This window comes from Beta vulgaris, chromosome 3, assembly GCF_026745355.1.
Source record: "Beta vulgaris subsp. vulgaris cultivar EL10 chromosome 3, EL10.2, whole genome shotgun sequence".
Taxonomy (NCBI): domain Eukaryota; kingdom Viridiplantae; phylum Streptophyta; class Magnoliopsida; order Caryophyllales; family Amaranthaceae; genus Beta; species Beta vulgaris.
In genome coordinates, this window is record NC_079204.1 from 55601536 (window position 1) to 55665082 (window position 63547).

A 63547-nucleotide genomic window follows, 5' to 3' on the forward strand; every position below is an offset into this window, starting at 1 on the left:
ATTTATTTGAACAAAATTATCCGAATTGATAAAACCTTGTTTTATGAGTACGTCGAACTGTATTTTTTACTTATTTTTGCTGAACTGACTTTTTCTGAACTTACCCAGATTTATTAATTTTTGTTAGATTTTATGTGAACTTATATGAACTTGACTGAATGTATTAAATTTTTTGTTTTTAATACGGGAAAAAAAATAAACAGAATGGTACTGTATCGTACTGTATACCACTTTGGTTATTCTTTTATTTAAGTTTGTCGAACCATTATATAGTTTCTCTAACACTCTAGTTCAACCTATCTAATGAAAAAAATTCGCTTAACCCTTACTTCATTAAGAGGTTCAGATAACATGACAATTTGCATTATTATGGCACTCGTTAATGCAACCATTACCGCTTCCGAATTCCTTAGTCGTGCTTAACACCTCTCTTTTGCGAAATAGTATCAATTAATCCATTTGATGTTGGTGTACACATCATTAACTGAACATCGCGCATGTATCCAAAATAAAAGATATGTGTGACAATTAATTGTTGTTGTACTAACACTTATAGCTTTTGAATTCCTTGAGACATTTATTTGTTACAAATTTCAATAATGTTACTCTCTTTTTACTTAATACATTTCTTATTAAGTAATCATCGACCAAAAATTACAAATACTACCTCTTTTTTCATATATCTTCTTACCTATAACTCTCAAAAGAGGATAAAGTTTGATGCAACATGTTATCAAGAATTAAAAATGCAAAAATGTTATATCAAAAAGAACGATATCAAAAAGTAAATTGTGTAGAATAAAAAAAAGAAGGGAGTATTAGAGCTATTGGTATTATAATCTAAACATTATATTTAAGGAAATTCAACACATCAAGTTTGGATTTATGATTGTTTAAACTTATATAGTATGATTAATAGGATTGCGTGAATGTCTAAATAATATAATCAATCGTATAATGTATCACTTTGGTTGTTCTTTTAAACAAATTAGTATTATATCGTATAGTGTATCACTTTGGTTGTTCTTTTATTTAAGTTTGTAGAAACATTTATTAGATTCTCTAACACTATAGTTCAACCTATTTATCTAATCAAAACATATTCGCTTAACTCATTGCTTCATTCAAAGGTTCAGATAAAATGACAATTTATACTAATACTGGCACTCCTTCATGTAACCATTTTTGCTCCTGAATTCCACAGGCTCGCTTAACCCTTCTCTTTTGTGATACAGTATCAATTAACCTATCCGATGTTGGTGTACACTTCATTGACTGAACGCGTGTTATCTAAAGTAAAAGATATGCGTGACAATTAATTGTTGTTGAACTAACTCTTTTACTTTTTGCAATCCTTGTTATATTATAACTTTGTAAATCTAAATATTATATTTAAGGAAATTCAACACATCTAATTTGGATTTATGACTGTTTAAACTTATATAATATAATATGATTAATAATATTGCATAAATGTCTCAATAACATAATCAATCGATTTTCTTAAATTTGGAAATAAACATAACTTTTTTAATTTATTAGTTATTATTAAACCTTAACCGAATTTATTTGAACAAATCTGAATTTATTATACCTTATTTTATGAGTACATCGAACTTCATTTTCTTCTTCTCTTTGCTGAACTGACTTTGTCTAGACTTATCGGGGGGTTATTAATTTTTATTAGATTTTATGTGAACTTATATGAATTTTACTGATTTTTTTGAACTTTTTTTTTTTTGTTTTCAATAAAGAATAAAAAATAAACAAAATGGTACCGTGTCGATCGTATAATATACAACTTTGAATTTTCTTTTATTTAAGTATTTAGAACCATTTATTGGATTCTCTAACACTATAGTTTAACCTATCTAATGAAAAAGTATTCACTTAGCCCATTTCTTCATTCAAAGATTCAGATAAATGACAATTTGTACTATTACGGGCACTCCTTCATGCAACTATAACCACTTTCGAATTCTGTAGTCTCGCTCAATCCCTCTATTTTGTGATATAGTATCAAATAATCTGTCTGATATTGTGTACACTTCATTGACTGGACACTACGCGTGTTATCTAAAGTAAAAGATATTCTTGACAATTAACTGTTGTTAACACTTATGATTTTTACAATCCTTTTTGTATTATAATTTTATAAATCTAAATATTATATATAAGGAAATTCAACACGTCAAGTTTGAATTTATGAATATTTTAACTTATATAATATGATTAATAGGATTGCTTAAATGTCTCAATAATACTCCATCCGTTTCCTAAAGATCTTCCCTCTTTCCGTTTAAGGGTGTTTCCAAAAGATCTTCCCTCTTTTGCTTTATTCCTTATTTGGCAAAACAAATTTCCCTATTTACCCTCTCATGTCACTATCATATGGTCCACCATTACATTATTAATTCAATTTTACTCCCTTTCTCTCCTACTTTAACCCCTTTTTATTTGTTATTTATCTTAACCCCTTTCTTCTCCTACTTACTCACACCATGCCCCACAACTTGATTTTCCTTGGTATCTGTAGGAACAGTAAGTGGGAAGATCTTTAGGAAATGGAGGGAGTATAATCAAACAATTTTCCTATATTTGGAAATAATCCTACCCTTTTGAACTTATTAGTCATTATTAGACCTTAACCGAATTTATGTGAATAAAATTATCTAATTCATTATACCTTATTTTATGAGTACGTCGAACTTTTTTCTTCTTATTTTTGTTGAACTGATTTTTTCTAAACTTACCCGAGCTTATTAATTTTTATTAGATTTTATGTGAGCTTATATGAATTTGACTGGATTTATTGAACTTTTTTTGTTTTTAATAAGGAATAGAATAGTAGACAGAATAAGGAATAGAATTGGTTAGTTGTTCTTTTATTTAAATTTGTAGAACCATTTATTAGATTCTCTAATAGTATAGTTCAACCTATCTAATGAAAAATATTCGCTTAACCATTTCTTCATTCAGAGATTCATATAAAATGACAATTTGCATATTACTATTCTGGCACTCGTTCATGAAACCATTAATTACGCTTTCAAATTTCGTATATTGCTCAACCCTTTCGTTTGTGATACAATATCAATTAACCCATCTTATGTGGTCTACACTCATTGACTGAACATCGCGCATGTTATCTAAAATAAAAATATTATGACGATTAATTGTTATTGAACTAACATATATAGCTTTTATAAAATAGTTTTATATTGAGGTTGATTATTGGGAGATCATATATATTAAAATTAGTTTTACATATCGATAGATATCATAGAGTTGGAAAAGTAGTTATATAATATTTGATTAGCTAAGATTTATAAGTGCACTTGAAGCTATTATATTATAAATGCCAAGTGTTTTAACTATTTTATGCATCAAACGTCCATTCTTTTAAATTCTATAACATTAAAGTTTATTTTTTTTGTCATTTTTTTCGAACTCTTATCTATTTATGCACATTGTTATGTATTCAAAATTTCAAATACATTATTACTGAATTAGATATAATTGCACGTATCATATAATAATTATAATAATAATGTAAATTACAGATATAATTAAATCTACTAAATTATGAGATATATATTATTTAGAATTGAATTATGAGAAATGTTATATTGTGTTTTAGGAGCATGAACCCGTGCATTACTAATTTTCCGCTGCAAAATTCTCAATAAGTCTATAGTTATCAACGGCGATATACTTTGATAATTCTCTAGTTTTATATTTAAAAGGTTTTTGAAAATAGAAAATTATCGGGGTGTTAGTAACAATAAAAAAGGAGAGAGTTTTGATAATTATGAAAGGTAAGTAAATATCAAATAAAATTACACATCATTGCCAATGGAATCTTATATCATTCATACGTTGATAATTGATTCCATCCGATAATCACGTTTGATAGTGCTCCCATTGCCATATATATAGTTCCTATCTAATAGATTACCAAGGATTAGGGTGGTAAATAAATTGTATTACCATAATTGTATTACAATCCACCATTATGGATTACAACATTTTAACTCCTTTCCCCCTGTAACGTTAAATATTTGTATACAATTATGGTATTATTATAGTATAGCAACTGAATTAATTGTCATGGTATATAACGACAAAATAACATAGTATAAGGAACTTATTGTCATGATTTTTTAACTTCAGTAGTCATCTAACAAATTGTAATATATTAAAATCACGACAAAAATAAAGATGAAATAATGTTAAACATTGTTACAAAAACTCTAATGCAACCTCGTGCAAAATAAGTATGTAATGAATATTTGAAACACAATTAGTACTCGAAATATGTGATCTGCTTAGTTTGTAAACTAAACTAATTTTCACGTTGTTAAACTAATTATGTGATACTACATACCTTCGTAATTTTAATGTCAAGTACATTTTTGTTTGTTTATTGCTGATGGTATAATATATATAATGTTAATATGCATATATGAACAATGCTTACGTGATATGAATGAATCATGCTAATTTATTTTTAAAAAGAGAATATTAATGTATAATTTTTTGTTTTCACAAATTTTTTTTTTCTTTTTGTGTTACATTGTTAACTTGCTCACTTGATCAAGTTCTTTTACTAATTTCTTACTAGTACCTTCTTTCTTTGAAGCAAACTACTATGTTTTCGTATAATGTGTCTTTGATTAAATAGATTAGATTAATAAGATGCTCCTATTAAATTATTGACATTAATTATTTAACTACAATGAATTTGTTTCTAATAGTAACTAAATGACAAATTGAAATGAGTATTGGGCTGGTAAAAAGTCAATCTATCTGGATCTTATAACCTATGTAATCTGAAGTTAGAAAGATTTGCTTTACTTTCCACATAATATCATAACTAATTAAACTCTTTAATTAAACTTGCAATATAATGGAATATTTCGAAAACATTTGCAAACATACTGGTCATGGTTAGTGTTACATATTTGTCTAAAAGTATAATGAGGGTTAGTAATGGTTCAAGACATGCATGTTTAATTAATAACATGCATATAATAATTAAGAAATGGTGCTCAATCCCCACCCAAAGAAAAAAGAGAAGCTTTGTTAAATTGAGCACATACTCCAATTAGTATGGTTCTGCATTGTGCATGCATGATATCAACCCATAAAGAAGTTCATCTACCAAAGCAAGGTAATTAGTCTCATCAATCGAACATGCTACAATAGCGGATTGAATCAATCCCTAAAATTATGTCATTCAAATTAGAAATGATTTTGATTTAGGTGATCAACTTGTACATGATTGAAGATTGTAATTGCTTGTTTCCATATGGAGTGAATCTCCAAAATTTTCGGCCAATTTAAACATAATTGGAGATTTTAAAATGCGACCTTGCTTTTTTATTCACAATTTACGCCAATCATCATAATTACCTCAAATCACCCCTAATTAAGATTTTAAAATTACTAAAAATTTAAAAATTTCGGATGCCACATAGGCAATCCTATGTGGATAGCTTAGATGAGCGTTTTACTCCCCAAATACTCTAGAATTGCTCGGTGATTGTGAGTTTGACACATAGGATTTAGGATTTTGCTTTAGATAATGATTTTGATAGCCCGCACACAGGCTAAATTATAAACTAAGCTACAACGGCATTTCATTAACATTTAACTTATTAGTAACTCTATGAGAAGATTCAATTCTCCTTTGTTGTAAAGCTAAGTAATCTCAACCAATCATCGTAACACTCATCTCTTTAAGGTAATGAGATGCAAAGGTATACCAAAAGCAGCGATACTCCCATCTCTATAAATTATGCTGTCACTTTCCTTAGCTTGCACAGAGAGTTGGCCATTTCAATTTCTACTAACATTTGGCACAATTTAGATGGGAGGTTAAAGGCTTTGACTCCTAAAATAAAATTTGAGTCATCCTTAAATATTATTCATTTGATCATTTTCATTTTAAAATATATAGTATATTTAGCATAGATTGAAAGAAAATTTAGTTTTTTTCTTGTATTTTTATGTTGTATATGTCTACCCACCACCTACTCATTCATAATTTAGGCTTCTAAGGAGAAATATGTTGTATTCTTATACAAGATGTTTTATTCACGTAACAAATAGTAACTGATTTGAATAAATACTAAACTGCAACATAATATGGAGGAACTCCACAATTCTTTACACATTTCATACAAATTAACTATGACATATATATATATATATATATATATATATATATATATATATATATATATATATTATATATAAATATATATATAAAGAATATAGAGGAAACTAATGAAACTAATGACAAATTGTGTTACAATCACGACAAAAATAAGTTGACAAATAATGGTAAACATTGTTACAAAAAACTCTAATGCAATCCCATGCAAAAATGTTAAGCAACCACGAGATATGATACACTATTTCATTCACGCAAGCCATGAATTACGAATTGATATTCCCATTTGATGTTGCGACGAATTCACCTTCTACAGAAAATTGGATGTTGTTGGCAAACCGTGAATGATGCTTGACATATTTTTTTTTCTCAAATGATGTATGAAAACGTGTTTAGGGTTTATGAATTTTGATTTTGTAGTGCAATTAATAGTTTTAGGACCCGTGCAATTAATAGTGAAATTGAAAGTCCGAAATTGAGTTGGGATGTTTGAAGAGAAAATGACACTATTTATACTAAAAAATCTACCGTTTTTTTTATTTTTTTGAAAATACGTTATCTAGCTAATTATGGTTGATTGACAATCAGAATAACTATTGATTGATTGATTAGTAATATAATTTCGAAAAGTATCAATTTAAATTAACTCATTGATTGACAATTACCATTAAGCGAGGCAATAATTAAGATTGATTGATAATTTAGATTACTTCCCGTATTTAGTTGATTAGTAAAATATTCAAAAAAAACCAATATGGCAAAAAAATAATTCGGCCAACAATAATAGTAATTTCAATTTTGAATTACGAAATTGTACCCATATATAACTCTCAATCACAATACTATATTTATTTTGCATATTTACGTTATTTAGGTAATTAGTATCCAAAATTATGGTTGATTGACAATCAGAATAACTATTGATTGATTGGTAATATAATTTCGGATAGTATCAATTTAAATTAACTGATTGATTGACAATTACCATTAAGGGAGGCAATAATTAAGATTGATTGATAATTTAAATTACTTCCCGTATTTAGTTGGTTAGTAAAATATTCGTAAAAACCCAATATGGCAAAAAAAAATTTCGGCCAACACTAATAGTAAATTGAATTTTGAATTACAAAATTGTACCATAATTAACTCTCAATCACATTACTATATGAATGAAATTCCTTGATTTCCGGAAATCTCTTATGAGATCATGATATTTGCCTAAATTAAAAAATGAATCATTTAATTTCCGAAATTATTTGCATTTTTCATTAATTTTTCGGCCAAAAAACATGCATTCCACGTGGACACTCTCATTGAGCGTTTAATTGTGAGGAGCTCTAGAATTGCTCGGTTAATGTGAGCTTGACACGTCAGCTTTTGTCTTCTGCTTTAGATAATAGTATAGATCCAATCATGCCCTTGTATATTGTAGGGTTTGAAAAGAAAATAGCACTTTTATGGAACTTGAAATAATACTTTCTCTGTATCTTGTTGTTCTTTATTTGGCCTTAATTGTTTTCGTTATATATTAGTAAAAATTATAATGAGTGAATATTAATATATTATTTATTGGGACAATCCAAACATACAACACATGACTATATTTTTTCTTAATATTGAGAAGAATTGATCTTCATTTTATTCAACTTATTTTGACTCATTTCAGTTTAAATAAGTTTTGATAAGATGAGATGAGATGAGATAAATCTAATAATACAAACATTATGAAGTTTAATAAGTTCAAATAAGATAAATTAGATTCAAATAAGATAAAATAAGTTCAAATGATATAATTTAACTTTAGATAAGATAAAATAAGTCCATATAAGATGAAATAAATTTATATAAGATAAAATAAATTCAAATAAGTCAAAATAAGTTGAATAGAACACACCCTTAGAAATTCTCTATAATTGTCAATAGTGTCAATATTCCAAGTGAGCAAACTAACAAAAAAAACATAAATGGAGTATTGCTCTTTTTTTTGTAGGAGTAGATTATCTTATTTTTTTTTTTTTTTTTGATTGGTAAGATAAATTACCTTACTGAACCGAAACCTCACACAGGTCAACTCGATCTATGTTAGCGGGCTAGACACTTTAAGAGTATGAAGGGAGGAGTAGGGAAATCTGATCTCTACTCTCAAAGGGCCCTTTATGAGAATTGAATCCCAACCACTAAGACAAGCTTAGCTTGATGTAGGAGTAGATTATCTGTCTTTTAAGTTTTGAGGCATTAGATACGTATGTTAAAAACTTGTTGATGTAAAATGTAAAATAGTATGAAATAAAATTAGAAAGCTAGTAAATCAATACTTTTTTGATGTAGAAAGAGCCACAAGGTAATTGATGTTGCGAAATCTACATTAGAAAGGTTAATTCCTCCCCTACGACACCAAAAACCCGGGTCGAATAAGAGCGGGATTTAATCTTAGATCTTGAACGTCACCTTCCACAGCTTCAACCAACTAAGCTTGTTGACATTGGCAAATTAAAATATATACCGCAGAAAATAATATTTTATATTTTTGTTACTGTTATTTATTGTGATCAAGATTTATTTACAGCCTTGAATCTTGATAGCCGACATTGATAGCTTGACCTATTCTAAGTTTCTAACCAGCACATGTAAATATGTAATCCAGCAACACTAGATAAAAGTTGTTCAAATGTTCAGCATAATCCATTCAACATACAAACAATGAAACAAGTCACCAAAACTGAGACTGTAGTTTTTCCAGAACATGAAAGGCCCACTTTTAGAGCTGTCTTTTTACAGGCCCGCATTTGACTGCATATCAACGCCTTCAAACAAAAGGGTTAAAATTGTAACTACTTCGTTTGCTATTGCTAATATTAGGGTTGTGTATTGGTCCAGGATCAGACCGAAACCAGTTGGGTCGGTAGATTAAATTTGGGATTTTCTTGGATCTAGATCGGATCGGAAAAATTGATACCGCGTATAGCATGTGCATAGTATACGTAAGGCTAAATTTTTGCTCATTTAGAACTCTCCTTTCTTTAATATATTATGCTCAATTTGTTGATTTTAAATAAACAATAAGCAAAAAAATTAATCTTGGGTATATCATGCTCATAATACATTTTTTTGAGATTAGATATCATCTTTTTTTTAGGAAAATTGGACATCATCTTGATTCTTGAAGTAACAAGAAAGATTACTACCCATTCCGACCCAAAATAATGGAATATAGGGATTGTTTCTATTTAAAAACGTCTTATTTTTTTTCTAATAGCCCTCATTGCGAAAAAAATAACTACTCTCATATCGACGATTTTGCTTAACTGAACTTATTTTGGCTTATCAGAACTGAACTGAACTTATTAGACCTTATATGAACTTTTTTCAATGAACAAATCAGATCCTTTATCATGAAAAATTATACCCATATTTAATATTTTATTAAATAAAATATGACATCTCTAACCCTTTTCTTTAAATATAGTTTTATCCATTTAATATTTCATTGTTTTTAATTTATATCAACAAAAGCTCTTTATATTACATTTAGATTTTGTCTATCTTAATTCTTAATTCTCGTGAAAAAAGGTAATCAAACACTATATTTTAGGACATAGGGACTAAGGGATACTCCTTTATTTTACTCGCTACATTGAATATAGGAAACTAGAATTTTTTGCACGCGATGCGTGCTTGAATTTTTTCGAACAGAAACTCAATTTTCTTCGGTATAAGAGTCAAAATTTGAACATTAGACATACGAAGTATAATTATTATTAGTTGCAAAATTTGATTGGTTTAGTTTCTGTCACTTAAGTCTCTCACCATTTTTATTTTTTTTTTTACTTTTCAAAGTTAAATTCTATGAATAAAATAGAATTTTTTTGAATTTATTTATGATTTCTAATATTATAATTTTTTAGTTGATTTTTGAATTAAGTACAGTACTTCATAAATTGTAAAGAAAGTAGACAATTTGATTTCAAGTCAATTTTTTCATAGTTTGTAGTTTGTAACTGAATTTTTGAATTTTTGAATTTTTGAATTTTTGTAAAGTTTTCTCATTTTAGTGATTTGCATAACGTAAATTATGCAATTTTATGATTTTAATTGACTTGTGAGTGATTATTATAATTATATTTTTGATATTTTTATTTGAAGCCCCCATTTGATTTGTAAGTGAATTTGTAATTTAGCATGGGAAGGGGGTAAGATAGTCTCTTCATTCGGGAACACCATAGTTTCCCCCTTCCCTTATATAATAGAGATATGTTGTACTTTAATTCTTGAATGATATTTTATATAAACCTTTTTACCTTGATAATTTATCGCTATTATATATATAATAGAAAAAAATACGTCCAAATATATGTAAAAGTTTCATTATATATAGGAAACCGTATAAAAAAGTAAATAATTTTTTTCCTTGTCTAATTTCTAAATTCTGATTTCACTACAAATACACCTCTAATTTTTATCATGACCCACCATTAATTGTGAATGGTTATTGAGAATAGTGATTTGTAAGTAAATTTTTGTATGTATTGACGTTCTATGTTATTAGTTTTAGTTTGTATATTAATTTAAAGTTTTAATAAAGTTTCCTGATTATTTGAGTGATTTGCGTGATTTTTATAACATGATTTTCTCAATTTATGGGTGATTTATAAAGTTTCTTCTTTTAAGTGATTTGTGAGTGAGTGTTGTAAATTTATTTTCGGTATTTTGATTTTGACATTCCTTTTGTAATTTAGAAAGAGAAGAGGGACAAAATATGCGTTTCAAAAAAGGACACCATTGCTCCCCCCTTCCCTTATATAATAGAGATTATTATGAACAATTTCAATTATATATGGACATTCCGCCATTTTCAATTCCAACTAAGATTTTTTCTAAGCAATCTTAATTACGCATCATTTTGGGTTTTTTGAATCAAAGTGATGAGAAAGATTCATCTTTATTCGTATCAACATATTCAACACTAAACTTTCCTTTCTTATATTTTTTTTAAGGGAAAAGCTCAATAGTTCAATAAATCCAAGGACAATTTGTCCGAAAGTACATAGGGAGAAATCTCCGTTGGACAGTGATTCTCCCAAACTTGTTCTATTCCAAATGACACTATTTTAGTAAAGTAATGGACGACATAATCCCCACCTCTTCTAACATAAGACCATCTAACTTAAATCAAACTAGAGCTAAAAAACAAAATGTCCTCTACAACATTATCAAAGGGACAGTGGAAGAATAACAAACAAAGAGTACTTATTCTCACTTTTATTAGATTTGTTTTATTATACTTTGAGATTATGTAGAGTGATGTATATCGTTTGTCCTTGAGGATGTGTTGTCATCTTTATTCTTTCACGACGAAAACTGAATCAGCCTCTTCTTTATCACAGAAAAGAGCTGAAAATTTATAAACATAAAATATTGGTGATTAACTGAAAAAAAAATCTATGATCTAAAACTTATTAAAACCACAAATTGAATAATAATAATGACAAAGTTACACGTACATAACACCAAAAATTGGTGATAAATTATCTTGTGTTGTATACTTTGTTAGTAGTTTCCACAGCTTTGCCCATTGTATCCAAGAGGAGAGGATAGTGCTTTAGAATTATTGCTGCACGGCAAGATTATAAAACTTATAAAGATGGAAGATTTGGTGTCGGAGCATCGTAGATATCTAGATAATCAAACTGAAAAATAGATTTTTTTTTTGACATCGAGAAAATGTATATTAATAACGAGGTAAATCATAATACTAATACAATCAAATATAAACAAAGGAAAATCTAAAGGAGCTTTATGAGCTCTTACATACCCTAAAAAAATCAAGTAAAAACGATAAAGAGTCGCCTATTAATGACGACGTCGTTGGTCGATAGTTCGGCTGCCGGATTCAAAATTCTGATGACGGATGGAAGTGATAGGAGAAGCGAGTGTCATTCATGAATCGGACAACGAACAACCAAAGGCAAGAATCGCATCTCGCCACATGAGCAATCCCAACGAACTTCTGACGCTTGGGATTCTTGGCTCATGATCTGGTGAAGAGTCACGTTCCTATGTGACTCATGACACTCTCTCTCTCTCTCTCTCTCTCTCTCTCGAGAGAGAGAGAGAGAGAGAGAGAGAGAGTATTTCATGTTTCTCCGTAAGGTAGGAGAAACAGGACGTGCTGAAATCAACCAGATGAAATTAGGGTGCCGCCTGCAAATTTGAATTTTTCAAGGCAAATGACTATGAAGGTCAATGTCGAGCAAAAAAGAGAGTTAAACATGGTGAGCTCCCGAACACACCTCCGGCTTTTAAAAACGGAATATACAAGGTCTGACCATGAACATTGATCAACGTCTCGACCACACGAACACTTCACACCCTCGTGATTCACCCGTTCCTACATCAAAGATTTGAAAAAAAAACTACAAAGTTTGTTACTACAACATTACACCACCATCCCTTATCCAATTGGTAAACTTTTTTCAATTGCCATAACCAACAACATACTATAGCTTGAGCAACTCTAAAAAACCAACTTACACTAAATATGAGATTAACCACACATACTGTGAAAAAACCCACTAACCTTAGAACTCAGGGGGAGGGGGGAAGAGGAAAAGGAAGCCCAAGGACTTGGGGGAGGAGGAGGGGTCTCCCGAGAAAAAAAAAAAAAGGAATTGAATTGAAGAACTCGAACAGGGGATGGTGACATGACATTTGAAAAACTCGAATGCATCCTGACACAACCAGGGGAGGGGGAGGAGAAAGGGGAGCCTGACACAACTAGGGGGGAGGGGAAAGCCCGATGCATAATAGGGGGAAAGGGGACGGGGAAGCCCATGAAACTGCAGGGGATGGGGAAGGGGCTACCTATGCATGACAGGGAAAAGGGACAAAATCCGGTAACCACTAGGGATGATGAACAGTGCAAGGGTGGGGGGACGACGCGACTACGTTGGTGGAAGAAAGCCAGCGACACGAAACGAAACCTGGACCACAAAAACGAAAAACAAAAATGGAAAGAGAGGGGGTTCGATTGCCGGTATGAGGAGCCCGAGGTGGCTCACGCAGCAGTCGAGCCCGCTGGGGTGAAGATTTTGGAGACATGAATCTCAAATTTAGAGTAAAGAGTAGGTTTTAGGTACAACTAATAGTATATCATAATTCTTTCTATAAGAAGCGTGCTGATAAGAACTGTGAGTCATTCCTTCTTGTTTGGTGTTCCATTTCAAAATAATCACAATAGAGTATTAATAGCATACAAATTGGGAGCTGAGAGCTCCTTAATGTTGGAGGAATGGGTGGTTTGTTAAAAAATAATGCCGATGACAGATGGGATATTGCTTGACTACACATTGTAGTCTGTAGATGCTACCAAGAGGCTGAGAGTCTAGTTTAATAAATACTACCTCCGTTTCTTAATAAGTGCAACATTTCCCTTATTTGGAATAGTCATAATAAGTGCAACCAAGCTCAAAATGGTAAAAAAAAACATTATTACAAATATGCCACCAAAAAGCAAGAAAGGACAACAACTTTTTTGTTTCATCACTTGAATTACTCTACTTTATTATGGTTCCAACTTTCTCTCTCTACATTCCTTGATATTCCCCCACTTTCTCTATGTTGCACTTAATAAGAAACGAAGGAAGTATGTTACTTGTAAGTTGTAATTGGGTTTTCAAGAAAAAAAGAGGATGACATCTGCAAATCGGGGTCAAGTATAAATGGCACAAGTAATTACTGATTAACACTAATTAAAACTTGTTTAGATTGATCAAAATTAATCTTGACCGGTCCAAGAGAACATGACTTTCACAGATTAAGGATTTTTCGCACATATTTCACCATTTCAATGCAGGACGCTTTGGGTCCCGGATGCATGATAAAGAGTGTTTTAGAAGACTAGAGATTTTCACAAAGGGCGCAATTACTATAATGTCTGGTAAATATAGGTCTATACCAGCTTGATAGATCCAGTTAACTTCGTTAACAATCATGTTCTAGAAACACATAATATTCCATTCACATCACATTACATTACATTACATTACTACGAGCAACTTTGCGCTCTGTATAACCATGTATTCCCTCTATAACACCATCTTACATTACATTACTACAAGCAGCAACACATCCAACTGTATAACAAAGATGAGTAAACCTTGAAATAATTTTCACACCGGTCCTTTAGACACAGTTTGTATCGTAACTCGCAAGTCCAATCAACTCCGGACCTTCCAAACGAGGGTTGTTCTCAAAGCTGCAAAAAGAGGCCATACCAAAGTCAGTAAAGTATGATGTAGATTTTAAATACAACAGCAAACTTTGGTGTCACATATACCACCCCACCAAGATACCCGTGCGATCTCGTCAAAGGCAATGAGGCAGACATGTGAGACTTGTATGTCGAAAGCTAAATGAAAAGTTTTATCAATATACTCTCCCCCTTCCCCCTTACCCCACTTGAATGGCATGGTAATAGAAACTCATATGGTTGGAGAAAATAAACCTACGGAATATGGCTATCTGACCTCCTCAAATGACATGCTATTTATGATGCATTGAAGCCCAACTATTATGGTTGAGCTAATAACCATCAGAAATCAACATAATTAACCCCGTTCATGCAACATGCAAGTATAATGAAGCAAGTGATGCACCAAAAAACTCTTATAGTTGAGCTAGTAAATCAGGAAGGCGACAGATATATTGGTGTCCAAGCCTCCAAAGTAATGCACCTAGTAAGAGAACATTTGTCGGGATCGTTTTTCTTTTCTGGAAAACAGCTTAAACTTGAACGTAGTTCAAGGAAGCCCAACATATCCTTTTCATTTTTGTGAATTATCCAATGTCATATGACACCAATTAATCTAAAAGACCATACACCTTTATAGTGTTAAATAGCACCAATGACAACTCCCTCACACTACATATTTATCCATCTTCTTCTCTCCACGTATTTACTAGACTTGAGGTGTTTTGGGGGGGGGGGGACAGGGAAAAAGTGAGGAGAAAAAATGACATACAAGATCTCATATTTAATGTTCCCATAAACATGATATCCTATAGACGTACGACACTTTATGCCATTGATTAGGATGCCTCCTATGGCTGTCTACTACTTGGCAGCCAAATATATTTCAAACAGAATAGGTGACACGTGATTCCTATGTAAAATAAACATTACAAGAAACAGCACAAGGAATACGGTGCAACACAGACAAATCCTAGATAAAATGATTAGAAACATGCAGCGGCAAGAATTTCTTCTCTACTGTCTCAAATTTTCAAATTTTTTCACATGACTGCTGACCAACAGAGTACTCTAGATTCCTGGATTATACCCTGTTACATGATTATGACGAATTCTACTTGATAGATTGAAAACATATCTCGTAGATAACCCTCATTCCTCAAACCCACCCTTGTATCATTAGAGCGATTTTTTCACCTAGAATTAGATTCAAAATCTCATGATTCTGTAATAGACTCCACTGATGGGCCAACCCAATCAAGGCCACCAGTGAGGTTCACCTATTCTAGGCGCCACGTCAACAGAAGGACACCTGGGGCAGGTACATGATGCCGTTACAAGGACAGCCAGATGTCATGAGCAGAGAGGTGTGCAATCATTGGCACAATCATTAAGGAAAGAGCAGAGAACCTTCCTAAAGAGAGAGTAATACTAGTACAGTAGTATAAATAGAAGAAGAAGGAATTAAGAAAGATTATTTAGAAAAGTAATCTCTTATCTTTAATTAAGGAGTGTGGGGTTACTCGAAAACCTCTTAGGTGTATCTTTCTCTTTGATATTTCAGTAATACAAGAAATCTCTCTCTTCTGCTCTTATTTCTCTTTACCTTCTGGTTGCATATTCTTGTTGGCATTCCCTTTCCAAGAGGGGAAAATTAGTCTGTGGTTGCAGGGTCCATTACAGATTCACAGAATTGTTAAGTAATTACTGTCAAGTCTAAGTTACAGAGGGTTAATTTAGACCAACCTCACAAGTCAATATTCATCCAAAAAAATAATTTTTTTTGTTAAAATTAATCTTACTTGTAATTTCTTAATATGAAAAGGGCAAGTTGCAGAATTTCTTTATAAAAATACATGGAAGTATACACTATCCAATTCGGGGCCATAGTTAACAGGATGCATGTCACATAGCACAAAAAAATATGGAAGGAAACAAAATGGGGAAAAATATCTATTCAGAAGGACAAAAAGGGTGAAAGCTAACTCTTTATTTTTCAATAAGCGTGATATAAAAATAATAACGGAAAAAAGGAAGAAGAAAAGGGAAAACAGATAATGAAGAAAGGAAGCTCGGTAAGGGGGATAAAAGGGTAGAGCTGAAGCTTATGCTAATATTTACACAGGATAGCAGGATAGCATGCACAGAGAAACTAAAATAGACAGCCTGATAAACAAACAAAGCAGTACTCTTGTGAATCTATTAGTTCAATTTTGAACATTGACGAGCAGAAAAGCCATGGCCCCCTCCCACCCTATTATGGCTTTCCACTGAAAAGTCGACGATATAAACCACAAAAGTGCCAGTACCATACTTAAAGAAGAATTCCTGTAGTTAATACTAAAAGCTCATCTTTGTTGAATGTATGACTTGTCACTTTGCTGCACTAGCGACAAGTCACTTAAAACAGTTCAGGAGCACTCACACAGTCACACCACAACGATGTCAATAAATGCAACTATGCAGGCAGATGGAAAGTAGACAGAAAAGGTAAAGAAGAAAAGCACTTACTTCTCCAAAGGAATGTGCTCGAAAGGACCCGATGTTGGAATTGTTCCACATAGATTGTTGGAAGAAACATCTCTGGAAAAGAAGAAAAGAGTGATCAAATGATAGACGCACCAACCAAATGAAGGCAATATAAAAGCAAAGTATTTATCAAGCTCACTTACACAACTTTCAAGCTGGAAACCTTAGCTAGCTCCCTTGGAATACAGCCACTTAATTTGTTATTGTTAAGTCGCCTACCAAAACAATATTTGAAACAAAATCAGTATTCCCACAAACAATTTTTTATGTAGGTATAAACCATTATACAAGTGCTATGCATAATAAGTGTTAAGGGACATTTCACGAAAAACAACAGGAAGAAAAAAAATCAAGCTTAGACTTACAAGAAGACAAGGGATTTCAGTTTTCCCAATTCTGAGGGAATTCTTCCGGATATGTTGTTGTTATATAGATCCAAGCTAATTAGGCTCTTTAGATTTCCAAGCTCAGATGGAATGGTCCCTTTAATATTGTTCTTGTAAAGTTCCCTATATCAATAGGTAAAGGGTCACTTCGTTAAAAAAGTAATTTTATCATCAACTGCACCCAAGTCTGCCAACCTAGGGGAACTGAATTTTATTTTATTATGTTAAAAAAATAGCACTTACAGATACTGGAGATGTTCAAGCTTTCCAAGATCAGGCACTAGATGTCCAGAGAGGTTTGAATTGCCAAGATCTCTGCATAATAAATCATAACATGGTCGAAATCAGACGATTTACACTAAAAATTGCCAGAAACTACTTCGACAATCCTAAAGCCAAGAATTCAACATCCCAATATAAAACAGAAAAGATAAGAAATACACAAGCTCCTGTCACAATGGAGGATAGATTACTAACTCTGAGTTTTTGCCACTATTTGGGTTGAAAGACAAGAATTTACCCTAAGCTGCTATGTGCATGCATAAACAACGCCAAATTAAATCATAATGGGTTGAAGGCATTTGCCACCATGTTCAAACCTCCGTTCTTCAGTCCGAAACAGTAGAGCACCTCCATATCTAAATACTAGTCCAACCTCAAAGAAATGTAAACAGCCACCAATGGGACACATTCTTGGACACCATGTCTATCAATGCTTCTCCATAAAACTCCACAACTGGACAATCCAATAGGTTGAATATCAAGATCAAAGACAGCTAAAGTTAGGGATCCTAGTGAGAAAATGATCAATCATCAACATCTCAGACTTAGCTCATTCTCAAAGACCCACATCTAAAACCATTAATGGCTTTGCCGTTGGTTCATTAACTTTGACTGTAGGTGAGTAGTAACTTTATACAACTCGGACTCCCCCTGTCATTTGTCTTTCTAGTCTCTGCAACTAATGAAAGGCAAAAGATAGGCATATGCATCAAAAGAACCTCATTAGCCAAGAGATACACCATAAATATGATAAGATCTCTGTTAGATGGAGCATCCCAAAGACAATTACATATTAAAAGGGAGGAAGTGTATAAAGGAAGCACAGAAAGAAGTCTCACATTACTACAGAGGAAGAGGAAATGCAACACACCTAATTCACATCCAAACAAGAAGATCTCAAAATAGAAGTTTATCAAGTTCTATAGCATCTACCTTCTCAAAGTATCAAGCCTTACCAAACGCCCCTATAAGTCACTATACTAATTTTGAGCGATCCGCATAAAACTTTCTCTACGAAGATCAGTAACATATTGTCCCTTACTCAGTCCATAATCCTTCTTACAGATGTTTCTCCCAGAAACATCAAGGGATGAAGAATTTGCCAGACTAAAAACTTCATATAACAAGAACCTTCCACACCAAACACCAATATACTGAGTAAGATTCAGATAGCATCATTTACAGGCTTTGATTACTTTTAGGGTCTGATACAAATCAATATAAACACATATCACATATACACACCACAACAACAGACAAAAGTTATATCAGAGCTCCAGCACAAAATGCCATAGTCAACAATGAAGCATCTAAGATGATCTTCAGGTTCACGAATAAATCAAGCTGCTACTTGCCACAAAAAAGTAAATCAACTATTCTTTTTACAGTATCAATTCAAAGAAGAAAACACATATAGACAGTTAATAAGACCAGGACATTTACTAGAACTCAAATCAGCAAACTATGCATTCAGTATTTAGATGTATTGAACTTATGAAGAGGTCATCCCAATGGTGTGAGCTAAACTAAACAAACTTACAGCCTACAATAAAAACAAAAACACTCACAGACACAACATCATTTTCTCACATATAGACAGTTTATCATTTGCTTTTTCCGCAGCACAGGTCATGACCAGGAACCACAAATGCACTAAGTTATTCTCCAGAAAACAATAATTCATGAAGCAAATAAAAAGGAAAATGAGAATACAACAGAAAAGTCAGACGATAGTTTAGATGAGCTGAATTCTGCCAATATCCATCCATATAATCAAAATGATAAAAATTCACACAAAATACACCAAGAACTTTACATAATGAAAGATAAAACCCCAATTCATTGCAAAATTGGCATCTAAGCCAGCTCAATTTAACAAAAATCCCTCAACTTGAATCATTCTAAGGTGAACATGTAATTTCCAATATAATCAAACCAATTCAAACAAGATGGGGCATAGACCAAAATCTCTCAACACAAAACCATCCAACATAACAAAAAAAGCAAACTCTTAGCACAAATTAGTACATGCAAGAAAAAATAAAGAATCACCCAATCATATACTTCCTAAAAGTACATCAATTGAAGTTCAGTCATACCTAGTTGATCAGCAAGTCAAATTCAATCAAACACCCACCCAACCTCAAATACTCCATGATTCAAAATCAATTCCCCAAAAAAGATAAAACTTACCTAATCAATAGACTCAAAAACACTGAAATTCACCACAAAAATACCCAATACACCAAAAGGGGAAAAAAACCCATTTCAAAATTTCATCTTTAAAAGCCAAAAATCAACAAAAAAAAACAAACTAATTAGAGGAGAGAGAAAGTAGAAAATTACACTCGGGTGACATGATTATCAGAGTTGCAAGTGATGTGAAACCAAGTACAAGGGCTAACAAGATTGGGATCCCAACTTTCAAGTACATTATCTGGATCCTTCAAACTCTTCCTCAAAGCAAAAAGAGCATCTCCTTCAGAATTCCCAGATACCCACTTCACCAAATCCATAGATAAACAAACCCATATCAACAAACACAAAGATGAAGCTTTAAAACCCACCATTTTTATCAAAAAACACACACTTTTCTTTTTCCTTAGGGTTTGTTTGTTTTGCCACCAAAAAAGAGGGAGAATTTCAGAAAGTTTACAACTTTAGTACTAGTACTACTTGCTAATTACTGAATGGTTGTAATAATTATGCTTTGGAAATGAAAAAGGGCAAGAAAATCAGCTTTGGGAATAGAAGAAGAAATAATAAAGGAGGAATCTTTTTGATGAACTAGTGAAAATTGAAAGGAAGAAACGCGTGCGTGTGAATTAGGGGAGATAATGCCGTGAATGTGATGCTGAGTTTGGAGAGAGAAATGAGCAGTTTGTGTTGACTTGGAAGGTGGAAAGGTTGGGAGAAGTTTGGACTTTGGAAATTTTTAATGGTGGAGTGGAAGAATGGGTGGATTTTGGAGACTAGTTGGCAGCATAAATTTGACCAAGTCTGTCATCAGATTAATAAAAGTCATTATGCCAGTCAAGAAGTACTGATACTGATTTTCTTTGAGTCATTGAGTGGGGTTGAGATATCGGATGCAATACGTTTTGGGTGGATCGGATTCGCAGTAATTTAGGCTATGTTTGATTCACCTGAAATTTTCTGATCTGAACTTATCTGATCTGATCTGAACTTATTTTTTCTGATTTGAACTTATTTTTTCTGATCTGATCTGATCTGATCTGATGTGATTTACAAGATCTTATCTTATAAAAATATATTATATATATTATTACTTTGTAAATCATTATTATGCAATACATTATAAGATCTTCTTTATAGTATTACTATTATTATCATTTTATTTCTATTACAACTTTTACACAACTTTTATTATTAATAATAATTATTATTATTATCATTATTATAAGCACAACAATAATAATTATAATCATAATTATTATTATTACTAAAAATAATTATATAACTCAAGTCATTATTTTATAAGAGCACTTATACAATGTTATTTCACACTTTCCCTTAAAAAAAAGTTTCACACTTGAGAAGTCGGCAAACTCAACTCTTTTTTTTCCATATAAAATAGAATAAGATATACAAACAACTATGACTTGAGCAAAAAATAAATAAATATCGTGCAACTTCAAATAGCTAGAGAGATTTGGAATTCGGTAGGAAGAGGTATACCGAATCTAAATTTATAATTTGTATCTCACACTTAGCTTATTTTGAAATGTAATCCGAACTTAGTAGTTTCGTTGTCATGAATTTGAGATATCTATTTTATATATTTCTTATTTTTGCATCAATCTTATGTTCTTAACACGTGGCTTTTAATTTTCTATTATTTAATAACAACAAAATAACTTAATATAATAATAACAATGACATTTATAATGGTAACAACAAGATTAATAATAATTACCAATATTAATAATTAATAAGTACAACAACAACAACAACAACAACAACAACAATAATAATTCTTTTGAACAAATGTACTAGTAAATAATAATACTCCCTTTGTATTTTTTTTATCTTTCTCACTTAGAATCTTGACACTATTCACAATTAGAGATAATCTTTTAGATTTTTCTCAATATATAAGAAAAAATATAGTCATGTAGGGTCTTGTTTGATTCGTCTCAATGAGTACTTTATTAATATTCAATTATTATAGTTTTTATTAATATGTAGTGAAAGATATTTAATAATAATGAGTTTTTAAATATAAGCATGATATGATCTGAACTGATCTGATCTGATCTGATCTGATCTGGTCTGATCTGATCTGATCTGATCTGATCTGAACTTATTTTTTCTGATCTGATCTGATCTGAACTTATTTTTTCTGATCTGATCTGATCTGATTAGATCTGAAATAAGCAAAAATAAGGTGAACTGAACATAGCCTTACTATCTGATTGAACTATTGTTTGTTATATGAAAACTGATTATATTAGGAAAAGTTCGATTATATCATACGAAAAATGAGTATATCGTATAAAAACTTATTATATAAAAGAGAGTTTTTTGCGGGGATCTACCAGGATAATAGGTATTTTGTGGGATATACATTAATAACTTTGTGGGATTTACCAACTTAAATTTAAGTTTTATTAAAAGGTACCAAAAACACGATTTTCAGCGAAAATTTGACTTTTTCGTCGAAAATAATGTTTTTGGTACCTTATAACAAAACTTATATTTAGGTTGATGTATCCTCAAAAAAAAAATAGTGAGGTATATCCCCATAAAATGCTTATTACCCTTGTATATCCCGGCAAAAAACTCTATAAAAGGTGATTGTATTATACGAAAATCGACTTTTTTTTTTTTTTGATTAGGACATTAAGTCAATCCAAGGGTTAACCCCTACATGGCTACTAACACATTGGCTGGTAAGGCATGCTAAGGAAATATTCCAGCATAATGGTGGGGGTAAGGATCGAACCCTTGACCTCAAGGGCCAAGGGGAGTGCTCTACCCACTTGAGCTAACTCCTATCCTTATACGAAAATCGACTATATTCAACAAAAACTGACTTTTTTTTTTTTGAATAGTAAAATTAATTCATTAATAAAAAGTCATACGACATCTACATAAGCAATCGAATTAAACAAATACATAAGTTGAATCAAACAAAAATTTCCTTCATAAAAACTACGATCGTCAAACAAATCTTGCAATGTGGAACATCTCCCGCTTATATCGCTGGAAATACAGCCTTGTTGGAGAGACAATCTAACGATCCCTTGTAGTCGTGAGGATGATTTCCGTCGGATTCATCTAACCGTATTCGAAAAATTGATAACATTTGTGATCCCGCATAATTCTTCACCAACAAAATAATTTCACGGCAATCCATTAGATCTAGAATCCCAGATTGTAACCTGTAGAACTCCCCCCTCTAAAAGAGGAGAAAAACCCTGTCTTTCGAAGGAGGTCGAAAAACCTTGTCTTTCGAAGGAGATCGAAAAACCTTTTCTTACGAAGGAGATATGAAAATTGGCTATATGATACGGTTTTCGGTGCACAATAAGTTATTGTGACTTTATCTTGATTTAGTCAAGTTTTTTTTGTATCGAATAGAAAATTCAAATATTGATATTATCTTTTAAATTTTTGGATCAGGTTTAGATATTGGATGTGGTTTTAGAGATCTAATTCGAAATCAGTTTTGAATTCGATATCCGATTTATGCTCAAACCAATTTATAAGGTTTTGATCTTTTGATATTACTTTTAGCATATTTCAATTAAATTTAGTTCAATAAATTTCAGTTTGAAACCTACTACTCTAAGAGCCTCTAAGAGCATAACCAATGATCATCGACGTTATATTTGTGATCATTAGTTATTTTATTAATTTTTTTCCCACCTCACACAGACAAATCTTATACTCTTCTCATGATTTTTTTTTACTTGAAATGGTTTTCCATTAATTTGTCGTCTTCACATTATTTTTCCCACTTTTTACCATACTAAAAAAAATATTCTTTTTTTCCTCCTATGCTTTCATGTGTTATGGTCACAAGCGAATCCTTGTTTTCCCGCTGATTTTTCGGCATGACCAATTTTAAAATAGTATGGTATGAATTGACTTAAACCCAACCCAAACACCACAAATCAAACTCAATGACCAAATCTAACTCAATCAACTCGACTTAAAAGTAAGACATATCCAAAATTAACTGAAAATAACACGAACCGCGAACAACCTGATTATAATAAAACAAATCTGAATAACCTAGTTGACACCTAGTTATAGCCACTGGTGCGGGCTGGACGGGCCAGACCATGGGCCGTAGTGGGCTGAGATTTCATGGCCTAGGACCGGACCGTGAAATTCATGGGTTGGGCGGACTGGTCCGCGGGCTAAAAAATCTTGACCCACACCGGTCTGTTACCGGTTTTCACGGTTCGTGGGTCTGGTGGGCTGGACGGAGCTAACGGGTCGGCATGAGATTTTTTTTTTTCAAAATTATTTAATCATTGAAATTATTCATAATTGTTACATAAAATCTTTAAAATGAATTAAAAATATATACAAATATTAATATTCATGATAATTTCATTATTTTTAAATTTGATTGAATTATAATATTTGCAATTTGATTAAAATATATACAATTCGATTAAAATATACACAATTTGGTTCAATATTTATTTGGATTGGGCTGGTCTGGTTCATGGGTCGGATAGGACCAGTTTCATGGTCCGGGCTAGGCGGTTTTAGTAGTGGGCTGAGCTCGAGAAATCTAGCCTATGGCCCATCCACCAATTTCACGGTTTGAGCTAGGCTCGACCGGGCTTTTTGCTAGCCCAGCCCACACAACCCACGAGGTGGGCTGGATGGGTTGAATTGGCCCACATTGTTGGCCATCTCTATTGACACCTCTATCACTCTCTCTAACTAAGACAGCGCCAAATAGGAGTAGAATTTTTAAAAGCAGGGGTGATCATATTCGTCATTCTTAAAAAAAAACTCGTCAGATTGACAAAACCCATGAAGTTTTCTAGAAAAAGTTTCAGGCTTTCAGCAATGGAGCTTGCAAATAGTGACTACATCCACACAGATCTACTGTAAACATTCTCTTATAACCATGCAATTGATGCCAAAGGTCCCTTTTCTATATTTATGCTCCATTCTTGTTTTTTTTCTCTGTTACTTGCAAATTTCAGAAGATGGATTTGCTAATTTATTACACTAAAGTTTGGGTTTTTATTTTGTCGAATTTTTTTTTTTTTTTTTGGTGTTTGCACCCGGTTCACCCTTCGGGCTACATCCGGATCGAGGCCAAGTTCGGGGTGGTTAGGTTCCATTCCTCTCCCAAGGGTGTTGTGGGGATTCGAACACGAGTTCGTCCTACCAAAGCCAGTCCCCATTACCACTGGGCCAACACTTACTTGGTATTTTGTCGAATTTTATAAAAGTATGATATATATTGAATAGCATATACATTCGTTAGTTTTAGCTTTAGAATTCATATTCAATTTAGAATTATTGGTGAATTTATTCTCTTGATTCTTCTACTTGTTAATGTGTTTTAGTATTAAATGAATTTTTGGTGTGTGGAAAAGTACATATTAGACTTAGATTTAAGTAGAAAAATATTTCATATATGTAGGTGTGTCAGTAAGAGTACTTGTAGCATGCTTTTCATCATTCAATATACTCCCTTTAAATAAATGAAACGCTTCTCTATTTTATATGAAAGTTTTTGAGAGAAGCGTTACATTTATTTTAGAACGGAGGAAGTATTCGTTTTATGTGTTGCTGAATAATATCCGAAAGGGAAACTATTTGAACTACAATGTTGCTGATTTGTACTGTGTAAATCAGACTTTCATACATCACAGTGACCCTGACATAATATTCAGATTTCAGACTAATATATGTGTCTTATTTTGACACTCTTGGATATGTGTATGTATCAACTATGTAGCACAAAAAATGGTTGGAGTTCTGGAAACGAAAATGCGCCCTGTATTAGAAAACCTGAGTGCCAGCCATTTATAGGTTTCATTAGCACGAAAATGGTTGGGTTTCGGAAATTGGAAACCAAGTAACTTAAGTTATAACCGTATAACTCAAAGTACGATATGGTTTATTAATATGATGAATATATTGCATATATACTTATTGATGGATGTATTGATGGATTTGAGATCATATGAATGGTATTATGGTAATGATATTTGCATGAAATAGATATTGTTGTCTTCTAGTTAAACCACCAAAAGATAGTTTTCTTAAGCCTAAAATTGTCGAATTTTGAGGAAGAAATGCAGCATCCTTTGAAACACAAGTTCATTTGGTAAACAATTTAATTGAAAATCTCTATTTTCTTGGCCTCCACAACCTTTCTTCTCTTTATAAAACTAGCATTATTTATGAACAAAAGTGTGATGATCTATGGGTAAGAAAATACTAGAAAAATACAAAGTTCCGCCATCTAAGCCATTGGTATGAATTGTGTGAGGGAGGCAAAAAGAGAGCCCTTTGTGTTAAAGTGAATCTAATCTAATAGCAAATTACCTAACCTTCATCCTCTTCACATTTAAATGTTTCAATCTCTTCATTCCCTTTTTATCACATCTAAATCATTTCTAATCTTTTATGGACTTATACATTAGTTTGTTTACTTGCCTCTATACATTTGTTTTCTTTATCATATTTTGGTTTAATTTCAGTTCTGGAAGTAATTAGCTAAGATTTAAAACCCACTTCTTATCAGTTACCAACTTTTTCTCCACCTTTCCTTGTTTGTTTACCTTAATTTTTCTCCTTCTAACTTTCTTAATTCATTCCCCCCCCTATTGATGATGGGGGCTTTGCTCCGGAATTCTTTCACCATTGATCCTAAAGGGCTCGAATTGTCCCATAAGAATCAAAGATTCTTGGCAAAGACCAAGAAAAAAGATTTTATACATTGTCAAAGTGGAAGAAATGTAACAAAGAGCGACAAATTTGCACCGGTTTTGCCTGAAAGATCAACCCCGAAGATTCCAAGTCATGGCACAACTATAATAGATTCAAGTGGCGGCTTGGTAATGAGCCCAAATGGGAAGAATTCAGGTGATCAGATTTTGGTAAAGGACCTGACACCGCCTTACAATGGAGTGTCTACTACTTTAGGTCAAGTCCAAGAAGGGATTGGGATTGTCAAGTTCCTCAGAGAAAAGACTTTCTTTGTCACTGGTGCAACTGGGTTTTTAGCTAAAGGTGCTCCAAATTCATTATTCTTATGACCCTTAAATTTTTTATAGACTCGTATTCTAATGCATGTGTTCACATTTTCATTTGTGTTATCTTTTTGTTCGTAACTTTTTATGCAGTTCTTATAGAAAAGATCCTAAGGACAGTGCCTGATGTGGGTAAGATCTATGTCTTAATCAAGGCAAATGACAAAGAAGTTGCATTGAAGAGATTGAAAAATGAGGTATATGTTTATTCTACAACTATATTGCCACTAAAAGAAAAAAAATCTCATGCAGCTCCATAGTTGACGCAGGCCTAACACATAACAATACCTTGTTCTTTGAGACATACTAGGCCTGCCTTAACTGTTGACAGAATGACAGCCCAATCGCAACACCTATTTGCGAGATCGGTCAGGGCCCAAAAAACCATCCGCAAATGATGTTTTTTCCACTTGTGTGCCTAGTCATCAAATTAGAATAAACACACTTTCTTTGTAGATTATGCTTACAATTTTTTTTTTTGGGTATTGTTGCAAAGATCATAAATACAGAGATTTTCAAGTGTCTCCAACAAATCCATGGGAAGTCATATGAAACCTTCATGCTAAGCAAGCTTATCCCAGTGGTGGGAAATATTTGTGATTCTGATCTTGGATTAGATGAGGCGTCGATGAGTATGATTGCTCAAGATGTAGATGTTATAGTAAATTCTGCTGCCAACACAAATTTTCATGAAAGGTTAAGAACATCTTATATCTGTTGATTTTCTTTTTGGCATTGCTTTTCTATATTTTTTATCTACAATGTGCATAGATTATAATGTTTTGGCACTAAAATTTACATGTTAAGCCAGGTATGATGTCGCAATTGATATCAACACCAGGGGGCCTGGCAGAGTAATGTCCTTTGCGAAAAAGTGCATGAAGCTTAAACTTTTCCTGCAAGTATCCACTGGTAAGGCTTATCAGCTTAACTCTTTTGTGCTGTGTATGTTGCTTATACACATATTTAGTAAAAGAAGGGTTTTATCGCGTTGTATTTGAGTTTGAGGGAAAATAATGTATGATAATTATATGTGATGCAGCTTACGTGAATGGACAAAGACAAGGGAGAATTATGGAGCGCCCATTTAGGATAGGAGAGAGCATCACGAAGGAAAATCTTGTAAATGGGAATCAACCAAATTCTAGGCCTAATTTGGATGTTGAGGCTGAGCTGAACCTAGCTTATAGATCAGCAGAAGATTTTGAGGAGAATAAAGTCGCTCAAAAGATGAAAGAGTTGGGTCTAGAGAGGTATGACTTCCTCGCTCAATCATAAAATGCGCAAATTATTGTATCATACAAGGTTTTAGTACACAAAAAACATTAAAATTTATAGAAACACACAAAACATTTTTGTTAAACTTATTACACACAATTTAACCTTTTTTTTGTGTGTGTTAATATCTGATGTTATTTATTGTCAATTTATTTGATACAACGTAGATATAGTTCATGATTAATATAAATTTGTGTCTTTTAATAAACTATAGAGCAAGGAAGCATGGTTGGCAAGATACATATGTGTTCACCAAGGCTATGGGAGAGATGTTGTTGGGTAGTATGAGAGGAGATGTTCCGGTGGTCATCCTTCGGCCTAGTGTCATTGAAAGCACATATAGAGATCCATTCCCTGGATGGATTGAAGGCAATAGGTAATACCTTGCCGAGTTTCATCATAAACTTGCTTGATTTTGTGCAAAAGATAGTATCTTCCTTAATCTCTTATAACTGTTTTTTCCCCTATCCAGGATGATGGATCCAGTAGTGACATACTATGGAAAAGGATTATTGTCTGGTTTCCCAGTTGACCCAAATGGGGTGATTGATGTTGTAAGAATCCCCTATACCTATATTCCTAACTTTGAGTCATGCATCTTTGCATACTTTATGTTTAAAGGTCACCTAATCTTTATGAATATAAGTTTGATCAACAGCAAAAATGCTCGCGATCTTAGCATACATAGCCCAAATCAAGCTTAATATATGCCAATTATTTGACTTCTATGAGACTGTTAAAAGATTGGTAGTATATTTGTTGGGGATATTAGCTGTTGTACTCTGTAAATCTATTGTTCACCACATCAATAATACCAAAAATTTGTTTGTTTTCATAAATATATAGTTCACTGTATGAGAAACTTTCCCCCCTTAAATTTCTTTTCAGGTTCCTGCTGATATGGTGGTTAATGCAACATTAGCTGCAATAGCAAAGCATGGAATGAGCGGGAAACCAGAAATAAGTGTATACCAAGTAGCTTCATCAGTTGTAAACCCTTTGATCTACGGAGACTTAGGCGACTTGCTTCATCAATACTTCACACGATGGCCATGCCTAGACACGCAGGGAAGACCAATTAATGTTGAGCCCTTTAAGTTCTATGGATCAATGGATGATTTTTCTTCTCATATTTGGAGAGAGACCGTACGTTACATCAGTTCGTCTATGATCCCATCACCTAACGGAAAACAGTCGAAGAAAATCGAAAATATTTGTAGGAAAGCTGTAGAACAAGCTAAGCACCTTGCCAGTGTATATGAACCATATAGCTTTTATGGTGGAAGGTGAGTCACAAAAGAGATTTGTCTCATTATGTTATCTTTTCATAGCAACACCCTATATTATAACCTCTATAACCCTTCAGTAGCACGGAAATGGTTGGGGTTTCGAGAACAAACTTAGTTTGGAAACGAAAAAATCCTCAACCATTTCCATGCTTAACTTAAACAATATATAGGAGGTACTACGCATTAATATGATTCATTTTCTAAGAAAAAAGTTGTGCAAATGCAGATTTGATAACAGTAGCACGAGTTCGTTGATGGAGAGCATGTCAGACGAGGAGAGGAGGACGTTTTATTTCGACGTTGGGAGCATAAACTGGACAGATTATATTTGCAGTATCCACATTCCAGGTCTAAGGAGGCATGTTATGAAGGGAAGAGGGCAGAGTGCAGAGCAGCCAACTTAGTAGTACTATTAATTATTTTTCCATCATTGCTTGTTAATTAAAACCAAATCCTTTTGTGTTAATTTTCAAAAATAAAGTTAATCTACAGCCTATTGTTACAACAGTTTCATGGTTTAACTTCGATTCGTCGTCGATTTGAGGGAATAAATGAAAAGAAATGAACGATGTTGCCTTGAATATACAAAATGTAATTTTATCAAGTATGTAATCACAAACTCTTCAGAGAAGGGTTTATAACTTATGTATCAAGAGGATTGTAGTCATGTAGTAAGTTTATAACTTGTATTTATAAATTTGGCGTTGTGTTACATTACATCATATCATATGACATATTACTACATATGTTTCCTTTTTTTCTGATATACTTCTATTATTCAAGTGCAAACATAACATAGTTTATTGTACATCTTTTGTAAAAAGATCATGAAAGTCACTGAGGATGAATCGTCAGGTATTGTAATCATATACATCCGACATTCCAAGTTTCCAACCACCAAAATTATCTAATATACTTCATTTATCTGGTTTTTCTCCATGACCCCACCATCATCAATTTGAAACTTTCACAGCACGCACGCAATCAAGAAGCTGTTAACTATGAGATTATTTCGGTATCTATCTAACAATCAAGGGCTGACCTTCCTGCTTGATTTCTCGATCCAATCTCGCACTTGGTCTGATCGCACCGTAGATCAAGTTGTAACCGAAGTAGACCAAGAGGGGAGTATGACCAGGCACTCTCTTGGATCTCATGGTTTGGAGCAAGATGAGCCTGAGTTTTTTTTTTTGGATTGGTAAGATGAATTGCCCTATCGGACCGGAGCCTCCCACAGGCCTACCCTGCTTGAGTTAGCGAGATAGACACTCAGAGAGTAAGGAAAATTTCTACCTTTAAAGTGTCCTTGCCCCTAGTGGAAATTGAACCCCCAACCTCAAGGCACAACCTCAACCTTTAAGCCAAGCTTAGCTTGGTATGACGAGCCTAAGTACTAGTGTACTACCCTAGTACCATCATCATATAACATATTAACACAAGTATATATATACAAATTACCTGTGTAGCTGGAGTGACTGACCTGAGCAATGTGCTGGTCTAGTAGGGTCCTTCTTCTTACCAACGGGTCCCCAGTAGGGGACCAAAAAAAAAAGTATATATACACATACAACTACAATTATTTCCTCTACTTGAGATTGGATGGTTTGGCAACCATCAGGGCGTTTCCCAACATATCTCCATCTTCAATTGCTCAAAATTATGACAATGGTTCTACTTCATGTTGGAAACAACCTCTACATACTTTTTTTTTTATCATATTTAAACTGTCAAATTGTGGGTACAACAAGATGCCTTGACTACAATGAGATCTTTGCTCCAGTTGCAAAAATGAGAATTGTTTATCTCTTTCTTGCTCTTGCTACGACTCTTAATTGAGAACTACATCAGATGAACGTTTATAATAATGCTTTTCTTCATGGTATCTGAATGAAGAATATATGAAGCTTCCTCCGGGGTATATAATACTTCTTCTCCGGGTAAAGTTTGTCGTTTAAGGAAATCTTCGTATGGACTGAAGCAGGATCCCCGACAATGGTTTCCCAAAATTTCTCATGCTTTTCGAGCATTTGGTTTTAAGCAGTCTTATGCTGATTATTCTTTGTTAAACTTTATTCATGACCCTATTTCCTAGCATGTCTTGGTAATTTTCCAATAATTTGATAATTTCAGGGTCTTCTCATGATGTTGTAGGGCATTTTAAACCCTATTTGAGCTCTTGTTTTCATATGAAGGATCTTAGTTTGTTGTAACAATTTTTGGGATTAGATCAGGTTGCTCGCTGTCCTGCTGGTCTCTTTCTCTCTCAGCGTAAGTATGCGATGGATATCTTGACTGAAGCAGAAATTTTGGGCTGTAAGCCTATTGATATGTTTATAGAGCAGAATCATTATCTAGCTTCCGCTGCAAGTGACCCATATGCGTTTATTGACCAGTATAGCCGGTTGGTTAGGTGTATGGTCTGTTTGTTTGTTACTCGGCCTGAGTTGAATTATGTTGTGCACAATCTTGCTCAGTTTTTAAGTGCACAACAGGTTGTCCATTGGGAAGCGACACTTCGATATTTATGCTATATATCTGAAAGGGAGTCCTTGTCAAGTTGTTGTTTTGCGAGCGATAGGTGATATGTGTTTGACTGCCTTTTGTGACAGTGATTGGCTGCTTGTCCCTTGACTAGGTAATTATTGTTTGGTTATTTGGTATTTTTGGGTAAGTCTTTGATCTCTTGGAAGACCAAAAAACAACCTATTGTAGCTCGTTCTTTTGCTGAAGCAGAATATCGTGTTGTGGCTGTTACTACATGTGAATGGAAATGGTTGAAGTCCTTGTTATACTCCCATGGTATTTTGCATCCTAAGCCTATTCAATTATTTTGTGATAGTCAATCTACTACTCATATTGCAAAAAATCCAATTTTTCATGACTGTATGGAACATATTGAAGTTGATTGTCATTTTGTTCATGATGATTGTCAATTAGATCTCCAATACTACGGGTCATCCATTGACAAATATTTTGACTAAGGTGATTAGGACGCGATAATTTGGGTTTTTCATGTTACACAATTTGGGCATTCGAAATTTACATGCGCTAATTTGAAGGGGAGTATTAGGATGGTGTCACTCTCTTATCTTTGTATAGTATTGGAGGCAAGTTAGGAGGTACAAGTTCGTGCCCCACTACCTACTTTTACTTGGGAGTAGAGATTCCCTTAATTCCTCTTAAGCTGATTGAACTGCGAAAAGGTGTTGGTCCAATAAGGTCTTTTTTCTTACCAAAGGGGTTCCCAGTGGGGGGCAAAAAAAATGAGGAGTCTCCCTGGTAGGTTGTATACTTGTTTTAATACGAACTAGTTATTAGGCCCGGGCTATGCCCCGGGTAAGAAAAAATTTCATTTATTAATATAATACTTTATGATAATAACAAAAAACACAACTTAGCCTAGTGGTTAAGACATTAGTATATGTACTTGAGGTCTCGTGATCAAACCCTATACTACACAATTTTTAATTTTTTTTATTGTACATAGATTACATGAACTAAAACTCCCTAGGGGTAGTACTGTAGTGGTCAACAATGCTCTTTAAATAGTATCATGCATACATAATTAATTTTGATGAACATGCAAATTTATTTATTTTTAAGGATGTAAGGGATATGTTTGATAACATTAACTGTGGAAACATGGATCACCAAGAGAAATTAGATGAGATGGTGATTCTTTGAAAACCCTTACATAAGGTCAGGGGTTCGAGCCCAAGCTTCAGCATATTTATTTTTAAAATAATGACCACTTGACTTTGTTGGTTGACAGACACATGGCGAAATTCTGGTGGCAGAAGGAGGGTGCCACGTGGCGCATCAACGTTGTTAGGCACGCCTTTTAATATATTAGTATAGATGTTTTGTCAATCAAGAGAGTTGGGATGTTATCTCCACAAGTTCTTCAAATCTTGACATTAACTATTCGTAATTAGGGAAGAGTAACATGATTATCAAAAGATAATAGCCATAAGCAAAGGGATTTTAATACTTCTACGACTGATTATTGATTATTAATTTAAGCATAACTCAATAATTATACATAGAAGTTGTTGGTGAGATCATCAATGAGTTGGCTTCCATAGTTCCAGGAAGTCGACATAATCCTTAGATTAGTAGTATATTAAAAGGGTATCGACAAACTGTCATGTTATTGCATGATTCAGTTCAACTAAATGTCACGAAGTTTTAAAAAACAAAATGGTTTGAAGAAAAAGACACTCGATGATTGCTAAATAAATGGAGTATATTATGTGATTGGAGAAGACAGAGTATCATGGTCAATTAATCTATATATACATTACAAAGGACCATTTCAACCAAAAACATAAACTGATGGTTCGAGTCATATGTTTAATTTTATGCTTTATCATGCCCCCTCATGCAAGGGTTTGAAGTATGGATGTAGCACATACCGTCCTTATACCTGGCGCGCGCTTAATATTCTACTTACAAAGGAGGGGTGGATGAGATTTCAACCCGTGACTTTTATGTCACGCTGCATCTGGTACCATGTCAAAAGACCGACTCAACCAAAATGTTAAGTTAATGGTTGTGGTTCCAGGAATAGTTTTATACTCTATCAAAATATCCATATTATTGCAATGTGTGAATATTTATGTTAAGAGAAAAGTTGCTTGGGGTAAATGGTCCTAGGCCTAATGTGGTTTTCAATATATAAAGGTGTTGCATTATTTAAAAAAAGCAAGTATTGCAATAATTTTGGAGCACAGGAAGTAGTTTTTGAGCAGGTCCAATAAAAACGAGTTGGTTGAGTTAAAGCTAATATTCCTATTGTTGAACTATCTTGCTTTTGCTCTTAATTAATTTTATCCTTGTAAAAATATATTAAATGTTCCCTCGTGCGGAAGACCTCCTAAAATCCTTTTACTTAACTTATAAAAAAAATAAGTTGGTTGAGTTAGAGCTAAAAACAACGCCGGCCCGAAGAATATGGAGTCCTATGCTAATACTGAAAAATAGGCCCCTATATAAAAAAGAGAACGTATTGTGTCGGACTCGTTCGACCATAATCTTGGTCGGACGACTTTCAGGTGGTTCCAATTTTTTTTCAGGTAGTCTTCATTTTTTTTCAGGTGGTTCAATTTTTTTTCAGGTAGTCTTCATTTTGTTTTCAGTTAGTCTTCTTTGTTTTTCAGTGGGTTTTTGTGCTTCAGTTAGACTTACTTGGGTTTCAGTTGGTTTTTATTCTTTTTCAGGTAGTCTACATTTTTCTTCAGGTAGTCTTCATTTTGTTTCAGTTAGTCCATTATTTCTTTCAGTTGGCCCATTATTTCTTTCAGTTGGTCCAACTGAAAGAAAAGAAAGTCTAACTGAAAGAAAAGAAAGTCTAACTGAAAGAAAAGAAAGTCCAACTGAAAGAAAAGAAAGTCCAACTGAAAGAAAACAAAGTCTAACTGAAAGAAAAGAAAGTCCAACTGAAAGAAAACAAAGTCTAACTGAAAGAAAACAAAGTCTAACTGAAAGAAAAGAAAGTCTAACCCACAAAAGCAAGACAAACCTATGGAGCAAAACCAACGCACTAATGAAGCAGAAAATACACATACAAAGACTCACCTCCGTGAAAAAGGATGCTGCACCATCTAAAACCACCCTACATATATACCCCAAAATCATAACCAACCCACTACAGTTTCTCCACCAATTCCTAAACAATGCATCAAGTTCTCGCGCCGAGAGCTCACAATCTTCACGAACTCCTCTCTCCTCCTCTTGACCTCTCAGACTAAGAAGAGGTGTGTTGGTTTACGCACCACCATGGCAGAAAAGAGCTGAACACTGTACCGGCGGCGAGTCTCCGGCGTCGGTGAGGGTGGGTTTTTTGCTGCGTTTTTTGAGTCTCATTTTATTGGGTTGTTATGGAGGAGAGAGAACGTGGGAAAGTTAGGGGTTTTGGGGAAGTGAAAAGTGTTGGGAAAATGGTGATGATTGATCAACAAAACAAATATGAAAAAAAAGCCCGCGCGTTTTTGATGGGCTAAGCCCGTCCGACGGAAGGTATTGGGTCAGACGGTCTGACCCAATACTTTCACTATAAAAAAATTCAAAGAATCCACTAAAATATACAAGTAAACCAAATAAGAAATATGCATCAAACTAAAATTTTCTCCTCAAAATATTTTGATACATTCCAAGAAAAACTAAATTCAATTAACTTGCCAACATTCTGACCATTAGCTTCAAGTCTTTTTTATATTTAAAGATTTTTTTGTCAATTTGAGGTCCTATGAAAGTGAGACGGCCATGAGAATCTAATTTATTTTTTTTATTAGGAAATTAAGTGGCATGCATAGCATGTTAAGGAAATACCCCAATATAATGTTGGGAGTAAGAATCGAACTCCTGGCTTCAAGGGTCAAAAGGGAGCGCGCTACCCACTTAAACTAACTCCCATCTTTAATCATGAGAATCTAATGGTTCAAAATGATTTTATTTGGCAAAAGGACAACTGATTATGATTGAAGGCATTTGAACAGCTATGTTGCGGGATATCAAATTTCTCGTTTTTTTTTTTTTGCTAAGTATGAATACTCCTACCTTGTGGAGTACATTACTACTGTTAAGTTAAGACTTTTTCATATCGATTACAAAAGATTTTTTTCCCCAAGGACAGGTGACATAGGTATTAAAAAAAGCTGGGTACTAACTACTAAGAATGATAAAATTATGTACAAAAAAACCTAATATGTTGACTTCATAAACCAAGACATAATACATTAATACCTGCTGTACAAATCTGAGAAATTGTTAATTAAAGTGGAAAGATCAATGAGTTGTCCCAGAAGAAAGTCCACATCATGTGCCTTTTATAAATGTTTGTGTACATGATCTATATTCTATCACGCCTTCCATTTTGAAAAAAAAGATGGATGAGATTCGAATCCGTAACCTTTCTGTCACGCTGACTCTGATACTATGTCAAAAGACCAATTCAACCAAAAACTTAAACTGATAGTTGAGGCTCCAGGAATACTCTATCACTTATTGCATCCCCGTGCCGAAATTTTAAATGTGTATTTGTCGTGGATTATCTACCTGTCAGATAATAGTATGATAGCGAACATTATAAAAGCCAACGACAACTAGAAAAAAGTTGTACATTACAAAGGCCAAATAACCTTAAAAACTTGTCTCTCTCGTTGCCAAAAGTAAAGAAAAATCATGACATCTCTAGAAGAAGAAAACGAAGATCTAAGAATAGCAGCATATAGAGGAGATGTGAAATTCTTGAGAGATTGTGTTACCTCTAAAAAACCTCACAGTTATTACTTAAAACCATTTAAGAGTAATCAGTATGAGTATCTTCCTACAGGAAATATGTTCCATATAGGGGCCTCAGCAAACAAAGTAGAATTCATTAGAGAAGCAATAGAATTATTGCCTTCTGAAATCTTACAAGAACTCATCCAAAATTCAAATGAAGATATGGAGAATCCTCTTCATTGCGCCGCCATCGCGGGCAATGTAGAGGTTATAAAGATGTTTCTACAAGTATTTACATCACAATCTCTTGTAAAACCTTGGTTACATAAGGATTTCATAGGATCAACACCTTGTTATAGAGCTTTAAGTTATGGACATGAGGATTGTGTATTGGAATTTTTAAAGAAGGATAAGGAGCTTATGAACATGGTTAATAATCGTGGTGTTAGCCTACTTTTCAGTGCTGCGCGAGAAAGATGTAACAAAGTTGTTATGGAGATATTGAAGTCTGATCATTCGTTTAGCACAGATGGTGGAAACGGCCGAAATGCTATGGAATACTTGCCAAGATGCTCAGGTAGGTATATCCTGAATATTTTGAGAGTTATTGGAGCTTTTTTATATTAAATTCCTACTTTTTTCTAATTAAACGAATAATGGTAACAAGTCAAACACCAAAATCTCATCATTGGGGTATTTGTTTAGAGGAATGGGTAGACCTGGGCATGGGCCGGACCTGTTCACAGGGTCGGCCAGCGGGCTTGGGGAAATGTCGAGCTTGAAATTTCCAGATTTTGTCCATGACCCGGCCCAGGCCCGTGGGCCGGGCATGTGCCTCCTGCAGGTTAGCCCGTGTTTTATATTGTTTTTTTTTTAAGATTTTTGACAGTTTGAGACTAAAAACACAAAGGAAATGAGCGTTCGGCCCACGGGTCATCTAGGCGGGCTTGTGCCGGTGCGGGCCTGAAATAAAAGTTCTTGACTGTGACAGACCCGCGCCCCAGGTAGAGAACAACGGGTCGGGTCTCGAACGGGCTTGTACCGGGTCGGGCCGCCTCGCGTGCTGGCCCGATCCATGCCCACCTCTAAGAATGGGAATCATAGGGACAGAGACGAAGCCGGGAATTCAATTACTTTATTTTCAAATAAAATAAATAGGGGACATTAAAAAAAAAGAGTGAGTATAATTTTTATTGTCGAGAGGATTCAACCTTTAAATCACTTATATTTTAACCAATTTATTAACCACCAAGTTAATAATTTCATACAAATCTATAAATGCCTCTTTTGATATAAACAAAATATTTACACGGACCTAACTAAATAAATATGCATGGGTTGTGGGTGTGGGCTGCAAGGGTCAGGCCTCTGCCAGCTTTTCATGTGGGTTCGCCCATACATAGTGATTAGAATATTAGATAATGGGATAAGATATGGATTTAGTTTTTGGTATGTAATGGAATTAAATAAGGACCTTTTCTATTAGAAAAATGAGTAATCCCACTGGTAGGGCACACTGGCAGTTCACTGGTAATAATTTCCCCCCTCCAAGAAATATTTTGGTGGGATTGATTGAGTTTTAACAAATGCTCATGTATAAGGATAAGAGTTAGGTCAAGTGAGTAGAGCACTCCTCCTTGCCCATTGAGGTTAGGGGTTCGATCTTTACCTCCAGCATTATGTTGGGGTATTTCCGTAGCATGCTATACATGTCTTACCAGCCAATGTGTTAGTGTTTTCTACAGGCTAGTAGCCTTGTAGGGGTTATCCCTTGGACTAACTTAATTTCCTAATAATAAAAAAAACAAATGCTCATGTATTCCTCACAAATAATATCATGTGACTAAGGGTGTACATTTGATGAAATGGATAGGATATTTCCAAATCCAGTCCTTAATAAACTAGACTTTACTTTTTTAGTTTGAGTTCAACCCAAACTTTTTAAAATTCCAACCTGATTCGTGTCCAAACAATTGTCTTAAAATTTCGAGTCTAATCCAATTCAATTCAAAATGTTAATGAGATACTATTTTTTTCCGTTCAGGTCTAATAAACCTTATATTTATGAAATAAAAAAAATCTATGTGATTCAATAATAAATCATGACGAAAAACCAAATCACACTTTCTAAGTCTTACGCCAAAGTATTTAAGTAAAATAAACATACTACAATTGTTTAAGATACGATCATATGAGCGAAATTTTGTCCTGTTTTTAGTATTAAAACTTAAATATGTATAGTACTAATTTCTACCTTTTTTATATGATAATTATGTATAGGTATATATGTTGATTATTATTTTTAATACTATATATGAATGTTTTTTTGAAAATTTTGAGCTTATATATATAGCCGGACTTTAGATTTCAATAAATAGGTCTAGTAGAAATGCAGTTCTATATATTTTGAATTAATTAGAGTCCGATTTCGATCCAAGTTTAGTCGAAGTTTAATCTAGTCCCACAATTTCGAATTCGACTAAATTGGATTTGACTCCAGACTTTTTTGAAATCTACTTACAACTCTACATGTCACTTCATAAATAAATAAAGAGAGTATGGGAGAGTCCATACATCAGAAAAATAATTTTGACAGGAACAATTAATGTGAGAGTAGATTGCGAGAAGGGGAGTTTATGACTCTTATTATTGTTGCAAGAATTACATGGAAATATGAAAATAAATGGAATTGATAAATATTTTTGACTACTAATTATTTTGAGACTGTTGATGGAGGGATAACCGAGAATGCCGTACAAAATGTACGAGTAATCTCATGTAATAATCCTATGAGTAACCCAATTAATTCATACTAGTAATTTCATTTATTTATACAAGCAACTTAATTCAATTAATCATACGAGTAAGCCAAAGGTTGACAAAAATAACCGCATTTATTCAAACAAGTAACCTCATTCATTCATAAAGTGATTAGTAACCTCATTTATTCAAATGAATAACCTCATTTATTCACAAAAATAACCTCGTTTTTTTTTCATACGAGTACCTCATTAGTTCACAATATTAACCTTATTTAATCATACGATGACCCTATTTGATCAAGTAACCCAATTGTTCACAAAAGTAACCCCATTTTGTTATACGAGTAACCCCATTTTTATCATATGAGTAACCCAATTAATTCATACTAGTAATGTCATTTAATTGATGAGTAACCTCATTTAATTTTATGAGTAACCCAATTAATTCATACTAGTAACCTTATTTATTTATACAAATAACTTCAATAAATCATATGAGTAACCTCATTTAATCATACGAGTAACCTCAAAGGTTCACAAAATTAACCGCATTTGCTTATGAGAGTAACCACATTTCCTTATAAGAGTGAGTGAGTAACACCCTTTCATTGCAAAAAGTAACTGTATAATCATACAAGTAACTCCATTTGGTCATAAGATTAACTTCATCTGTTCATAAGAGTAACTCAATTGTTTATAAGTGTTTGTGCATAAGGGTCAACTTAAAAATGTCATATCTCACAGCATACTTAATATTTTGGGAAGATTTAAGTTGGAGATGAAAATTTAGCTCAACAGCCTTCTAACACCTAGTCAAAAGCTCGATCCCGATTAGAAAGGAGTGAGATATAACCATTTGAAAATGAGATAACAGGCTGACAGCATGTTGCGCACGCGACCACACCTGTAATTTCGCGTGTGGCCGACCACACCCAAAACGCGCTGTATCATATATTTTTTTCTTGCACTTTTATTTGAACTATTATCCCCACCTCCTATTTGTTGTACTCATGAACATGCACATTTCCATGTGGTTTGCAGATGACAAAGAAATTTGTCGATTGTTTCTTATAAAAAAGCCAGAGCTACTATATACAAAGGGATTCTTAATACTAGACACATGGGCTGATGAAGGTAAAGTTTGGCCATTTGAGTATCTATTAACATGTAATGATATCATCCCAAACATAAGGAGGATTGTATTCAACATATTCTTAGAAAAAGACCCAGAAACTGGTAAAAACATTTTTCATACACTTGCTCGTTCATCTAGTACAGAAGAAAGTATTCAAATAGCAAAACTCCTTATGAATGTGTACATGGAAGAAACATCAAATGATCATGACATAACAACACATGCATCGAGTTCAAGCATCCCATCAAACCAGTTATTTCCATGGTTATTAGTGACTGAACTTGGAAGTACTCCTCTGTTGACGGCCATAGCTTTTCGGAATGAAGATTTTGCCTCATATATCTTATCATTGGATAACAATGCTATAATAGAGTCGCCGTATAATTGTCTCCATTTAGTCGTCATGGCAGCAAATCCTCAAGCTTCATATGTTCCAAAACAGAATAAATTGGAAAAAATTGCATTAGAGATTCTAGACGTGATTATTAATAAAGGTTGGAACCACCTTATAGTTGATGGTGATGAAGCGGGCCTTGCCATGCATAAAGCACCATTCTGCGGAGGTTAGTACTCTCTCCGTGACTCCGTCCCATAATATAGTGCTTCAATCTTTTTTACACGGTCTCCAAGACGTAACTTTGACCTTTAATATCTTCAATTCCGTATTAATAAAAAATGTTAAAAGTTGATATTATGAAACTACACATTGAGACGAATTTAACAAGATCCCACATGAATATGTTTTTTTTATATATACAAATGAGAATATTCGATCAAAGATTTTAAAGTTTGACCCACCAAAAATAGAGTAGACACTATATTATGGGACGGAGGGAGTAATTAATATTTAATATATACTTCCTCCGTTCCATAATAAGTGAAACAATTCTCTCTTTTATGTGAGAGTTTTTTTTTAGAGAAGTGTTTCACTTATTATGGAACGGATGAAGTATGTTGTAACATAAATCCTATTATCAACATCTGCCTCTACATTCTTCTGAAATCTGTACTCCCTCTTAAAATTTAATACTTCCTCCGTTTCTTTTTACTTACAACGCTTTGACTTTTACACTATTCACCAACTCTACTTAATTTATGTTTGGTGATTTATAGTTAAGAAAAAACATATTTATGTGGGATCTTGTTTGATTCGTCTGAATGTACATTTTTCGAATATATACTTTTTATAATTTTTATTTATCGGTAACTAGATTTATTGGTGGTTGAAATTATACGTTGACAAACGTGAAAGTCAAACTATTGCAAGTAAAAAGAAACAGAGGAAGTATGACCGTTTCTCCTCTGCTTGTGGAAGTAGCTAACACATTGTTACTTGACCACGTTAAATTCTTGTGTCGATTGTTCATTAATTGCATCTGTCACAACAACACTGACGAATTTTATTTTCCTGAAACAGGATTTTTTTTGGAAAGATTAGTTACACTATTTCCAGAGCTATTGGAAAAGTTGAATGAAGCCGGAGACACTGTGTTACACACATGGATAAAAGAGGTAGGTGAAGAATGGCCATTTAGATGCATGTTTGAGAGCAAAAATATCGATCGAAAATGGAGAAGTCGTCTCATTAAACTTATGTTTTTGTTAGACGACAATCAACACAACCCTTTCCATATTGCTGCAATTTCTACTCACAAAGAGACTCTCCAAATTGTCAAGTTCTTAGTAGAAGCTTACAAAAAAGAAGTTCCTGATTATTATCGGTATAACTCGTTTATGCTTCCTTGGATACGATTTAATTCGAAAGGTGACGCACCTCTTCACTTGGCCATACTACACAAACAAGACGAACTTGCAAAATATTTAGTGTCACAACTTGGTAAAAACGATATAGGTGAAATAATAGATTATTACACCCCGGAGTACAAAACTCTCTTTCTTGCAGTACACAATGATTGTATTCAAGTGACCAAATACATAATGGAAAATTTAGATAAGGAAAGGTGGCTCAAATATATCAAGAGTTCGATTGACGGGCGAAATATCTTGCATATTGCTTTAAGTTGCAAAGGTTAGTTTTGCTATATCCATTTCTTTTATTCAGTAACAACTTGTTTTTTTTTTAATTCATATGAGTCACGAAGACAGTACAAAGTACAAAGTAGGAGAGGGAGGATTCAAACTTGTGAGGCTTTGACCTATCATTCACAGCATCTCAATCTTAACCACTAGATCAAGACATCCTTGATAGTAACTACTTATTTGTGATAGTGTTAATACTATTTTTGTTGACTGAACTTAATACCATAACTTATTAGTACTTATTTTTTCAGTTCCTATACCAAGTTGGAAGTTATTTTGATTTGTAGAGATCATCTTACTGAGAAAAGTTCTCATTCTTTGAACCAAAATCTAACAATCAACCTTAGGGGAATCTTGCATTGAGGTTAATGCATTAAATTTATGATAGTCTTAATTATTATTAGGTCATCAGTAATCTTTCTAGCTCTACAGATATCTCTCATACAACTTACAAGATTGTCATAGTTTCATCTTGTTCTAGTATCAGAACAGTGATGGTCCTCTGTTGTGTCCATTAGTCATGGAGGGGTCGTCCGTGAGGAGCTAGCTGCAAGGAAACAAACGTGAACTATCCTCGGGGGGATGCGAGGAAACCTCCTTTACGCTCAAGTCAGTATTGTGGCCGCTGAGGATTTAGATATCAGATAAAGTAGAGAGATAAGGAGAGAAAGTAGTATGTAGTATGTACCTGCGAAATAGTACCACTTGGCTGTTTATAGGAGCTATTCCTCTGATAGATCACAGACACCTTGACGAGTCCGCTAACATACTTGGGTTATAATTATACCCATATACATCTTAAAATCAAACGGTACATGGAGTAACTCGTCGATCTAAATGTTAAATTTTTTTAAAAAAAAAACTGGCTGGATGGAAAAAGAATAAGAAACAGAACATATACAAAATCTAGCAATAATATGTTACTGAATAAATCTGCTTGCCGCAGTGGTAGGCTTGCTTTTCTCAGATCCGAAGACACAGAAGTCTCCGATTCGACTACCTGTGTAACATTTTTTTTTTGTTACTTTTTGTTCATTCTCTAATTTCTTTTTTCCTTTTTCTTTTTTCTTTTTTTTTGCCCTTTTTCTTTAATTTTCCGTATGCTCTAATCTTTTCCATCTTCCACTGTTGCACTTGTAAATTTAAACAATATAACTCTCTCATAATGTAAGTATAAAAAGAATATAGTATTATGAACCATATAATAATAATATAGTATCGTATTTTTAAAAGGATTATAAGTGTAGTTTACGTGAACTATATTCTAACTTCTAGTATTATGAACCGTTATTTGATTAGTTATCTTACGTTACCCCTAATTGAAAATCCTATCTCCGCCACTTGATGTGAGTTATATATACTCTTTACACTCCTCCTCAATTTACCACAAGAAATCATTGTTAGTATAATGCTGCTGATTTATTCTTTATGCAAAACATGAAAACAGATACAGAATTGGGCACATGGCTTATTCACCAAACGCCAGAGTTCATCATCGAACCAGATAATGACGGAGATACACCTTTGGATGAAGCATTTAGTGTTGGTGCTACATGGTTTATAGAAGAAATTCTGAAAAAATATCCTCCAATATTCGATCGTGCACCTTTATGTTGGGTGAGAGCATGTGAGTATGGTAGATATGAAACACTTAAATCATTCATCACAAATTATCCAAGAGATTTTAGAGAACTATGCATACAAGTGGAGGACTCACCTTTACATCATATCAACAGACTTCGAAGTTTAAAAGAGTATGAGTCATTTCTTAACATATCAGACATGAAAGGTCTTATCAACCTTCAAGATTCTGAAAAGAATACACCTTTGCACAAAGCTATAGAGAAACATAACATACATTTGACAGAAGCATTACTTGGCTTGGAAAAAATAAACTACACAATCGAAAATAAGGAGGGGAAAACAGCCATGGACATGTTGGCCGAAAAATGCAATGGTGGTGATGTTATAATTAGATGGGTATGGTTTCTTGTTTCGAAATCTTTTCTAATCTCAGATAATCTGTTATACTCCCTCCGCTCTTTATTAGTTTACCAGTATTCTTTTTTGCGATGTCCCCTATTAGTTTACCTTTTTTTTTCTATTTTTGGAATGGGGCCACTAACTTTTCATCACAAATACATTCAACTTTAATATAAAATAATAGTTTTTCTTTCTATGACCCACAACATTATTTCTTCTAAAACTCTTTGCAAAAAGAAGGGGTAAATTAATAAAGATCGGAAGGAGTAAAATGCATGACTTATTGTTCTTGTTTCAAAATAGTTGCACAATTTGCTTTTTCACGTACTCCAATGTGCTTATTTGAACATTAATATCTCTAATTGCGTATAAATAAAAAATATAAAAGTTGATATTTGAAAGACTCGTACTTATACGAATTTAACAAGATCCAATTTGACTAATGCTTGTCAAAGTTGATTGATCAATAGTGTCCTTATGTTAAATGGTGCAACTATTTTGAAACGGATATAATAATTGGCTTTGTTTTAACACCTACACTCTTAACCATTTCTTGTGAAACATTACATTATAGGATGCGATGTGCCAAAGGATCGGAATCAATCCAAGGATAAATACATCATTCTTTCAGCAACGCACTGATTTACTAGAAGTGCGAAATTCGCTTTTCGTGGTGGCGGCTTTGATAGCTACCATTACATTCGCTGCTGGATTTACTCTCCCTGGTGGATTGAATCAAAACACCGGAGAAGCAATGATGGCGACGAAGGCGGCTTTCTTAGTGTTTTTGATGGCTAATACACTAGGCATGTGTACTTCCACATTGGTGTTGATATGCCTTATATGGTCCTTAGTCCATGATAAATCTTCCGAGGTTCCGCTGCTATTAATTGAAAAAAGCATGTATTTACTCATGGTAGCAATTTGCTCCACCTTATTGGCTTTTATGACTGGAGTGTTTGTTACTATATCCCCACAGAACTTATGGCCAACCATTGTTGTTATCATCATGTGCTCTCTCATTGGAATTTTGGTTGAAAGGAATCTATTGCAAAAAGTCTTAAGGATTCGTCCAACAAAACCAGTGACGGAGCACCAACAACATAGGATCTTTCGGTAAGCTTTAAGTAGATTAGAATATCTAACATAATTTTATGTACTTCCTCCGTTTTATATTACCCGCTACACTTCTCAATTCACGGACTCTTAGGCAATTTTTGGAGAAGAGAAAGGTAGAGAGTAAAAAGAAAAGGGACCCATGTGAGAGGAGAGAGATAGAGAGAGTTTATTGTCCAAAAAGGAAGTGTAGCAAGTAATGTGAAACTTCTCACAATGAAAAGTGTAGCGAGTATTATGAAATGGAGGAAGTATATCAATACGTTATGAAATAAGTGAAAACAGTTGTCTATTTTATGTGAGAGCTTTTTGAGAGAATCATTTCATTCATCATACACTCGGGTGTACCATGTGCATGTAAGCATGATACACTCAAGACCAATTTTGCTCATTTGGAACTCTGTTTTTTTTTTTTTTTACTATATTTTGCTCATTTGGATGTTTTTAAATAAGCAATGAGCAAAAAATTAGCATTGGGTGTATCATACTCACGGTACGCCCTGGTGTATGATACTTTTTTAGATGAAGTATATCTAATCAAATAAGGTATCAAGAAATATTAATTCTGCTATGTTTTTTTTTTTTCTTCGAAAAAGTGTATAGAAAAAAAAACTAAAAATCTACTTGTATATGTGTGTATTGCAGGGGTGTATCAATTGTGAATGCTTGCTTAGCCTTCGTAAAAAAACTTCAATTCCAACGGATAAGGAAGAATGAAGAACATGAGGAGACTTCGAACCTTGTCTGAAACATAAATGTGAGCAAACTAGCAAACTATCATAAAATGGAGATGTCGATAATATTATATCTGCGGCTGAGATGCTATGTAAAGGTCTCTTTATACTTTTTTTTCGTTCTTAAACAAGTGTTATACTGTTACATTGTTAGTTTGACATTATTTAGCAATTAATTTTAACTCTATTTTCTTGTTATATATAAAGAAAAAATATAATTATGTAAGATATTGTTAGATTTGTCTCGATGTATACTTTCATAATATTAAATTTTTTATAATATTTACTTGTGCAAAATCAAAGATATTAATGAAATAAGTGCATTGGGGGACACACATCTTGGAGTTGAACTCGAGCTCGCTCGTATATACTAACCCCGATTCTAAATAAGTGTAACAAAGAGAAGTGATCTATCTACACACAAATACACAATTAAAGGTTTGTAGAGAGAAAATGTTTGAGACCACACTTATTATGGTAAAAGAAAATTAATTAAAATAAAACAAACTGATTAACACAATTAACCTATCACCAACACCACTGCCACCATGATGTCCGTCCTTTCATGAAATCGGATGTTAGAACTAACATGGCTGCCAGAGTTTTTGGAATCGAACGCCATATCTACAACTGTTAGAGATGGAGAAAGGCGTGATGGAGGAGGCGAGAGAAGATGGAGTTGGAGGAAGGGCCTGTTCTCCCCAACTTATTTTCAGTTCAGTTCAATTCAGTTCAGTTCAGTTCAATTCAGATCAGTTCAGTTCAGTTCAGTTCAGACCAGTTCAGTTTAGTTCAGCTCTTGACAATACTTTTACTCTCACATGTCACTATTCATTTCAGTTCAGTTCAGTTCAATTCAGTTCAGATCAGTTCAGTTCAGTTCAATTCAGTTCAGATCAGTTCAGTTCAGTTCAGCTGTTTTATGCCGAAGAGAACAGGCCCGAAGAGGATAAGGAGGAAAAGAGGGAGAGGAGGAAAGAAAAGGAGAGGAGTAGGCAGGCTCGGCTAAGGCCCTGTGCAGGGTGAGCGCCCGCACAGGGCCCCGCCTGCATATGGGCCCTATATGTTGTTTGCGTATATTACCGTATTGCTGCAATAATGTTGCAAGATGTTTGAATTGGCTTAGCGGTGGTAGCCGCAAAGTGAATCTCGGGAGTTTGATTTCAATTGATGTCGAGTTTGATACCCAACCCCGTCACGCTGTTCCACTTTTTTTTTCTTTTGCCTTTTGTTTTATTTTGTCAGCCAACCACTTCTTCTCAACTTTTGCTTTTTGTTTTATTTTGTCCAACAACCCTTTTCCACTTCTTTTGTTCTTTTATATCTTCTAAAGTAGATATTTTCATATCCAATTGGAACAAAGTTTTATGACATTCTCCCTTAAACTTGTCATGGAAATGTTAATATTAGTCTATACGTGACACATTTATCCTTTAAAAAAAATCAAGAACATATTTTCCATTTTACCACATTGCATTCTATATATATTTGTAATTTATTTTTCCAACTTTAAAGTTGTTATAAATGGTACACTTTGTTTATAAAAGCAAGAAAAACGCTTCTATATATTTTGATATAACAAAGTATACAACTAATATTATTTATTAATCAAGATGATTCTGTATTCTAAAATAAGAATGTTAATATGTTATTTTAATATCGTAATCTTATAGGGGTCTAATCTTAAATTTTGCACAGGACCCCCGTTTTCTATGAGACGGCCCTGGGAGTAGGATAAATCTAGAGAAGATGTGATAACCATGAATCCGTGATGGTAGGAAGAAGGTTTTTAAAATCGAACGTCGATGGTGTCAGGCTGGATATGAGAGATATGGAGATGAGAGAGGTGTGGGCGTTTGGTATCGGGCCGGTAGTGGCCTGGTGGTGTCAGGTTGGTGCTGGTGATGGCGTCCAGTTGTTGGCTTGAGTTGAGGAGAGAGGGGGTTGGGTGGGTTTAGAGAGGGTGAGTGGATTGAGAGAAAGGTGGTTGAGATGAGAGAGAGGATTTGGTAGTACAGTTTGATTAATTAATATTATTTAGGTTGGTTGAGATAAATTAATTATAGGTTATGTTATATGCAATCCTTAATACACTACTTAAAATGGAAATAAGTTGTGAATTTATGGAAAAATTTTGCATCAACCGATGTAATAAATGACCAATTTATGCAACTTATTTCCATTTTTAGCTTCTTATATACAGCCCTTAGGGCTGCATATAGCTTTTTCCATTAATTATTAAGTTGTTGGGGGATTTAAATGATGATATTTCTATAGTATATTTTTTTAAGGATAAATCGCATCTTACCACCTAGACTTTTCACTTTTTTAGAAACTCCCACCTTAATGAATTTTTTTTATAAATTTCCACCTACCATTTTCAATTTTATTAAAAACTCCCACCACTTAACGATTTTTGTAAAATTCCATTAACAAAACCATTAAATGGGTCCCTCGTATACATTTTGTTAACAAAATCAAACTTGAAATAGTTGCAAGTCTTTCCAAATAGTTATAATTCGTTCCAAACTTGCTCCAAAATTGTTGAGATTTTGCCCTTAAATTGATGAAATTGACTTTGATTTCAGCGTAAATTAATAATAAAATGCATATATGAGGTCTACTTAACGGTTTTGTTAACGGAATTTAACACAAATCGTTAAGTGGTGGGAGTTTTTAATAAAATTGTAAATGGTAGGTGGAAATTTATAAAAAAAATTCATTAAGGTGGGAGTTTCTAAAAACATGAAAAGTTTAGGTGGTTTTGAACAAAAAAATCCTTTTTTTAATGTATGTCAGTTGGGCGGGATGAGTGCAGAGGACGGTCGTCCCTCCATACCTGCACTTGCCTAAAAAATATATCCCCATATCCGTCCCACCACCCATTGTGGGGGAAGTTTCCACACCTAACTTCGCCGTAAAGAGTACGTATATAAAACCATCTTCATCCCACCACCCACGTAAGGGTCTGTTGTCTTTGGCATAAAACAGCTGAACTGAACTTATTGGAGCTGAACTGAACTGAACTTATTGGAGCTGAACTGAACTGATCTGAACTGAACTGAACTGAATTGAATTAAATTAAATTGAATTAAATTGAATGTAATAAATATATAGATAATATTTTAAACAATAATAATATGAATATTAAATAATAATTATAATGATAAGTAATAATAATGAATAATAATAATAACAATAGTATTTTGGATATTTTTAAATGATAGTTATAAATAAATAATATTAATAATCATAAATTAATAATAATAATAATTAATGATAATAATGATAATTAATAATAATTATTTTATATTATTTTTATTAATATATTAATACTTGTATGATATATAATAACAATAATATCTAAAAAGTAAATTAATATTACTATTTTAATAATTAGATTTAATAATATAAAAATATTTAGTAATAAAAATAATGATTGGGTTGGACCGCGAAAATTACATCATAAACCGTCTTGACGAGATTTGATTGGTTTATGGGCTAAAAAAAGTGGGTTTATTTGTGCTTTGACCTAAACCATGTTCCTCCTAGAGGTGATCATTTTGGCCCGGCCCTGCCCGTTTTTGGGCCGGGTTTTGGGCAGAATTTTTCGGCCCGCGGGCCGGGCCGGGCTCGGTCGTTTTTTTTTTGTTTTTGGACGGGCTTTGGGCAAGCTAAAAACGACTTTTTAGTCTATTTTTTGGCCCGCAAAAGCCCGCTAAGCCCGGCCCGAAATAGCGGGCTTTGGACACAAAAATTCGGCCCGAATTTAGGCCCGACCCGGCCAATGGGCAAATTTTTTTGGCCTCGGCCCGGCCCGAACCCGGCCCGGTAATAATGAATAAAGCTATAATAAACAAAATAATATATAGAAACAATAATAATAATAATAATATAATAATAATAATAATAATAATAATAATACTTAATAGTAATGATATATATTTAAATAATAATAATGATAATAATAATAATATTAATAATAATAATAATAGTAATTAGTAAAATTATACCAACATAATAATAATATTTAACAAAATGGTTATAAAGGAATGGAGCTGAACTGAACTGAACTGATTGGAGCTGAACTGAACTGAACTGAAAATAAGTTGGGGAGAACAGGCCTTAAGTATTAACAACTAATTCTTACCTGCTCGAACTATCCTCCCAAACACATTATGTCAATACCTGCCACAATATAATATAGTCAAAAGAAAAAAAATTATATCTAATCAATACTAAATCTTATATTGAAGGAGAATATTTAACAATTATGTAATTACAATTAAAAAAACAATTTAAGATGAAAATTACCTTCAATATAGCATATTTTATATGAAAACCATATGACGAAAACAATTTATCTTATTCATTAGAAGTCTATGAAGGCGAAGTGAAACGGGCAGAGATGGAGCAAAAGTGTGAAACGAGTACGGATGGGACAGATATAACATAAGATTCACACCCGCTCCACCATGTACTCCGTCAGTTTCTTTTTAATCTATACACTTTCTTTTTTAATCCGTTTCTTTTTAATCTACACACTGTTGTTTTTTCAATTTTTGGTAACATCTACATTCTTCTCTTTTTCCACATATGTCAATCACTTTTTAATATTTTAACCCATTCTTTTGTATCTCTCTCCACCTTTTGTATTTCCTCCTTTGTTACTTCTCTCCCAAAGCGAAATGAGTAAATAATGAAATGGAAGGAGTATTATTTGCGGGTACGATTTTCTGCCCCATCCCCCAACCAAATCTGGACTTAATGGGCGGGTCTCCAACTTAACAAGCTCGACTGACATTCCTACGACTCTACGAGTGGGGAAGAGGGGAATTTCCGAATTTAGGAATCTCATTTTACAACAAGGGCGAAAATCGAGTTCTTGTATCAATTTCCACATGAGCACCAATCGTACGATTATAAATTGTTCACAATCCGTCGTCAGAGAAGCAGAAAGAAGACAAGATAATCCAAGATGATGCGCAAATCACTAACAAATCTCCTAAAAAATGATGAAAGTTAATCTAGAAAATTCTAGATAGGTCATGTAATGTAAAGAAAAATCTTATATGCATGTCTTAGATTTGTCTAGAAAAATCTTGTAAAATATCTATGTAAAAAAATCTAAGTTTAGAATATTTGAGTGTGTGTTAGAAATATCAAGGTCAAGAAAAATCTAGAAACTAAGGTACAACAACTATAAATATGTTGTATGTGTATGAGTTACAAAATGAGCTCAAAATGAGAGGGAGCAAGATGAGCTCAAATGAGAGAGAGTCAAACAAAATGAGGTCCCACACAAAATATTAGGAAAGGTAGAAACAAAGGGTTCTACCAAGGTGAATGAGAGACATGAGCTCTCACAAATACACTTGTACAATTAATTATCAATGAAAATTCAATTTTATGATACTATTGAGGTCCATCAAAACTTCCGTGTGCGCCACAAATTCTATCATGGTATCAGAGCCGGAACGTGATAACGCCAACATCCGAGTAGCAAGAAGAAGATAGAAGATACAAATTATCAAGTTGAAGGTTGAAGCAAGATAAAAGAAGTTGAGGTAAGTGTCAAATTTAAGATATGTGGAAGAATTTAAATTAAAGGTGAAGATAAAAAAAAAATTTGAAGATGCATTAAGAATAAAAGTTGAGGAGAAATAAAAATGAAAAGATATGTGAAGGAAAGATTAAAAAGAATGAGAAATAGTTTAGTTAGTGACATGAGCACTACAATAAAAAAAATGATGGGGTATGTTGATGACATGAACATCAACAAATGAAATTAGCATTGGAGAAAAGGAAAGAATGAAAAGAATGGGAGGATATTGGTGACAAGAGCACCAATAGTTGAAAAAAAAAACAAAATGAAAAGAAAAAGAAGAAAAAGAAGTTCAAGAGAAAGATTTTGGAATTCGCTAATGACATGGGCATTAGCAGAGATGATTGGTGACATGAGCATCAATAAAAGAATGATATTGGATAAAGATCTGTGAAGAAGAAAAATGAAAAAGTTCAGATTAGGGGAGTGAGTTGGTAACATGGTACCAACACAAAACAATAAAGACGAATAAAAATGTGATGAAGCTAAGAAATAAAGATAGGATGGTTGGTAACAAGAGTACCAACACAAAGACAAAAAGAAAAATCAAGATCGGAGATCGTTGATGACAAGGGCATCAACGGAAGAATAATTTGAAGTACAAGAATTTTCAAGATTAAGGGGGAGTGATGAAAGTTAATCTAGAAAATTCTAGATAGGTCATGTAATGTAAAGAAAAATCTTATATGCATGTCTTAGATTTGTCTAGAAAAATCTTGTAAAATATCTATGTAAAAAAATCTAAGTTTAGAATATTTGAGTGTGTGTTAGAAATATCAAGGTCAAGAAAAATCTAGAAACTAAGGTACAACAACTATAAATATGTTGTATGTGTATGAGTTACAAAATGAGCTCAAAATGAGAGGGAGCAAGATGAGCTCAAATGAGAGAGAGTCAAACAAAATGAGGTCCACACAAAATATTAGGAAAGGTAGAAACAAAGGGTTCTACCAAGGTGAATGAGAGACATGAGCTCTCACAAATACACTTGTACAATTAATTATCAATGAAAATTCAATTTTATGATACTATTGAGGTCCATCAAAACTTCCGTGTGCGCCACAAATTCTATCAAAAAAAAACCCTGAAAATCCAAAACCCAAAACTAAAATCATCATTAATACCCACAAAAAGCTTCAGCAATACAAGTTCATCATCAATTTACAACTGGGATTTGAGTTCTGCTGCAACAGAGAAGGTGGATTGTGTAGTGATTGGAGCTGGAATTGTGGGAATTGCAATTGCTAGAGATTTGGCTTTCAAAGGTAGAGAAGTTTTAGTCCTTGAATCTGCTCCTACTTTTGGAACTGTAACTAGTTCTCGCAACAGTGAAGTTATTCATGCTGGGATTTATTATCCTCCCAAATCTCTCAAGGTCTTTCCTTTTCTCTTTCTTTTGACTTGGGTTGATGTTATATGCTACTTTTAGACTTGGGTTTTTGTTGGTTCAGTGTTTTGATATGTTTTATGAAGTCTATGTTGATGAATTTTTGTGTTATTTACTGACAATTGCTGTTTTTTTGACCTAATGTGAATTGGTTCTTTTGTTGTGTGCTATTAAAAAATTCAATCTTCTGTGATGTTGGTCTGTTCTACATTGGTTGCATATTGTTGTTACTAGATGCCAGTTGGGTTCTATTGGATTTTATACCATGAGATTGATGGGCCTGTTGATTTCATAGAATGAAGTAGCAATAGAGAGTAGAGGAAGTTTAAGTTCCTTTCCTGAGAAGTATGAAAGTGGCTAATCTGAAGGAGGATGGTTGTGGGCTTGTGGCACAACCTCGGAATGATACCTTCAATGGCTATGGTAATTCATGTTTCTAGTGATATTTATGATTCACTCGATAGAATGCACCACTGAGTTGTGCTTATGGTTTTATTTACTGTGGATGGGTGGTTATTGTCGGAGGATGGTGGTGGTATGGAGAGTGGTTTGTGCTCCAAGATGTGCTTTTATATAGTGGATTAGGATTGGAAGACGTGTATGTTTGTCCGTCTATGGGATATTAAATTTGATTAGTTTAGTATTAGTTGATCAACTATAATCTAACATGTCATAAACCATGTCTTCCCATCACAATCCTTGTCGTTGAAGATATATATAGTATTGGTTCAAAATTTGGGTTTATGGGTATATTGCAGATTTGCAGTGGCTAGATTTAAAGTTGAATGGAGGGATTGTGACTGATACTTGCATATTTGTGAGAATCAAGGCTCTACATATAGTAGATTCTTATGTTTATTGCTTTGGTAAAAACTGTATATGGATGAACATTCATTTATTGGAACATTGGAAATCCACAATCTTAGTTGTTTGATCTGGATCTTCAAAAGAATTCCAATGTAAAATTTGCAGGCTAGGTTTTGTGTCAAAGGAAGAGAGATGATGTACAAGTACTGTTCAGAGCGTGATGTCCCTCACAAGAAGATAGGTAAGCTTATTGTTGCTACTCGGGAATCAGAGGTTCCAAAATTAAATGAGCTGTTGGTTCGTGGAACTGAAAACGGAGTTGATGGTCTGAGATTGATGGAGGCATCTGAGGCTATGAGGATGGAACCAGAACTGCAATGTGTCAAAGCCCTGTTTTCACCTCTTTCAGGAATTGTTGATACCCATTCTCTGATGTACTCTTTACTGGTAGGTGTTTGAATGTTCTTATAGTGGGATATCACAAGCTCGTTAATTTTCTATCTACTTTGTGTCTTCGAAGTAATGATTGTAATATGACAGGACATTTCTGGGAAATTGAGTTCAGGGAGAAGCTGAAACTTATGGGGCAATATTTTCCTACAACACCACTGTCCTTGGGGGCAACATAAAAGGAAACCAAATTGAGCTTTTTGTGACAGGAAGCCAGAGTTTAAAAAACTTTGATGAGGGAATTACACTACCAGCTGAAGTTAAGCTTCTTCCTGAGGTTGTAATTAATTCAGCTGGCTTGGCCGCTGTACCCCTTGCTAAGAGACTGATGGACCTTGATAATTCTGTCATTCCCATTGCCCATTATGCTTGTGGTCATTACTTTTCTCTATCAAAGACTAAGGTGCCGCCTTTTAGACATCTAATATATCCAATACCAGAAGATGGTGGGCTTGGGGTGCACGTAACACTAGATTTAGATGGCCAGATCAAATTTGGGCCTGATGTCGAATGGATTGGTGATGTGACTGATGTTGCGAGTTTTTTGAATAGGTATATTTTCTTTTGCCCCTAAAACGAGCTGCTCCTGTTTTCATGTTTCTGTTATTTTAATTATGAGCTATCTTATTTTCGATTAAGCAACAAAAAATTTGGAATCTTTGTATTCTGTTCATGTTTATGATTTAGGTCATGTCTTGGCTTCAGCACTTTTTCCTGTCGATTCTCATCTATTCATCTACACCAATGATAGCGTCTGATTTGCTCGGTCCATAGCATATATTGCAAATCTTTCACACATTTACGCATTCTTGAGAGTTTCTGAAACGTATACCTCACTGACAAATGGATTGGAATTTCTTTCATTCATTCATCTAGATAAACAATTAGTGACTGAACTATGAGAGATTCTGATCTGTACTTGATAACTAATCAAATCGCTAATAATTGTTGTTCTTAGATGCTGAACAAATTTAACCTAAGGCGAAAAAAAACAAAAACATAGCAATAAAATCCTACTAAGTACTAAGTTTGGCATAGCCAAGGTCTGAAGATATCTAATATCGTCGTTCTGTCCGTCCAGATTAGATGTCTGTTTATATACATGTAGACCTCCCTAAACCCTCCTTGTGTCGACTCGTTTTGAACTTCGAATTTTGATTAGTTGAAAAGGAGATAAATATGATGATAGAATCCAACAACAATGATGGTTTCTCTTGTCCAGGTTTGATTACTCTGTATGTCCTGGTCGTGGTGAATTTTTTTATCCAGAGATAAGGAAGTACTATCCTCTGCTGAAGGAAGGATCTTTAGAGCCAGGTTATGCAGGGATACGCCCAAAACTCTCTGGTTCTGGAAAGATGCCTTCTGATTTTGTAATTCAGGTCAGTCCAGATTTGTTATAGTACATGCAGGATATAACTTCTAAGATTTTCCAGAATACCTCATGATAGCATCTGTATGAACAGGGGCAAGATGTTCATGGAGTACCTGGACTTGTGAACCTTTTCGGCATTGAATCACCTGGTGTGACTGCAAGTATGGCCATTGCGGATTATGTATCTTCTAGGGTCCTCCATACGATGTAGATTAGTCCTCACAAACACACGACTCGTTTGGTAGCTGGTAATAAATATATGTAATTTTCTGAGAAATATGATACCAAAGCCTTACCCTTGGTAATGAAGTTTCATCTCCATATTCACCAAACATATGTTTTTTTCTCTTACACAATTTTCCTTCACGTCTCAATACCGTATTTGAAGTGGTTTGGGATCAAAAAATAACATGGCACCGCGTTTCATGATATATAACGGTATTAGACTATTAGTAATAAATTTATAGTTAATTTTGTGATGGAAGTCTCATCTCAATGTTCATGGTAATGTTTGTTCATCCACAAATACCACTTTTTCTTCATAAATTCTCATTACGCGATCCAAGTCCAAATCATAGATGGCATCTCGTAACCTTTATCGCCATTTTTACCAATTTATACCCCAGATCGGAAGGATATTTTGTTCTTGAAAGCTGAAATTCATGATCAGTTTATAGAACCTGGTTTCTGAAAATTTAAATACTTGCAGACAGGATTGATGCTATGATCGGGAGTTAAGGTTCATTATGTTGTCATGATCAGTGGCGGAACTATGTAGGGTCACAGTTGTTCATGTGACCAACTATTATTTTGGAAAAAAAAATTAACTCTCTCTCTCCTTCACTTACCAAAAAAATCAAATGCTGCCCCCTTTCTCTCTCTCACGTCTCTTTCTCTTCCTCTCTCCTTCAACCTCAAGTTGTTAACTAAAATTCTTGAATTTTGTTTACATGAATATCCTTTTTGTTTCAAATCTTCAACTAAAATTATCATCTCGCCTTGATCTACCGATTGATACCTGTTTTGCATTTTTCAGAGATAAAAAAATTATCATTCAAAACCCTAGAATTTGGGGAAAAACTCGTGTGTTGCCGGGTTGGTGTCGTAACTATGGTGAATTGGTGATTGGTGAAACTCGTGAAATTCTTCTTCTTCGAATCGTCCTCTTGAATCTCCTATTTTTCACAGGTTAGGTTTTTCGTTTTACGTAATTTTTTTGAAATTAGATGATTTTGATTTGAGAATTCTTGGATTTGTTGTTAAATTAATTGATTTGGTTGTTGATTTTATTGAATGAATTGGAGGCCTTGTCAAAATTTCAGTTTCATGGATTTAGGGTTCTGATTTTGCATTAGATTTTTATTGATTTTTCGCTCAATTAATGCTTCGATTTGTTGTATTTGAAGTTTGGTTTGGTTATTCGAAAGAAAATCTTCGAAATTTCACAACTATTCTATCGAAAAATCCATCTCTTTTCACTTCAATTCGACAGCCATGGTGACACCATTGATAAGACTCTGAAGAAAAAATGTTGTCGGTTCGGTACCTTTTTAGTCTGATATAATTATGGTAAGTAATGTTCAAATGCTGAATGTTGCAGGTTGAGCTTAAAGAAGGACCTCTGACGGAGTTCAGCCATGAGATGGAACCCTTCCTACGCAAGCAAGGGTTGCCTGTTCGATTAAATAAATGTCTGCTTACTTCCAGTTATTAGGAGGCTAGAAGGTTTCTGTTATATCCCCCATTTTGTGATTTTTGTTGATACATTAATAGTTTGATGTGATTATTTGTGGAGATAAAGTGATTTCACTCGGAATCGTGTACATTGCAAGTTTAGAGCAATTGTAACTAGCATATGGTGTTAGCCTTGGTTCTGCAATTGCAAGTTAAGTTGTTGTTTTTTTCTTTTAGCTGAATTTATGTCGTACCCATTTTTAAAATTTTAATTTTGAGGTTTTCCATCCCTGTACCCATCCGGCCGTCCCTATATCCGTTTTCGTGCTACCTAGAGTGTGACCAACTATTCTCAGATTCCTGGATCCGCCACTGGTCATGATGATATGATAATGGTGCATTTGGTCTTTTCATGCTTGCGCGCTGAATAATCTTACCTACCTTTATGAGCACATTATGAATCCATTTCATTTAGTAACATGTGGATGCTATATTGTCATCTAGTTTAGTTGGTAACGTTTTATAGGGGTAGTACTTGAAACCTGAGATTGAATTCCATCTATATCACTGTGCTTAGTCGCTCATTTACAACAAAATTTTTTTATTATGTAACATGAGCAAATTATGAACTCGTTCCATTTTCGTAACTCCATTTCATTTAGTAACATGTGGATGCCATATGGTCATAGTTTAGTTGGTAACGTCTTGTAGGGATAGAACTTGAGACCTGAGATTGAATTCCATTTATATAAGTGCTTTTAATAGCTCATTTACACCAAACAGATTTCATTATGTAACATGAGCAAATTATGAACCTGTCCCATTTTTATAACATAGTGATTCATGCTTTGTTGCAATTTTAAAGTAGTTGTCCAATTAATGATTGCAGAAAAATAAAAACTTGCACTTTTTAGGACAACCCAATATACAACTTGTGAATAAATCCGGCCAAAACTATTGTTTTAAGTAGATGATGAACATGAATAAAATTTTGAAGCTCATTAAATAATCGAGATTAGCTTATCATTGCAATGCTTAGATTCGTTTATGATTGTAAACAACTTGATCACACGACTGAGTATTTTATGAAGTTTTGTAATTTTCAAGTAATTAAAGTTATTTGTTTTGTTTAATCAGTCAAAATTTCTATTACATTAAACATATTTATCCCCATTTTTGTTCGTTATTTTCATTGAAAGCTTTCAACTAAAAGCATAGTACTAAGTACCGTGTTATTAATGTTTGTATAAAATATTGATGCAAACATATGAGATTTGAAAACTCTATTTTATTAATTCACACGAGGGATTAATATTTATGTTGGTATTGGATTATGGTTCAATCATGTTGTTCTCTTTGGATTATTTAATTATTTATAAGGATCGAGGATCTTATTTGGTAAGTTGGTTATTTAACCTATGAAAGGTTGGTTGGTTGTTGACTTGGTTCAATAAATAAATAAAGGTAATGGATTTAATTTTGGAATTGTTCTTGGGTTGTTAAGTTGTTGATCACCTTATCTAATTTTAAGATAAAAATGAAAGTTTATGATTACTTGATGATTATATTGTTTGTTCTATTTGTAAGTCATAATAAGTGAATAAATTATTAATCATGTAAAGTGAAACGTAAATAGCAATAGCTTAATTTAGACTTGTGCACGTCTGAAGTGTTGGACTAGCATTAGTTGGAAAACATGGTGGTAGCCCATGGCTTTTATTGGGACCGGATTGATCACCTGTCCTATTTTTATTCAAAGGATCCTCGATATCGTAGTTCAGGGGAGTAAAGAGTCGCGCTCGTATTTCGTCTTCTAAATTGAAGACTGGTTTTGGTTAGACAACTCGTTCCATTGACTATTCCATCTAAATTAATTAACTTTCTAGTTGTGGAGTTTGATTCATTAAAAGTAGTCTGTTATGTTGTTATATTATTATCCTTGCTTAATGTTTATTAGTGTCATGTTAGGTTTTATTTATTTATTTACTTATTATGTAATACTCAGCTTTGCTGATTGCATGCTTTGTGTGTATATGTTTATCATGGCTATTCCTTATTGATCCTGTGATGACCCTTTTGGTGAGTAGTCTCTCAGGATCAATAGTGCATCGTCATTTACAAGTTTGAAGATGATGCATCATGGGTTCGGGATTGGAGAGCTTGTGCTGACCTTACATTTGACTTTGACTTTATGCTTTCCTAGTTGACTTTGACTATTGTAGTTGACTTTTACTTTGGAGGTTGCCTTTTGACTCTATGTTGGTTTGACTTTCAGAGTTGACTCTTTGGGTTAACAAAGTCTTATTTCTAAAGTTTATTTATTATGTTTTTTGCTGCAAAATTCTGAATAAGCCGATACGTTTTCACACGGGCGATAATACTTTGATAATTATTTAAGTTTTATATCAAAATGTATTTTAAAAAAAGAGAGTTGTCGGGGTATTACACTTGTATACTTAAAACCTACTTCGTGTGTCTTATAATCTTTACACCACATGTAAATTACATATAAACTAAGGATAGTGAAAAGTAAAGAGAGAATTGTTAAGGGCTTGAGTAATGAGAACGTATTGTGTCAGACTCGTCCGACCATAATACACTAGTGGAAAAATGATGAAGGGCTGCGCTGAAAAAGGCATGTAGGGCTGCGCTGAAAAAGGCATGTAGGGCTGCGCTTTTTTACAGCAGCCCTTTCAATAGCAGCCCTTCACATTTTTAGTAGGGCTGCGCTAGAAAAGCGCAGCCCTTCACTGTGAAGGGCTGCGCTTTGTAGGTAAAAGCGCAGCCCTTCCTACCAAAAGAAAAAATTTTTTTTTTTTTGACATTTTTTACTCATAATCTCACATTTTCTGAAATTATACAGAAGAGAAGAGAAACGAAAATAAACCCAAAACAAAAAAAAGAACGAAACGAAAATGAAAAAAAGGAACAAAAACTAATATACAAAAGAGAAGAAATTATAGATCTGAAAATACAAGAACATAAATCAAAACGAATATGAAAATATAAGAACATTAATCAAAACAAAGAGAAGTATACAAGAACATTAAATCAAAACAAAAAGAAGTATACAAGAACATTAATCAAAACAAAAAGAAGTATACAAGAACATTAATCAAAACAAAGAGAAGTATATAAGAACATTATAGATCTGAAAATACAAGAACTACCTCCAAACATTAACCTTATAATGTTTAAATACATAAAACAAAACCCTAATACATAATTAAGGAAAAAAAAATTCGAAAATACTTAAAATGCCTATTTGGAGGCTTAAACGAACTCGGATGGCGTAAAAAGCCTAAACATCACGGCATAGCCGTGAGTTTGACTCGTTGGCCCGTTCCGCTTTCGAAAAGGTATCACAATAGGCAATCGGACTCCGTCGGCATGATTCGTGCAAATCATTTCAGGCTTTTTGTCGCGTTTGTCGCATTTTCTGGGAGTTTTTGAGAAGGAGGAAAGGGAAGAGGTTCGTGAGAGAGGAGAGAGGAGGAAAATGGATGAGGGACGTGAGAGAGAATGAGGGATAATATATCTGAATCCCGCTCAATATTTCAAAGCTCGCGATTTTTTTATTTCAAATTTTTTTAAGAAGGGCTGCGCTTTTTCAAAAAGCACAGCCCTACTAAGTGAAGGGCTGCACTTTTCTTCAAAAGCGCAGCCCTTCTGTTATGTAGGGCTGCGCTTTTGTACAAAAGTGCAGCCCTTCACTAGTAGGGCTGCGCTTTTATCAAAAGCGCAGCCCTTCCTCCGCAGCCCTTCCTTTTTTTCCCCTAGTGATATCTGGTCGGACGACTTCCAATTGGTTTCAATTTTTTTCAGTTGGTTTCAATTTTTTTCCAGTTGGTTTCAATTTTTTTAGAAGACTAAATGAAAGAAAAACAACACAAGCTGAAAAAATTTACACACCAACTGAAATAACACAGTAGACCAAATGAAAGAAAAACAACACAAGCTAAAAGATTTAACACACTAACTGAAAGTCAACAGAAGACCAAATGAAAGAAAAATAACACAAGCTGAAAGATTTAGCACACTAACTGAAAGTCAACAGAAGACCAAATGAAAGAAAAACAACACAAGCTGAAAGATTTAACATACTAACTGAAAGTCAACATAAGACCAAATGAAAGAAAAACAACACAAGCTGAAAGATTTAACACACTAACCGAAAGTCAACATAAGACCAAATGAAAGAAAAACAACACAAGCTGAAAGATTTAACACACTAACTGAAAGTCAACAGAAGACCAAATGATAGAAAAACAACACAAGCTGAAAGATTTAACACACTAACTGAAAGTCAACAGAAGACCAAATGAAAGAAAAAAAACACAAGCTGAAAGAATTTACACAGCAACTGAAAGAATTCAGAAGACCAAATGAAAGAAAAACAACACAAAATGAAAGAATTTACACACCAACTGAAAGTCAAGTAATCTCTCACCAAATGATTACTATCTTCTTCTCTACTCCTACCTCACATCAACTGCTATGTCTCACTCCCACTCTCTCTCCTCCAAACTCTCGAATCTACTGTGAAGATTAGCAAATGACGTGCCGTTACAGAATTCTTCTAGGTGGAATCCACTACAAGATGCGCTTTGTCGTCGTAAATTGGAAGTTTCTAGAATACTTGTTCAACATCATCATTTATCTGCTTGGTCTAAATAAATGGCGTCTTCATCGACTTCTTTCTGTTTTGAGAACAATGAGGGATTTTTATATGGAAATTCAGTTTCATTTTTATACTTACCAGTAATTTAATATTTTGAGAAGAAGAAAGTCCAAAGAGGGAGTCGTCCGACGGAATGTATTGTGTCAGACGGTCTGACACAATACTTTCACTTGAGTAATACGTTATCGACACCTAAATTAATCAACACTTGCTTTTGGCACGGAGATTTAGGAGGGAGTTGGATGTAGCCTGTGGGTTAAGTTAAGGAGAGAGAAAAGTTATTTGATGTAAGTGGTTTGAAGTGTGGTTTCGATATATATAACTCTTACATTATTTGAAAAACTACTAAAACAACCAAATGTTGCAATAATTTCGGAGCACAAAAAGTAATTTTTGAGCATGTCTAATAAAAGAAGTTCGTTGAATTAGAGCCGAAAATTAATGCAATCTATTAATTTTGGATGTTTCTTTCATTGTCATAATAGAAATTAAAAAGACATAAAAGGTGACCATGGAAATTTAATAGAACATAACGATTTTATTCAATAAAACCACCCATTGATTGTTGTTGAGGGCATTTGGATTTGGATAGCAATGTTTCGGGATAAAACAAACTCCTTGTTGCCTACTGGCTACTTGCCTACACTGGGTGAGATTGCTACTTCTACTCACTGGGTAGACTTCCCATTAGAAATAAACAATTAAAAAATAAATAATTTTGCTGAATTGGACTCCACTTATTATTAATGTTTATTTGTAGTGGGTAGATTACCGAGTGGGTAGACAAAGTTTTTCCCACTGGGTGGCCAAATCATGGGCCTTGGAGTCTGGAGACCAGTTGACGCCGAACTTTCGTGATCACATTGATACTGTTAAATGTTAACTGTTACGTTAGACTTTTTCATTTCGATTACGAAAGATTCTTTTCGCTAAGGACAGGTGATCGACATAGGTATTAAAAATAAAAAAGCCGGGTACTAACTACTAAGAATTATGTACACTCAAGACTCAACTAATATGTCGAGTTGTCAAAAAAAAAAAAACCCTAATATGTTGACTTCATAAACCAAGACCCAATACCTTTAAATCTGTAATTTTTAATTAAAAGTGAGGAGATCAATGAG

The 63547-nt window shown here is 33.7% G+C and overlaps 4 protein-coding genes across 6 annotated transcripts; 3 read left to right on the forward strand and 1 right to left on the reverse strand.

Moving 5' to 3' along the window:
- Positions 1–14099: 14099 nt before the first annotated feature.
- On the reverse strand, positions 14100–20564 carry LOC104889659 (leucine-rich repeat protein 1). Its single transcript, XM_010674932.4, has 6 exons — positions 19970–20564; positions 17585–17656; positions 17321–17464; positions 17099–17170; positions 16938–17009; positions 14100–14432 (listed from the first exon to the last, which is right to left on the reverse strand). Exons 1-6 carry the CDS (start codon positions 20191–20193, stop codon positions 14360–14362), a joined length of 657 nt encoding a protein of 218 aa, XP_010673234.1. The 5' UTR covers positions 20194–20564; the 3' UTR covers positions 14100–14359.
- A 4000-nt stretch (positions 20565–24564) lies between these two features.
- Positions 24565–30207, forward strand: LOC104889660 (fatty acyl-CoA reductase 2, chloroplastic). 3 transcript variants are annotated; one of them, XM_057393204.1, is made up of 10 exons: positions 24565–25047; positions 26507–26863; positions 26977–27080; positions 27380–27579; positions 27695–27795; positions 27926–28136; positions 28376–28537; positions 28634–28715; positions 29050–29447; positions 29677–30207. In XM_057393204.1, exons 2-10 carry the CDS (start codon positions 26692–26694, stop codon positions 29852–29854), a joined length of 1608 nt encoding a protein of 535 aa, XP_057249187.1. In that variant the 5' UTR covers positions 24565–25047; positions 26507–26691; the 3' UTR covers positions 29855–30207. The 3 variants fall into 3 exon arrangements, with proteins under 3 accessions (XP_057249187.1, XP_048495987.1, XP_010673235.1); XM_048640030.2 differs by having other exon boundaries at positions 24565–24758; XM_010674933.4 differs by lacking the exon at positions 24565–25047 and having other exon boundaries at positions 25095–26863.
- Positions 30208–36584: 6377 nt separating this feature from the next.
- On the forward strand, positions 36585–46714 carry LOC104889662 (uncharacterized). The gene is made up of 6 exons (XM_010674934.4): positions 36585–37251; positions 40478–41134; positions 41989–42600; positions 44059–44591; positions 45169–45710; positions 46356–46714. Exons 1-6 carry the CDS (start codon positions 36633–36635, stop codon positions 46456–46458), a joined length of 3066 nt encoding a protein of 1021 aa, XP_010673236.1. The 5' UTR covers positions 36585–36632; the 3' UTR covers positions 46459–46714.
- Positions 46715–52523: 5809 nt separating this feature from the next.
- On the forward strand, positions 52524–56542 carry LOC104889666 (L-2-hydroxyglutarate dehydrogenase, mitochondrial). The gene is made up of 5 exons (XM_010674939.4): positions 52524–53424; positions 54409–54690; positions 54809–55245; positions 55916–56075; positions 56160–56542. The coding sequence occupies exons 1-5, from the start codon at positions 53056–53058 to the stop codon at positions 56277–56279; spliced, it is 1368 nt and encodes a 455-aa protein (XP_010673241.2). The 5' UTR covers positions 52524–53055; the 3' UTR covers positions 56280–56542.
- Positions 56543–63547: the final 7005 nt, after the last annotated feature.

Bases quoted from the DNA above. Each gene is read 5' to 3' on its own strand.
- LOC104889659 (XM_010674932.4), bottom strand. From the start codon at position 20,193: ATGGTGGGTTTTAAAGCTTCATCTTTGTGTTTGTTGATATGGGTTTGT. The intron at 17,465-17,584 runs GTAAGTGCTATT...CTATTGATATAG, and splicing joins CTTGAACATCTCCAGTATCT to GGAACTTTACAAGAACAATA. The intron at 14,433-16,937 runs GTAAGTGCTTTT...CTCTTTTTGCAG, and splicing joins GAGCACATTCCTTTGGAGAA to CTTTGAGAACAACCCTCGTT.
- LOC104889660 (XM_010674933.4), top strand. From the start codon at position 26,461: ATGATGGGGGCTTTGCTCCGGAATTCTTTCACCATTGATCCTAAAGGG. The intron at 26,864-26,976 runs GTGCTCCAAATT...CTTTTTATGCAG, and splicing joins AACTGGGTTTTTAGCTAAAG to TTCTTATAGAAAAGATCCTA. The intron at 27,796-27,925 runs GTAAGGCTTATC...TATGTGATGCAG, and splicing joins TTTCCTGCAAGTATCCACTG to CTTACGTGAATGGACAAAGA.
- LOC104889662 (XM_010674934.4), top strand. From the start codon at position 36,633: ATGACATCTCTAGAAGAAGAAAACGAAGATCTAAGAATAGCAGCATAT. The intron at 37,252-40,477 runs GTAGGTATATCC...TGTGGTTTGCAG, and splicing joins ATACTTGCCAAGATGCTCAG to ATGACAAAGAAATTTGTCGA. The intron at 44,592-45,168 runs GTATGGTTTCTT...ATTACATTATAG, and splicing joins GTGATGTTATAATTAGATGG to GATGCGATGTGCCAAAGGAT.
- LOC104889666 (XM_010674939.4), top strand. From the start codon at position 53,056: ATGAAAATTCAATTTTATGATACTATTGAGGTCCATCAAAACTTCCGT. The intron at 53,425-54,408 runs GTCTTTCCTTTT...TAAAATTTGCAG, and splicing joins ATCCTCCCAAATCTCTCAAG to GCTAGGTTTTGTGTCAAAGG. The intron at 54,691-54,808 runs GTAGGTGTTTGA...AATTGAGTTCAG, and splicing joins CTCTGATGTACTCTTTACTG to GGAGAAGCTGAAACTTATGG.